Here is a 72,089-nt window from a genome sequence, read left to right as displayed (position 1 = left end):
CAGGTTGTTCAATTTCCATGTAGTTGTGTGGTTTTGAGTGAATTTCTTAATCTTGAGTTCTAATTTGATTGTATTGTGGTCTAAGACACTGTTATGACTTCAGTTCTTTTGCATTTGCTGAAGAGTGTTTTACTTCCAATTATGTGATCATTTTTAGAGTAAGTGCTGTGTGGCGATGAGAAGAATGTATATTCTGTGGTTTTTGGGTGGAGAGTTCTGTAGATATCTATAGGTTTACTTGACCCAGAGCTGAGTTCAGGTCTTGAATATCTTTGTTAATTTTCTGTCTTGATGAACTGTCTAATATTGTCAGTGGGGTGTTAGTCTCCCACTATTATTGTATGGGAGTCTAAGTCTCTTTGTAGGTCTCTAAGAACTTGCTTTATAAATCTGGGTGCTCCTGTATTGGGTACATATATATTTAGGAGAGGTAGCTCTTGTTGTTAAATTGAACCCTTTACCATTATGTAATGACCTTCTTTTTCTTTCTCGATCTTTGTTGGTTTAAAATTTATTTTGTCAGAAACTAGGATTGCAACTCTTGCTTTTTTCTGTTTTCCATTTGCATGGTAATTTTTCCTTCATCCCTTTATTTTGAGCCTATGTGTATCTTAGCATGTGAGATGGGTCTCTTGAAGACAGCATACTAATGGGTCTTAGCTCTTTATCCAGCTTACCATTCTATGTCTTTTAATTGGGAGCATTTAGCCCATTTACATTTAAGGTTAATATTGATATGTATGAATTTGATCCTGTCAAGTTGTTAGCTGGTTATTTCGTGGACTTGTTTATGTGGTTGCTTCATAGTGCCACTAGTCTGTGTGTTTCAGTGTGTTTTTGTATTAGCTGGTTATAGTTTTTCCTTTCCATACTTAGTGCTTCCTTCAGGAACTCTTGCAAGGCATGCCTGGTGGTGACAAATTCCCTAAGCATTTGCTTGTCTGGAAAGGATCTTACTTCTTTTTTGCTTATGAAGCTGTTTTGCCAGATATGAAATTCTGGGTTGGAAGTTCTTTTTTTAAGACTGTTTAATAATTGGCCCCCAATCTCTTCTAGCTTATAGGGTTTCCACTGGGAAGTCTGCTGTTAGTCTGATGGGTTTCCCTTTGTAGGTAACCTGGCCTTTCTCTCTGGCTGCCATTAACATTTCTTCCTTCATTTCAACCTTGGAGAATCTGATGACTATGTGCCTTGGGGCTGATCTTCTCATGGGGTTCTCTGGATTTCCTGAATTTGAATGTTGGCCTGTCTTGCTAGGTTGGGGAAGTTCTCCTGGGTGATATCCTGAAGTGTGTTTTCCACCGTGGTTCTATTCTCCATGTCTCTTTCAGGTACCCCAATCAGTTGTACATTCAATCTCTTTACATAGTCCCATAATTCTCGGAGGTTTTGTTCATTTCTTTTCATTCTTTTTTTTAATTCTTGTCTACCTGCCTTATTTCAGAAAGATAGTCTTCAAGCTCTGAGATTCTTTCCTCTGTTTGGTCTATTCTGCTAATGATAGTTGTGATTCATTGTGAAGTTCTCATGTTGTGTTTTTTGGCTCCATCAGGTTGGTTATGTTTCTCTCTAAACTGGCTATTCTGGCTATCAATGCATGTATTGTTTCATGATTATTATTAGCTTCTTTGTATTGGGTTACACATGCTGCTTTAGCTCAGTGCGGTTCCTTATTACCCACCTTCTGAAGCCTACTTCTGTCAATTCAGCCATCTTAGCCTCAGCCCTGTTCTGTGCCTTTACTGAAGAGGTGTTGTGGCCATTTGGCAGAGAAGAGGCAACTCTGGCTTTTTGAGTTTTCAGCATTTTTGTGTCTTCAGCATTTTTGTGTTGATTCTTTTTTTTTTTTTTTTTGAGATGGAGTCTCGTTCTGTCACCCAGGCTGGAGTGCAGTGACATGATCTCGGCTCACTGCAAGCTCCACCTCCTGGGTTCACGCCATTCTCCTGCCTCAGCCTCCTGAGTGGCTGGGACTACAGGCACCTGCCACCACACCTGGCTAATTTTTTGTATTTTTAGTAGAGACAGGGTTTCACTGTGTTAGCCAGGATGGTCTTGATCTCCTGACCTCGTGATCTGCCTGCCTTGGCCTCCCAAAGTGCTGGGATTACAGGCGTGAGCCACCGTGCCCAGCTGTGTTGATTCTTATCTTTGTGGGCCTATGTTTGATCTTTGAGGCTGCTGAGCTTTGAATGGGGTTTTGGTTTTTTTTTTTTATGTTGTTGTTGTTGTTGTTTTCTGTTGGTTTCTTCTTCTTTTAACAGGCCACCCTACTGTCGGGTTGCTGTGGTTTGCTGGGTGTACACTCCAGACCCTAGTTCCCTTGGTTTTTCCTGTACCCTGAAGGTATCACCAGTGAAGGCTGTGAAATAGTGAAGAGGGCAGCCAGCTCCTTCCTCTGGAAGTTCCACCCAGTTGGGTACTGACCTGTAGGAGGTGGCTGGAGACCCTCATTGGGAGGTCTCACCCAGTCAGGAGGAATGGGATCAGAGACCTGCTTAAAGAAGCAGTCTGGCTGCTATTTGGCAGAGCAGGTGTGCTGCATTGTAGGGGACCTTTCCTTGTCTGCACCGTTTGTGTTCTCCAAAGCCAGCAGGCTGAAACAGCTGAGTCAACTGAACCACAGACATGGTGGTTGCCCCTCCCACTGGGAGCTCTGTCGCAGGGAGAGACCAGAGCTCTATCTGTAGAATCCTGGCTGGAGTAGCAGAAGCCCCCACACTGATGTCCTCCCCGTGAGGATAAACGGAAAGGGGTCCTGCTTAAAGAAGCAGTCTGGCTACAATCTGGCAAGGCAGCTGTGCTGTGTTGTGGGGGACCCTTTCTGGTCCAGACCCTTTGTATTCTCCAAAGCCAGCAAGCTGAAATGGCTGAGTCTGCTGAACTGCAGGTGTGGTAGAAACTCAGACCTGTCTCCTGCAGATTCCAGCCTAATGCCATTGGCTGGCTGGAATTCCAAGCCAGTAGGTCTAAACTTGTGAAGTGCTGTGGAAGTGGGGCCGCAGAATGACATTGCTTGGCTTCCTGGATTCAGCCCCCTTCCTAGGAATATGTACAGATGGATTTTCCACCTTTCTGGGGATCCTGGAACCAGAGTATGTAAAACTCCTGGGTCTCTGTGTATGACTGAGTGGCTGCTCTGCCAAGTCTCCACACAGCTCCGTGTATTGGACCCAAGGTCCTGGTGGCATGGGCTCATGAGGGGATCTCCTCATCTGTGGATTGCAAAGATCCGTGGGAGAAGTGCAGTTTCCCAGTCAGGGTCACACAATCACTCACCGCTTCTCTTGGCTGGGGGTGGGGGTTCCTTTGGCTCCAAGCCATTTCCAAGTGGACTGTCACCTCCCCACCCCTCTGCTTTTCTTCATTCTCCAGGGGTTGAGTTGCTTGCCTAGTTAGTCCCAATGCAAGAACCTGGGTGTTCAAGTTGAAGGTGCTGAATTCACTCACCCCTTTTCATTCCTCTCTGTGAGTGCTGCAAGTCACAGCTGCTTCTAATCTTGGATTGCTCTACCTTAGTGATGTGCTTGTAATTAACAGAATGCAGGAGAAATGATGTTTCCCTTCCAGGGTCAGTCAAGGTCATGTGGCTTCTGAGTTTATCTCTTGAAATTCTCACTGGGAGAAGCCAGTCGCCATGTTCAAAGTCTGACTTCTCTCAAAGCACCATGCTGGAGAGGGTGGATGTAGGCAGTTGAGTGCTTGGCTAATGGTTAGCAGCAACAGCTGGCTATGTGATTTGCTCCACCTTGGACATCTAGCCAGGCAAGCCTTTAGATTACTGCAGCCTCAGTGGACATCTGAATGCAACTGTGTGAGAGACCGCGAATGAGAGCTGCTCAGCACTGCTTCCCCCAGTTCCTGACCCTCAAACCTGGGAACAAAATAAACGAATTGTAGTTTATACCTCTAAACTGTGGAATGATTTTTATACAGTAAGAGTGACTGGAACAATTGTGTGGCCTCATACACTTTAAGGAAAAGTAGAAGCAAAGGTTTCAAGTGTCATCATGCTAGGAGAATTTCAGAGCAGGCACATCCTTTGCCAGAATGCAGTTTTCCATTTCATGTATCACTCCCGCCTCCCATCCTCTCCCTTGGTGAAACTCCACAGCCCTGCAGCAGCCCCAAATCTTATAAGCCTGTGTGATTCAGGCTTTAACTTTTCCTAGACTTTCTCATGATTCCAACAGCCTCTAGCTCTGTAAAATCTGCATGAGGAACTGTTGTCCAAACTAGGGGAATAAAAGAATCTGTGTTTTGCTCAAAGCCACTGATTGGATTTTGAATTGTTTTCCTTCTCCCTGACATTCCCAGAACAAGATGCTTGTTTTTCCAAGATTCTTTCCTGCTGAATAACAGACTACAAACCATGGCGTAATAGACTTTTGTTGTGAACTGGCCACATGGGCTCAAAGTTCCTTTTCCCATCTCCCTTTTTTATTTTACTTAGACTTACCTTCGTTGGATTACCATGGAGGCAAGAGGAGCATGGAGGGAGCAGGATTTTTCCTAACAGATGTGTAGACTTTTCACATCTTGCTTCCATTACTGTGACTTATATTGTTTTGCACCAAATTTAAAGAAAATTTAATATACGATTTAGGGAAAATTTCATGGACCAATAACAGAACATTTTCACAATTTGACACCTATTTAAGGAGAGGCAATCCTTTCTTTCTTCCTTTCTTCCTTTCTTCCTTTTTTTTCTTCCTTTCTTTTTAATTTCTCTTACTACATGAGACAACTTATTGTCTCGGTATTTTTTTCTCCTCCAACTCCCAAAACAAAACTCATTTTATTTTTTCTTATTTACTTATTCAACAAACATTCATTGAACACCATGTGCTTCCCACTGTTCTAGCTCTGGAAATAAATATATGAGTAAAAAACACAAAGTCCCTGATCTAATGTAGTTTGATAAATTAACTTGTATTAATGGATATGGAGAAGAATAAAGTGAGAAAGATAGGGGTAGGGATGGGAGTAGAAGCTATTCCTAATTTTATGCAGGTCTGTCATCAGTTTTTGATAATGTTTGATTTAGATCTGAAGGAAATTATAGTAGACAGAATAATGCTCCCTTCTAAAAATTTGCATGTCCTAATCTTTAAATCCTGTGCATATGTTACCTTATGTGCAAAAGGGACTTTGCAGATGCAATTAAGTTAATGGTTTTTTTGTTTTGTTTTGTTTTGTTTTGTTTCTAGATGGAGTCTTGTTCTGTCACCCTGGCTGGAGTGCAGTGGCACGATCACGGCTCACCACAACCTCTGCCTCCTGGGTTCAAGCTATTCTCCTGCCTCAACTTCCTGAGTAGCTGAGATTACAGGTACCCGCCACCATGCCCAGCTATTTTTTTTTTTTTTTGTAGTTTTAGTAGAGACAGGGTTTCACCATGTTGGCCAGGCTAGTCTCGAACCCCTGACCTCAGGTAATTCACCCACCTTGGCCTCCAAAAGTGCTGGGATTACAGGTGTGAGCTGTCATTCTTAGCCAGGTTAATGGTTTTGAGATGGGAAGATTATTCTGGATTATCCCAAGAAAATAGTCCCAATGTAATCACAAGGCTCCTTATAAAAGGGAGACAGAAGGATCAGAGTCACAAAAGGAAACGTGACATCAGAAGCAGAGTCAGAGAGATTTGAAGATGCTATGGTGGTGATTTGACAGAGGAGGAAGGGGCCATGAACCAAAGAATGCAGATAGCCTCCAGAAGCTGAAAAAGGCATGGAAACAGATTCTCCCCTACAGCCTCCAGGAGGAACACAACCCTGCTGTCACCTTGATTTTAGGGCTTCTGGTGTCTGGAACTGCAAGATCATAAATTGACGTTGTTTTAAGCTACTACACTCGTGGTAATTTATTACAGCAGCAATAGGAAACAAATACAGTCATGTGGAAGTATGATGTGCAGGGAACTAGGGAAAAAGAAAACCCTAAGGAAAGGGCAGCAAGGGCAAAGGCCTTGCTTGAGGTGGAGTGGGAGCATGTAGGATGGGTTGAAAAGAGAAAAGGAGTCCATATAGCCATGAGTCAAGTGATTTGGGGTAGGGCGTGTTATAAGGGTAGCAGTAGATAAGGCCAGAGAGCTGGAGGATATATGGAGTTAGACCTTTTTTCTGAGTGATCTAGGAACTCCCCAAAATAGAAAGCATTCATTACAATTGCACTTTGGGAGGCTAAGGCAAGAGGATTGCTTGAGCCCAGGAGTTCAAGACCAGCTTGGGCAATGTGGTAAAGCCCCATCTTTACAAAAAATTAAAAAAATTAGCTGGGCATGGTAAGTAGTCCAAGCTACTCGGGAGCCTGAGGTAAGAGGATCACCTGAGCCCAGGAAGGTGCAGGCTGCAGTGAGCTGTGATTGCACCACTGCACTCCAGCCTGCATAACAGAGTGAGACCCTGCCTCAAAAAAAATTATTCATTACAGCTGAAAATATATTACCCCATTTATTCATATTTTTTCCTTAATATGTCAAAGTTTCTAAATTTCCTTTGAGGAAATTTTTATGCTTAGAAATTCTTTTTATACCTCAAATCAATTAAATAACTGATTACTAATAAGTAATTACTTCCAGTTTGTAATGGTCTCACCTACACTTAACTTTTAAACTGCATCTTGTTAATTTTCATGCATAGTATTATTAGGTAAGGATCAAACTTTATCGGTCTGAAATTTTTTTTTTTTGCCCCAGTGGAAGCTAGTGATCTCAACATTTATTAGATTGTTTACCACATTTTCACTGTGGTGTGACTCCTCTGTATTACACATTAAATTCCTATACGTACTAAAATCTGTCTTCTGGCTGCATATTCTGTTTCACTGATCTGTTTGTTCTAGACCAGACCTGTTATGTTTTTAGCAAAGTGCCTAGAAATAGTATATATGTATTTTAACAACTTGCTAAAGGTCTGGAGGTTAAGATAGAGTTTGACTCATTTGAAAAGTTGTTCATATTATTGGAGTACAGGGGAAAGAAGGAGAGAAGGTGAGGTGGGGGCAGTGCCTGGAGATGATGCTAGACACATAGGCAAGACTTGTAAGTCAAGCTGAGCAGTTTATACTTAATTGCAAGGGCAATGGAAAATTATTTTATTAAAAGCTTTTAAGCAGACAGTGATAGGATCAGATACAGCAGGCCAAAACAATTGTATTCAAAATAAACTCAGTGGAAAGTGAGAACCCAAAGTCAGAAATAACCATGAGAATTTAAATCCCCTCCTTAGGCATATGCAAGATTGTGGGAGGAAGCATTGGACTTCCCCAATGCTGATCTAAGGGTGCACCCAACTGACAATTGTTCACAGAAAATGGTTAAATAAATGGTGGAACAGTCACAGTTTATTATTTTCCATATTAAAATAAACCAGTATCTAACCCCTACCTTACCAATGCCACTGTAGGAGAATTTTCAATGACATAGAAGACAAATTTGTGGCAGATTGTTAAATGAAACTGGAAAGTTATCTTTGGATAGATAACCCAGAGATGTATAGGTGATTGTAACATTTTTCTATTATTTGAATATTCTTTTAATAATAAATTTGTTATACATTTTATACTTAAAAATAAAAAATTAAGATAAAGACACTTGGATTCTGTATTTTCTGAATTCTTATATATCTGGAATGATGATTTTTTCTTTCATACAGGAATAACTATTCATTTAGAGATAATATTCTCATGTCACAGCTTTTCCCCCAGGAAATCCTATAGACTTTTCTCTATTTTTTTTTTTTTTTGCATTTTTTATTAGACAGAGTTTTGAGGCCACACAGTGTCTTTTTATGGGGATACAGGGTATTCCTTTGTTTGTGTGGTAATTTTATGGGTCTAATTTCCTGGGCTAAAGGATGCCTAGATAGCTGGCAAAATATTTTTTTCTGAGTGTCTGTGAGGATGCTTCTGGAAGAGATGGAATTGAATTGATAGACTAAGTGAAGATCTACCCTTCTCAACATTGAGGGATATCATCCAATCTCTTGAGGTCTGGAATAAGATAAATAGGCTGGTACGTCAGAGCTGCTGCTTTTTTCTTCAGACTCTAAGACTTATACCACCAGCATCCACTCCAGTTTCTTCCTCAACCCTTCCCTTTTTACCTCTTCCCTCCCAACCCCAGGCCTTCAAACTCTATTCCATTGGCTCTCCTAGTTCTCAGGTCTTTGGATTCAGAATGAATTATACCACTGGCTTCCTTGGTTCTCCATTTCACAGGCAGCAGATTGTAGGACTTTTGACTTCCATAATTACATGAACTGATTCCCATAATTAGTTATATCTGTATCTATATAATCTCTATCCCTCCTATTGGTTCTGTTTCTCTTGAAAACCCTGATACAGTAGGTCACATCCCTCTAACTCTGAAGACTTACAGGACATTTTCTTGATCTTTGTAATTCAGAAATTTTGGCCTGGCTCTCCTTGATAATTTTACCTAGAACATGCTAATCACCTTTGATATGAATAATCTAATCTTTACATATTTTAACTCAGAAAAGTTTTAACTTCTAAATTCTGATTTTGTTGGCCTGTCACTAATGTTTTGACTGGATTTTTATCTAATTTCTCTATATTTATAAAATCATATAGTTTTCAGGTCTGCGTCCTTTATAGCTAAATTTTAGGATGGCTCTTCAAATTATTTTCTACATTTGTTTCGTTGCCACATAATTTCTTTTCTTCACTGACTCCATTGTAGATTTTAATTATATTTCAATGCTGGTTTCTTTTTTGTTCTTCTCTACCTCACCTGGCCTCCTATTCATCTCTAAGTATTGGCTTTGCATCAAATTTTGTTGCGCTAAGTTGTTTCTATTCTCTCTTCATATTTGCTCCATCTTCTGGCATCCTGTTAAGGATGCCAAGTTTCCTAAAAATTTCCTTTGCTTCCCACCAGTTTTTTTGTTTTGTTTTGTTTTGTTTTGTTTTTGTTTTTGTTTTTTTTGAAACAAGGTCTCACTCTGTGGCCCAGACTGGAATGCAGTGGTGAAATCATAGCTCACTGTAACCTCAAACTTCTGGGCTCAAGTGATCCTCCTGCTTCAGCCTCCTGAGTAAGTAGGAGTGCAGGCCTGTGCCACCATGTTTGGCTAATTTTTTTTTCTTTTTGTAGAAACTGGGTCTGCTACATTGCTCAGGCTGGTCTCAAACTCCTGGCCTCAAGCAATCCTCCCGCTTTAGCCTCCCAAAGTGTTGGGATTACAGACATGAGCCATCATGCCTGGCCTCCACCAAATATTCATATGAATAAGTAAGTCGCCTCTAGTCATCTGGGTGTATTATCTTTTCCTTGTGATGCAGTATGTTTCTATAGAACCCACTTAATATTTTTTTCTGTTTAAAAACATTTTTAACTTTTAAATTAAAAAATTAAACAAAATTTAAAAATTGAAATAAAAATATTTTTTTCTTCCTTTACAAAAATGGAAAGAGCTATTTAGACCTAGTGTTTATCATCGGTCAAGATGAATGGATTATCCCTGAGTCTTTGCACTATCTCACTGGGTGCCACTTAGCCAAAATTTCACTGTACTCTATACATTTATTGAGCACATTCTACTGGAATGAGATATGCCTTTTCTCTTAGCTTTGCTCTCTGAACAACATGTGCAGCATCACAACCTGCATTGTATGTTCTTATCAAGGCTCTTCCTATTTCTGCCTTTGGTATCTATCTCTCCTATGGAGCCAGAGCAAGAGAGTGAAGGATGAAGTGTATCTCCTGTTGTCTTTCAACTCAGCATTGCCCTTCGTTTCATGTGGCGAAGCCTGAGAATGCCTGAATTATTTTTTCTCGATGAAACTCCACTGGCATTTTAGTCAATGGAAATTAATTGCCTTCCATATATTTCCATTATAGTATCTATTAATCTTATTAATGGTTTCATAGTTTTCTGAATCTTTATCAGTATATTAGTATGTTTTCAGGAAAGGTTGCTGTAGAAGTTGCTAAGCAGATACTAATTTAAAAATGTTAAACTATATGTTTTTAAGAATTTTAATTACATTATTTAATTTTTGTGGGCACATAGTATGTATATATTTGGGGTATAAGGGATTTTTTTTTGTATTTTTTTAGTAGAGACGGGGTTTCATCATGTTAGCCAGGATGGTCTAGATCTCCTGACCTTGTGTTCCGCCCGCCTCGTCCTCCCAAAGTGCTGAGATTACAGGCGTGAGCCACCGCGCCCGGTCAGTATAAGGGATTTTTTGGCACAGGTGTACAATGTGTAATAATCACATCAGGGTAAATAGGGTATCCATTGCTTCAAGCATTTATTCTTTGTGTTACGGTCCAATTATACTCTTTCAGTTATTTTTATAACGTACTACTATTGACTATAGTCACCCTGTTGTGCTATTAAATACTAGGTCTTATTCATTCTATATTTTTGTACCCATTAACCATCCCCACTTTCCCCTGACTTCCCACTATCCTTCCCAGCCTCTGCTAACCATCATTCTACTTTCTATCTCCATGAATTAAATTGTTTTAATTTTTAGCTCCCACAAATAAGTGAGAACATGTGAAGTATGTCTTTCTGTGCCTGGCTTATTTCACTTAACAAAATGACTTCCAGTTCCATTCGTGATATTGTAAATGACAAAATCTTATTCTTTATTATGGTTGAATAGTACTCCATTGTGTACATGTACCACATTTTCTTTATCCATTCATCTGTTGATGGACATCTAGGTTGCTTCCAAATCTTGGCTTTTGCAAATAGTGCTGCAATAAATATGGGAGCACAGATATCTCTTTGATATACTGATTTCTTTTCTTTTGACTATATACTAGCAGTGAGATTGCTGGATCGTACAGTAATCCTATTTTTAGTTTTTTAAGGAACCTCCAAACTGTCCTCCTTAGTGGTTGTACTAATTCACATTCCCACCAACAGTGTATGAAGGTTCTTTTTATTCTACAACCTTGCCAGCATTTGTTGTTGCCTGTCTTGTGGATAAAAGTAATTTTGACTGAGTTGAGATGATACCTCACTGTAGTTTTGATTTTCATTTCTCTGATGATTAACGATAAGCACCAAGCAGATGCCATTTTATGCCAAAACCTTGTATTTTTCTTTTCTTGGTGGAAATACCTAAGTCTTATGCTTAGTGGAAGTGTATTTTCTCAATGGAGTTTTCTCACATAATTACTTATTCTACCACAGCCTCACAATGGCTTGATTAATCTGTCTTTTCATATCATTTGAAGTCTTCTAAAATCCTTTTTGGAATTTGGAGGACATAAATAATAATATATGAAATGAATTTTTGCTTTAACAAAAGTACCTAAATCACTAAGATTAAAATAATATAAAACTTCAAAAATTAATAATACTCAGAATTTCCAAGCCGGGTTGCCTATGTTGAATGCTTCCTGTATATTTTAAGCTAATTGCTCACCCAGCATCCTGGGTAAACATTATCATATTTATCTCTGTGCCAAGAATAAGGAGAAGAACTGATAATTTGATGTCTACACTGCACTCTTGGTTTGAAACAGCTCATGGTCATTTAGACTTTTCATTCATTTTGAAACAGTATCCCTGCAGACAATAGATAGTTTGGGGCTTATAGATGGACATATAAGCATTCTCTTTGTTTTCTGTTTGTTTGTTTGTTTTGTTTTGTTTTGTTTTGTTTTCCTATTTCAGAGTCTCACTCTGTTGCCCAGGCTGGAGTGCAGTGGTGTGATCTCAGCTAACTGCAACCTCCGCCTCCTGGGTTCATGCAATTCTCCTGCCATAGCCTCCTGAGTAACTGGGACTACAGGCGCACGCCACCACTCCCCACTAATTTTTTGTATTTTTAGTAGAGATGGGGTTTTGCCGTGTTTACTAGGCTGGTCTTGAACTCCTGACCACCTCAGGTGATCCACCCACCTCGCCCTCCCAAAGTGCTGGGATTGCAGGCGTGAGCCACCACGGCTAGCTGACCATTCTTGGCTATATGTTTTCTGGCCCAGGTCTGTCTCTTTACAAATGCTCTGTTCTTTCTCTATGTCATGCTGCCTCAGTATTACCAAATAGTCCTGACCTAATATCAAGGATGATCTCCCTACTACAATATACAGACACACAGTGTACTGTGATAATTATACTTAATTGCAAACATTTTGGGTGCTGTCATAGTTTCTGTGAAATTTTAACTCTGTCTAAATTATCAAAGATATAATAAATTTTCAGAAAATTTTGACACTAAGGGAAATTTTTAGACAGTTCTAAAACTATATAAAGTAGTCTTTCTCCCATTGTTCAGGAATGTGAAAGGATATAAATTATTTAGATGTATGTGCTGCACACATCATCAGGCACTCTGTCTCATATATATAATGTGTGTGTGTGTGTGTGTGTGTGTGTTTGTGTATACACACATACAAGGGAAGTGAATACTTCTACCTTAAAAAATATTTAATCTGGCATACCTAAACAACAGATTTGGCTGGTGAAAGTTACTGTGACTCTTACAACTCTCAATGAAAATTGTTCAAGAAGTGATGTTTTAGGCTCATATATTGCTAGAGTATATATAACAAATGGAGTTAGTCTTTGCTGTCGAAAGTATTTTGGGTTCTATCTTGCTTAATAAGTGTGTGCACACTGTTTAGTTTGGGTCCTCATGTTCCTGGTCTCTGTTTTTTATAAAGAAAAGCCATTAATACTCAACCAGAAAGCTTTATTAGTCACAGAAAAAGCTGGTAGACCACTGGAACTTTAATAAGATGAAATAGAATTTGTAATATTCAGCTTCTGGAGAGCTGAGTTACCAAGGAATTTGAAACACCCCATAGACCTTAAGAATCATGTATTTTACTTGGAAATAATGCTACTAAGAAGAGAAAGGGAGATATTTTGAGAAGCAGAGACGGGAGGATTGCTCGAACCCAGGAGTTTGAGACCAGCCTGGGTAACATGGTGAAAACCCAGTCTTTATTTAAAAAACAAAACAAAACAAAAATTAGCCAGGCATGGTGGTGTGTTCCTGTAGTCCCAGCTACTTGGGAGGCTGAGGTGGGAGGATTTCTTGAGCCTGGGAGAGTGAGGCTGCAGTGAGCCAAGATCGCACCATTGCATTCAAGCCTGGGTGGCAGAGTGAGAACCTGTGTCACACATACAAAATAAATAAAAGGAGGGAGAGAGATTACTGGCACAAAATACTACTTAGAAAAGGATAATTTTAGAGTGTGATTGATTTAAAACATTAACTTATCTAATTACCTCATTAAATGGATTATTAAGTCATTCAAGTTTTTTTTCTCCTTTATTTTTGTGCCAAATATACCTATATTCCCATCTTGTGCGCTAGGCTTCTCATCAATGTTTACTGCCAGTGAATGCTGTGGTATTCATGTGCATTCTCCCTTCCATTAGTGTATTATTAGATTATACAAGCTGTGGTAAAGAACATTGTTCTGGTCTATGTCTCCATCATGTACTATGGATGACAAGACATTAGAGAACCAATAGATCAGACAGCATTCAGATTAAACACAGAATGTCATAAAAATGCTGGCAAGAGCTAACGAAGCAGTCATTTACACAATGACTCTTGGCACAATAGTTTTTACAGATTTCACATGTCTTAGGTAGGATACAGTCATGGAAAAGAGGCTGGAATCAGATTGTCCAGGTTCAAATTCCAGTTCTACCATTTCCTAGCTGCAGGATCTTGGGCAAGTCATTTAGCCTTTTTTCTCGGTGGTGGCAGCAGTCTTCCAGATTGGAGCTCTCATATCATCTTTTCTGGTATCACCTTCCCTACTTCTTGCCCCATTTCCTAAACCTGCTCCTCTAAACTTCTCAGCAATTTTAATAAAGCTCTTATTTAAATCAACTGTAATTTATTCTGTTGATTACTACTAATGGTTCTCAATGCATACAGGCTTCCAAAATGTATTCACATGCTGTGCTTCCCTTCTACCACCAAACTTCCTTTATATCTATTGCCCAAGTTTGAACAATACATAAAATCTGACACCTAACATTCCACACTATTGCATAGTGGTGCTGTGCCATCAATATTTGCAGTGTCATCTCTTTTGTCTATAAAATAGCAGTATGAAATTATGTGAATATTATTTTACTCCTCCTAGCAAGAATTTCTTGAATAAATACCAGTACTAGGTCTATGTTAGGTGTTATAATTGTATTATTTTTCCTTTTAAATGGATTTTTTATTGCACATATGATATAGTAATATATTTTTATTAAAAATCAGAACATTATAGATTAAAGACAAATATCCTTGGACTACACTCATTTCTATTCCTGTCTAAACCTTCCAAAGCAAAACAATTACTGCAAGTTTAGAGTAACTTTCCAGATACCTTTTTTACAGATGAAGTACAACAGGAACTAGATGAAAAATAGAAAACCACTCTGTGTTCTGAGTATAAGCATTTATTTACTTAAAATTTTTTTGTCCTACCCTCCCTGGTAGCTGAAGACAGAGGGCATATCTTGGGAGTGCTAGGGTCCCGACCACCACTGGTTCCTCTTCATGCTACCACAGCTGATGCTCCCTGGAAAGCACCACTTCCCAGCAGAAGGCAAACCAACACAAAAATAGAGCATTAAGCCACCAAAGCTAAGAACCCTCATGTAGTCCATTGCACCCCCCTGCAACCTCCATCGGAATAGGTGCTGGTATCCACGGCTGAGAGACCCATAGATGGTTCACATCACAGGACTCTACGCAGACAACCCTCAGTACCAGGTTATCCAAATACCCTCACTGGGAAATGAAACAGGAGATGTTACAACTGACACCACTGGAATACAAAAGACCATTCAAGGCTACTATGAACACCTCTATGTGCATAAACTAGAAAACCTAGAAGAGATGGATAAACTCCTGGTAAAATACAACCTTTGTGGCTTAAATCGGGAAGAATTAGATACCTTGAACAGACCAATAACAGGCAACGAGATTGAAATGGCAATTTAAAAATTACCAACAAAAAAAGTCCAGGACCAGATGGATTCACAGCAGAATTCTGCCAGACATTCAAAGAGGAGTTGGTGCCAATCCTTTTGACACTATTCCACAAGATAAAGAAGGAATCCCTGCTAATTCATTCTATGAAGCCAGCATCACCCTAATACCAAAATCAGGAAAGGACACAACCAAAAAAAACAAACTACAGACCGATATCCTTGATGAACACAGACGCTAAAATCCGTAACAAAATACTTGCTAACTGAATCCAACACATATCAAAAAGATAATCCACCATGATCAAGAGGGTTTCATACCAGGGACGCAGGGATGGTTTAATATGTGCAAGTCAATAAATGTGATATGCCACATAAACAGAATTAAAAACAAAAATCACATGGTCATCTCAATAGATGCAGAAAAAACATTCAACAAAATCCAGCATCCCTTTATGATTAAAACTCTCAGCAAAATCTGCATACAAGGGACATACCTCAGTGTAATAAAGGCCATCTATGACAAACTCACAGACAACATAATGTTGAATGGGGAAAAGTTGAAAGCATTCCCCCTGAGAACTGGAACAAGACAAGGATGCCCACTCTCACCACTCCTCTTCAACATAGTACTGGAAGTCCTAGCCAGAGCAATCAGACAAGAGAAATAAAGTGCACCCAAACTGGAAAAGAGGAAGTCAAACTGTCACTGTCTGCTGACAATATGATGGTTTACCTTGAAAACCCTAAAGACTCCTCCAGAAAGCTCCTAGAACTGATAAAACAATTCAGCAAAGTTTCTGGATACAATATTAATGTGCACAAATCAGTAGCTCTTCTATACACCAACAGCAACCAAGCAGAGAATCAAACCAAGAACTCAACCCCTTTTACAATAGCTGTAAAAAAAAAAACCCTTAGGAATATAACTAACCAAGGAGCTGAAAGACCTCTACAAGGAAAACTACAAAACACTGCTGAAAGAAATCATAGATGACACAAACAGATGGAAACACATCCTATGCTCATGGATGGGTAGAATCAATATTGTGAAAATGAACATACTGGCAAAAGTAATCTACAAATTCAGTGCAATCCCCATCAAAATACCACCATCATTCTTCACAGAACTAGAAAAAAACAATTCTAAAATTCATATGGAACCAAAAAAGAGCCCGCATAGCAAAAGCAAGACTAAGCAAAAAGAACAAATCTGGAGGCATCACACTACCTGATTTCAAACTATACTATAAGACCATAGTTGCCAAAACAGCATGGTACTGGTATAAAAATAGGCACATAGACCAATGGAACAGAATAGAGAATCCAGAAATAAACTCAAATACAGCCAACTGATCTTTGACAAAGCAAACAAAAACAAAGTGGGGAAAGGACACTCTTTTCAACAAATGGTGCTGGAATAATTCGCTAGCCACATGTAGGAGATTGAAACTTGATGCTCATCTCTCACTTTATACAAAAATCAACTCAAGATAGATTAAGGACTGTAAGACCTGAAACTATAAAAATCCTAGAAGATAACATTGGAAAAAGCCTTCTAGACATTGACTTAGGCAAGGATTTCATGACCAAGAACCCGAAAGCAACTGCAATAGAAGGAAAGATAAATAGTTGGGACTTAATTAAACTAAAGAGCTTTTGCATGGCAAAAGGAACATTGAGTAAACAACCCACAGAGTGGAAGAAAATCTTCACAATCTATACATCTGACAAAGGACTAATATCCAGAATCTACAATGAACTCAAACAAATCAGTAAGAAAAAAAAATCCCATCAAAAAGTGAGCTAAGGACATGAATAGACAATTTGCAAATGAAGACATACAAATTGCCAACAAACATAAAAATGCTCAATATCACTAATGATCATGGAAATGCAAGTCAAAACCACCATACCATACCACCTTACTCCTGCAAGAATGGCCATAAAAAAAAAAGTAGATGTTGGCATGGATGCAGTGAAGAGGGGAACACTTCTGCACTGCTGGTGGAAAAGCAAACTAGTATAGCCACTATGGAAAACAATGTGGAGATTCCTTAAAGAACTAGAAGTAGAAATACTATTTGATCCAGCAGTACCACTACTGGGTATCTACCCAGAGGAAAAAGAGTCATTACATGAAAAAGATACTTGCACATGCATTTTTATAGCAGCACAATTCACAATTGCAAAATCGTGGAACCAACCCAAATGCCCATCAATCAATGAGTGGATAAAGAAACTGTGGTATATAGATGCAATGGAGTACTACTCAACTATAAAAAGGAATGAATTAACAGTATTTGCAGTGACCTGGATGAGATTGGAGACTATTAGTCTAAGTGAAGTAACTCAGGAATGAAAAACCAAACATCATATGTTCTCACTGATGTGTGGGAGCTAAGCTAAGAGGACTCAAAGGCACAAGAATGACACAATGAACTTTGGGGACTTGGGGGCAAGAATGGGAGGGGTGCTAGGGATAAAAGACTATAAATATGGTGCAGTGTGTTGCTCAGGTGATGGGTGCACCAAAATTTCACAAATCACCACTAAAGAGCTTATGTTACCAAATACCACCTATACCCCAAATACCACTTGTACCCCAGATACCACCTGTACCCCAATAATTTATGGAAAAATAAATTTAAAATTATTTTTAAATTTTTCATGGGTACATATAGTAGTTATATATGTGTATAAGGTATATGAGATGTTTTGATACAGGCATGCAGTGTGAAGTAAGCACATCATGGAGAATGGGGTATCCATCCCCTCAAGCATTTATCCTTTGAGTCACAAACAATCAAATTACACACTTTAAGTTGCTTTAAAATATAAAATTATTAACTATAATCACCCTATTGTGCTATCAAATAGGTCTTATTCTTTTTTCAGTACCCATTAACCATCCTCACCTCCCCTGCAAAGGGATTTAATACAGGTATTTTGGACTTACACAATAATTACACCATAAGAAGAGCTGGGGGGAAGGAAGGGCATGCTACTTCTAAATGGTTTTATCCATTAAAGGAATTAGTTGTATGCAACAGAAATGGACTCTAGCTGGTTGAAGCAGAAAAAGACTTTATTAAAATTGTGTACTGTGTCGAAGTAATAGGAGGATCTTCCGGATAACATTACTGAGCCAAGGATTGTTCAGACACATACACTAACTAGCTCAGGTCTGTGAAGTTCATCTATATAAAAAAGGATCAGCTTGTGTTCCTGCTACAGACACATTCCTTGCTCATGCAGGCAAATGGAGATGTGCTACCTGCATCCCTGTGGAGTTGCGGTGGAGGTCTCTACTCCTCCAACCATTGGATTCCTGGTGCCTTTCTCCATGCAAATCTACCCCACCTTTTGCCACTCCTCATTTATTCATGGCACCAAAATCTCAACTTCCATTTATCATTCCTGTGACAGAGAATGAAAAAAGTGCTTAAGGGAAATCATAGACTCACAATGATCCACTAGGATGAATGCAGGAACTGAAACAGTTCTGGGACCTTAGGAATATGGTATAATTAATGTATCTTACATAATATACAGTCTCCACTGAATGCGTTAGGTAATCAGTGAACACTGTTACACCACTGCCCTGAGGAACCTTCTGGTTTCTGTCTCATGAACCTGCTTGACCATTCTTGTATTTTTGCATTTTTAAAATAGTATTGAGACATTTCTTCCAACCTTGAGCAGCATAATATTTAACAGTGAAAGCAGTGAAAGAGAGTAAGAACAGGGATTCTTGATACTACCATTAGTTTGCAATATGGTGCAAAAATTATTGCCATTGCATTAATAGCCAAGCTGTCTGGGAGCCCTTGGGAACTCTTCTACCTCATATCATCTTAATTACCTATAAAATATAAATAAAACAATTGTTTGTCTCGGTTTCCTTGGGAATACCCTGGTTCCTAGTTGTCCCAGTGCAATTATCGATAATGTCCCAGTTTGGTAAATTCTATAATCACCCTGTTTATAAAGGTCGCCTTTCCTCTGGGTATCATTATCTCAGTAAATCTCTATAGATGTTTGAATCCATAACTAGTTTAACGAATATTCCCTAATGTTTGGGGCAGATGTTTTCTAATTTTTTGCTTGTTTTCCACTCCTGCCTTTTGATGCATTGATGTAGGTTGCCATTGCCTCTCAAGCATGCTTTCATCTGGGACACTGACATTGGCTACCTTTTCCTCCATGAACATATTAGCAGGCAGGCCCTATATTCTTTTATTCCTTTCTATTCCATGATTAGCATCCCTAATGGCGCATACCCAAAATTACAGCCTTGGCACACTGTGGAAATGTGTAATGGTTAGAAGGAAACTCATGATGTAATGTTACATAAAAGGAGAGAGACTTGAAACTATTTCCATGTGTGGCACTAATTATGATTTTTTAATAGCTGTGACTAGAAACATAGTATTTTGAATTGGTAACAGTAGTTATCACCTCCTGGGGAAACAATATTATGAAACAAATATTATTTTGTCTTTTACTCATACAAATTTGCCTTTATTCCACAATTCATCATATAACAGAGAAAGGATGTTTTTAAAATAATACAATGGTGTTAGTTATCCCTTTGCCTTAAGGAGTGTAGAATCCACAAGTTTCTAGAGGTGCTCTGGCAAAATCATTTAGTATGTGGATTTTAGATCAGTGACAAACCTCTCCAGCTTTATTTACATATGGAAAGAGACTCTGAGAGACATTTTCAAGGCCTCTCTACAGTGAGTTTAGTGGCTCCACAAGAGGGATGAGAATCAAGGTCATCTTTGGTTATCCAGAAAACTCCTCATCAGTGACTTTGAGGATCTCCTAAATTTGTCAAGCTTTGCATTAACCAGTTCACAATGAACCCAAGGAAATATGGAGCTTTGTGCATCACTGGAATTGATGGCTTGTTCTGGGCCATCTCATGTTTCTTCTTAACATTCTCAGCATGGGTTGTATTATCTAATCCAGACATAAAACAACCAGTTAAGTGTTGTGGATGATCTCTGAGTAACTTGATCTGCCAATGTCTCCCCATGAGATTTCTTGTCTCTTCAGTGGCAGCCAAAATAATTTAGTGAAAAGAACATGACTTTTCAAGTCAGGTTGTCTTGGGCTTGAATCTTCAGTCTACCACTTAATAGCTTTATGTCTCTGGACAACAGCTTTTTTTTTTTTTTTTTTTTTAAACCCCTGTGACTCTGTTTGCCTAGAATAATCACAACTTCTCATTGATTATTGGGAACATTTTAAAAGTTTCCTCTACGGTGCCTGATTTGTAACAGGTACTTAGTCATAGTTAGCCATGTGGTCTGCTCTAGCAGTTGGGAATTAAAAGGTTGACAAGTATCTTGGTTTTCAATTAATTTTCTATGAATGCAGAGGTGTACTCAGTTTAGGGGGTGTCAGTCTTACTTCCAAGTCAGGTGGAGAGAGAGGACTGGCAGTGTGACTCAATCCATTGGCGCTACTGCCTTTTGTGTCTCATTGCTATGGTAAAGCTGGTTCTGCTCAGCTTGCTGTTGAGAAAATCCTGTGGATGATCTGGATTCCTGCCGGCACTGCAGTGGTTCCTGCTTGGTCTACCAGATGTTCTGTTTTGGTCATTGTCCTTCTAATACTATGCCAGAGTGGCTAAGTCTGTAGGGCTTCCTATCTCAGTCTTTCCCCCTTAAAATTAGGCTTGCCTTGAGTTTGTGGCACCTACTTAAGAAAAGCCAATTATTATTATTATTTTTTTTCAATTTCTCTTTGGTGTGCTCACTGTCATTTTCTTTCAGCATCTCTTGCTGTGTAGTATCCTGGTTGAGCCCAAATTTCCCTAACCTTGGATTTTGAGGGAATAGGGGCTGGATTCTTCATTCTTTCCTCTTTGAAAAATCTGAGCTTCTTATGCAGGGTGATACATTCTCTACATAAAGCTTTCCAGAGGAGGGGCAACCTTTCTTCTAGCTGAAAAGTGACTGCTGCTTTTACATTTGCATAATCAAGAGGAACCACACAGGTGAACTGTCACAGAACAGAGATCAGCTCCTAGGTGACTTTCTTTTTAGGTTTCTTCTTAAATCGAGAGGTCACTCCAGAATAAAAATCAAATAAAGCAAAACAAAGCAAACAAAACTCGTCTGCCTCATCAGTCACCATCATTAGAGCTATTATATTTCATAAATTCTAGGGCAACACTGACAGTAAATGCAGCATTATTTTATGTTCCACTAAGGAAAATACAAAAGTAGTAGACGAAGAATAAAACAAGAAACCTTTGCCAATTAAACTATGATGCATGCTTGATTGTAAGACCCATCGAAATTACAGAGATATTAAAATATGAAAATAAAACAAAAACAGCCAAACCTGAGTCTTACAGTTGGTGAAAAAACGATAAATGACTTCCACATCAGTAAGAATTAAAGAACCTCCTTCTTCAGTTGGTGATCAGGAGACTAACCAGACCAGACGGCATCCTGTCGATTCAGAGGGAGGTTAAGAGGTTTGGGGTAAGGAAGCGAGGAGGAGGGAATAATGAGGTGGCCGTGCTTGGTATGTGTTAAATCCAAGCATGTTAAATTCATGAGTGAGAAACCCCCTGCTTTAAATCCTTCATACACACACACACACGCACACACACACGTGCGCGCACACACACGTTTCTTCCTCGTTTCCATCTGGACTTTGTTGAAAACCTCAGGTCAAGCCAGCCTGGAAAAAAAAAAAAAAGAAAAAATACAGTGGAGCGACCTTCTACAGCATGACATCATGTCTCCCCTGTTTCTCATTATAGAGTTGAGTTTCAGATGTTAAAATCATATCCTCCTTACCCCTCACTGCTTTCTTCTTGCCTTCCCCCACACAATCCCAATTTGATGGAGTTCCATTGTTTTTACAGTTAAACCGCAGTGCCAGACGCACAAAATTATTAACCTGACATTGGGAAAACACATCTTATGAGTCAGACTTCAGCTTCTATAATTTTTTAACTCGGCAGAGTTTCTAGTGTATTTCTTCACCAGCTGCCAACCTATAACTTCTTTTTAAGTTTTTAGTTTTGCCCTACATACAAGAGGTTATATTTCATAAAATAAAACTCTGGGTTTGTTAAACAGCGTTACTTAATTTACATAATTTCTTAGGCACAGATGTGAAATTGTGACAGGAGTTACAGAACAATGTGTACAGTTTAAAAAATTAACAAAATAGTAAAATAGTTTTAAATTTATAAAATAGTGACAATTTTGAAAATTTATAAAATAGTGACATAATTAAAAAAATTAAAAATGGTGAAGATAAGCCACAAAAATGGAATAATGCTTGTTCTTCTCACTAGAAAATATAGAAAGGCTGTATAAGAATTTTGGCTACAACATACAGTAATTTCTAAAATCTTAATCTAAAAATATCCAAATTATATGAAAACTTAGTTAAAAAATTTAAAGACTAATTTATAGTGAAACTACAATTTGAAATATATTACATTATTTTTAATATTAGTAACTGTAGTCCCTAGTGTTTTATTAAAGAGGAACATTTGTGCAAGGTACTTAATATCAGCGGAAAATGGCAAACTAGCCATTTCTAAAATAAGTTACATTTCTATAGAATGATGACAATGAGATATGCGAAGCTGTCATTGTCTACCCCTCTGCCAGATGTAAGCGTCTATTCATAGAAGAGTTGTAGAAAACTGGAAAATGAGTGAAAGGAAAATAGCATGGTTGATCCTGGAAATGTAACTGATGGGTGAAGTGCTTTAGGTATGAATAGACAGGGAGAAGCCAGATGGAAAAGCAGAGTTATAAATACATACAAAACTTACAACTCCACAAAAGAAACATATTCTTTCTTAATATCTAAAGATATTTTCAAAATATATAATCATTGGCCAGGCGCGGTGGCTCAGGCCTGTAGTCCTAGCACTTCGGGAGGCCAAGGCGGGCAGATCACTTGAGGTCAGGAGTTCAAGACCAGCCTGGACAGCATGGTGAAAGTCCATCTCTACTAAAAATACAAAAATTAGCTGAGCATAATGGCATGTGTCTGTAATCCCAGCTACTCAGGAGGCTGAGGCAGGAGAACTGCTTGAACCTGGGAGGCGGAGGTTGCAGTGAGCCGTGATCACGCCATTGCACTCCAGTCTGGTCGTTGCAGTGAGGCTTCCTCTCAAAACAAACAAAAAAAATTAGCTGGGCATGGTGGCATGTGCCTGTAGTCCTACTTATTCAGAAGGATGAGGCATGAAGATTGAGCACAGGAATTTGAGGCTGCAGTGAGCCAAGATCATGCCACTACGCTCCAGTCTAGGCAACAGAGCAAATCCCTGTCTCTAAGAAAAAACAAAAGAAAAATTTAAAATAAACAAACAGCTAATAGAAAATATTTTTAAAACTGTGTAAGATACTGATAGTTCTCTACTTATCTGTGCTGTCATTTTATATAATATATAATTTTTAATTGGGCCCACGGTCCACCAGTGAAAGAATACATTTCCTAGGATCCCTTGATTCTAGACGTGGACATGCGATCAAATTCTGGTCAGCATGGCAGGTGGCAGTGATGTTTGCAACTTACACTTTGCAAATCCTTTTCTTCCTCCTTATGCTGCTTCTGTGGGATAGAATGTGGTTATGATGCTAGGACCTACAAGAGTGATCTGAAATCACGATGGGAAACTGCCTATTGTGGAAACTGTTGTGGGTACAGCAAAGAAGAAAAAGACCAAGCACCCTCAGCCCTAGACTGCCTGCATGGACATATACCTCATTTTAGCCACTGTTGGTTAGGACCTCTCATCTATAGCAACTGAACAGGATTTCTAACAAATACGCCTCTTTTCTTATGTTAAGTAGGAAAAAACTCAAATTCGAGATTATTGAAAAATGATGACGAGGATATTGGATATCAGATCTTATGTGCTGGAAACTAAAAATATACCCAGAATATATTCTCTTGGTGCATTTTTTTAATTAAATAAGGAGGAATGAAACTAAGCTAACATTCATCAAAGAGTTAGAAAATATTCAAATTAATCTAAGGAAAGCAAGAGAAAAAAATTATAGAAGCAGAAATTAAGACAGAGAAACTGCCAATAAAGTTAAATATATAGTGTGAAAACAAAACATTGCAAAATAATTTTCTCCAAGATGGATACAGACTTGAGTCATTTTTATGAGTTTTTTTCAAATCTTCTGATAACTGGCACTTGCCATGGCACGTGAAATATTCCAGAGTCTACAAGAGGAAAGAAAGTTTTGTAATTTATTATATAATGCTAGCTTAACACTGATACCCGAATCTGACAAAACAGACAACTTTTTTTTTTTTTTTTTTTTTTTTTTATACTTTAAGTTCTAGGGTACATGTGCATAATGTGCAGGTTTGTTACATATGTATACTTGTGCCATGTTGGTGTGCTGCACCCATCAACTCATCCTTTACATCAGGTATAACTCCCAATGCAATCCCTCCCCGCTCCCCATAATAGGCCCCAGTGTGTGATGTTCCCCTTCCCGAGTCCAAGTGATCTCATTGTTCAGTTCCCACCTATGAGTGAGAACATGCGGTGTTCGGTTTTCTGTTTTTGTGATAGTTTGCTGAGAATGATGGTTTCCAGCTGCATCCATGTCCCTACAAAGGACACAAACTCATCCTTTTTTATGGCTGCATAGTATTCCATGGTGTATATGTGCCACATTTTCTTAATCCAGTCTGTCACTGATGGACATTTGGGTTGATTCCAAGTCTTTCCTATTGTGAATAGTGCCGCAATGAACATATGTGTGCATGTGTCTTTATAGCAGCATGATTTGTAATCCTTTGGGTATATACCCAGTAATGGGATGGCTGGGTCATATGGTACATCTAGCTCTAGATCCTTGAGGAATCGCCATACTGTTTTCCATAATGGTTGAACTAGTTTACAGTCCTATCAACAGTGTAAAAGTGTTCCTATTTCTCCACATCCTCTCCAGCACCTGTTGTTTCCTGACTTTTTAATGATTGCCATTCTAACTGGTGTGAGATGGTATCTCATTGTGGTTTTGATTTGCATTTCTCTGATGGCCAGTGATGATGAGCATTTTTTCATGTGTCTGTTGGCTGTATGCATGTCTTCTTTTGAGAAATGTCTGTTCATATCCCTTGCCCACTTTTTGATGGGGTTGTTTGTTTTTTTCTTGTAAATTTGTTTGAGTTCTTTGTAGGTTCTGGACATTAGCCCTTTGTCAGATGAGTAGATTGCAAAAATTTTCTCCCATTCTGTAGGTTGCCTGTTCACTCTGATGGTAGTTTCTTTTGCTGTGCAGAAGCTCTTTAGTTTAATTAGATCCCATTTGTTAATTTTGGCTTTAAAACAGATAAAATTAAAACTCTACATTTATGATCACTGAGGCAAAACTTGCTAAAATGCTTACTATAGGAAAAAAATTCTGTTTCCAATTACATGGCAAAAAACTACCTAAAATGTTTATGAAAGACAAGAATAAAACTGTGTTTACCATATAAAGGCAAAAAAACTACCTCAATATTTTACAAACCAAATGTAGAACTATGTTAAAAATGATATCTAAGAATATGAAATAATAGAAACACTATTAGCACAATGTATCATGACATCACTAGATCAAAGGAAAAAAATTTGAACATTTTTATAAATTCTGGAGATGCATTTTCTATACTTTTTTTTTGAGACAGAGTCTTGCTCTGTTGCCCAGGCTGGAGTGCAGCGGCACAATCTCTGCTCACTGCAACCTCTGCCTCCCAGGCTCAAGCAATTCTCATGTCTCAGCCTGTAGCTGGGACTACAGGCCAAGTGCCACCATGCCCAGCCAATTTTTGTATTTTTAGTAGGCTAGTCTCGAACTCCTGGCCTCTCCCAAAATACTAGTATTATAGGTATAAGCTCTATAAGTATTTTTTAATACTTAGAGATGCAAAATTGTATATCCAACCATGACAAAACAAGGAAAACTAACATGGTAGCAAACAGTGCTCTCTCATAACACTAACATCGTACCAAGCCCACAAGGAGGACAGGAACACTGGTTTTCATTACTTTTTAAAGGTAGTTTTTTTTAACAGTTCTAGCCAAGAACAAGTCTATAATATTACCATTTCTCAGTGATATTTTGAATGTAAACAAAAATGACAACACAAAATCCTGGAAGGAAAATAATAGAGATAATGATATTTTCCTCTACATGAGAAACAACATTGGTAAGTATTATGGAAAAATATATAATTAAAATTTACGTAATACCAATTCTAGATTAGCTAAGGAAAAAAACATAAAACAATGAGAGACTCAAATAAAAATGAATAAATGGAGACACACAGTATGTTTCTAATAGGATGATCCAGTATGTTAACAATCCTCCTCAGGTTGATTTATATATTTAATGTAACTTCAAGCAAAACCCCACCATGAATATTTTGGGCCTATCCAAATTTTTTTGGAAGTACAGGAAGTCAAGAATACAGAATAATATGTACAATAAACATTTTTAGCTTTGTCTATGTTGAGGTAATTGATACAGTAAAATGTACAAATCTTGATTTTACAGCTCAGTGCATTTTTATGAATGTATATATCCCTTGTGATTATCACACAAGATATAAAACATTTTCACACTCCTAGAAAGTTCCCTCATGTTCCCTGCTAATCAACAGTCCCAACTCGGAGATCATTATGACTTTTATCACCATAAATTAGTTTTGCCTGGTATTGAATTGCATAAAAATGGGAGCCTATAGTATATACTCTTTCGTGTCTCTTTTTGACCATCACCCATGTAGCTGTGTGTATCAATCATTTGCTCTTTCTTATTGCTGTGTGGCAGTGCATGGTATGACTCCATAACTTGCTGATTCATTTTTCTCTGGATGTACATTGTGTTATTTCCAATTTTGGACTTTTGGAAATAAAGCTGCCATAAACATTCTTGAGTACGTCTTTTTGTGGCTATATACTTTCATGTCTCTTAAGTATATACATAGAAGTGAAATTTCTGGGTCATAGGATAGATGAACTTGATTAGCAACTGGCAAACATCTTTCCAAAGTGATTTTACCGTTTTTCTTTCCCCTCTCCCATCATTGTATGTGAAACCCAGTTGCTCTATATCCTCATCAGCACTTCTATTGCTGGTCTTTTAACTTTAGTCATTTTGCTTGTGTGAAATTGTATCCCATCATTTAAATTTTCATTTTCCTGGTGAATAATGACATTGACTATCTTTTTATTTGTTTACTTTCTATTCAAACATTTTGCCTTGTGAAGTGACAGATGGAGTCTTTTGCTTGTTTTAGTTGTCTGCTCCTTATTGATTTGCAGGTATTTAAAAATATGTATGTTGGGCACAGATCTTTTTTTGTTAGGCATATGTGTTGTAAATATTTTACCCCAGTGTGTGACTTGCCTGTTTGCTTTATTGATGAGAAGTGACTTTCTGATGAGTGGTATCACTTTTGATTCAGTCTATTTTCTTTTAAAGCTAGTCCTTTTTGTATATTGTCCAATAAATAATCTCTCACCCCAGGGTTGCAAAGATATTCCCATATGTTTTCCTACCAAGGCTTTAAAATTTTAGTCTTCACATTTAAATCTCTGATACTTCCTTGAATAAATTTTTGTGTACGATGTAAGAAATGGATAAAGATTAATTTGGAAGATGTCTAGTTGTTCCAGGACCATATATTAAAAATTAAGTTCCACAGTGAGAACACTTGGACACAGGAAGGAGAACATCACACACTGGGGCCTGTTGTGGGGTGGGGGGAGGGGGAGGGGGGAGGGATAGCATTAGGAGATACACCTAATGTAAATGACGAGTTAATGGGTGCAGCACACCAACACGGCACATGTATACATATGTAACAAACCTGCACGTTGTGCACATGTACCCTAGAACTTAAAGTATAATAAAAAAGAAAAAAATTAAGTTCCAGTTTATAAGCAAGATAATCTCTCCATTTATTTAGATCTTATTTAATTTTATTCAGTCATGTTTTATAGTTTACAGTGCTTTTGTCAGAAATCAAAGGCTCATATTTTTGTGGGTCTATTTCTCTAGTTCCTTTGATCTATTTGCCTAGCTTTAACAACAATAGCACATTGCCTTGTTTATTGTAATTTTGTAGTAACTACCGAAACCCGGTATTGTAAGTTCTCCAGCATTGCTGTTCTTGAATTTCTTGGTTATATCAGGTCATTTGCATCTTCATATAAACCTTATAATCAGCTTGTATATCTTTACTAATAAAAGCCTGCTGATATTTTGACTGGGAATATGTTGAATTTTTAGAGCAATATGGAGAGGACTGGCAAATTAACAATATTGAGTCTTCTAGTTCATGAGCATGATAATCTCTCCATTTATTTAGATCTTATTTAATTTTATTCAGTGATGTTTTATAATTTTCAGTTAAGAGGCTTTGTATAATTTTCATTAGATTCCCACCCTAGGTTTTTACACTTTTTGATGCCCATGTATGTAATGTTTAAAAAAAATTATTCCTAATTGCTGCGGCTAGTGTTCAGAAATACTCTTGATTTTTGTTCGCTTACCTTATAACCAGCAGTGTTGCTAAAATTCACATATTATTTATTGTCAATAAATCTTCGGCTTATTTATAGATTTCTTTGGAATTTCCATGCACATAACCATGTCAAGTACAGAGCGTTACTTCTTCCTTTCCAATGCTTAGAACTGTTATTTCTTTTTCTTGCCTTATTTCAACGGGTAGAACCACCAGTATGATGGTCAATAGAAACAATAATAGTGAATATTTACATTAAATTTCCTATTAGCTGTACCATTGTTTTGGTAGATAACCTTTATAGATTAAGTTCTTCCTTATACCTACCATGTTAAGAGTATCCTTTTAAGTAAAAAGGTGTCAAATTTTATGAAATAATTTTTCTCTATCCAATGATAACATTTTGTGGTTTATTTTTCTGAATCATTTGATGTGAATTAAACTGACTGATTTTAAATGTTATGCCAACTTTGCATTCATTGAGTAGCTAGACTTGTTTATGATATATTATCCTTCAAATATATTACTGGATTCAATTATTTTGCATAGGATTTTTCTATGTTAACGAGGAATATTGGTCTATAATTTTTCTTTTTCTTAAATAGTCTTGTCATATTTTGGTAGGATGGTTATGTCAGCCATATAGAATGAGTCAACATGTACTCTTTCTATTTTCTGAAAGTTTATGTAGAACTGGTATTTCTTAAATGCTTGGCAGAATTTTTTTCTTTATTTTGTTTTGGCTTGTGTGTCTCTTTGAAGATTGTTAATTTCAGGTCTTGTCTCATAACTCTCTCCCTCTCAGTTTTTTTTAATGTTCTTTTTTCTCTGTTCTAATTTCTATTTCTATTGATCTGTCTTTAAGTTCACTCATCATTTCTTCTGCTGCCCTTCTAGCCTGGCATTGTCCATCTAATGAATGTCTAATTTTAAATATTACTTAAAATTATTTATTTTTATTTGATGAATAAAAATTTTATATATTTATGGTGCACAAACATATTTTGATATATGTATACATTGTGGAATGGTTAAATCATGCTAATTAACATATGCATTAACTTAAAATATTTTATAATACCTATCTCAGTACTTCCTTTTCTCTGTTGAAATTATCAAGTTTTTCATCCATTAGATCTATTTTTTGCTCTAATTTTAAGAGATACTTTTAGTAGTGATTTTACAGTCATTTTTGGGTTATCTGTAATCCTTATATAGATTATATTTTTCTTTTGCACAAAAGTTACATTTTCTATATTTTTGCCTTGAGCTGTAACTTTTTATTGTGTTTAAAAACCATGGAGACTCGTGCTCGCTTTGGCAGAACATACACTAAGAAGATTAGCATGGCCCCTGTGCAAGAATGACGCGAATTTGTGAAGCATTCCATTTTCAAAAAAAGAAAAAAATAATAAAAATAAATAAAAACCACAGAGACTGAAGTAAATATTATTTCTTCCAGAAAGGGCATATCTTTTCCTCTAATCAGGCAGCTAGAATGAAAATGGGAGGCTTTTTGCTTTGATCCAATAAGGAATTTAATAGGATTGGGGCTGATTTGGAGATCTAGTTTCAGATTGCCTTTGTTTTCAAGATTTCTTGAGTGTGAAATCTTATCTATGTATATAATAGGCCCTTCCTTCTTGTAGACTTTGGCTTTCTAATCACTTTTCAGTCTTGCCTCCAGCTTCCCAAATGCTTCTGTAAGACACTGAGCAAAAGTCTATGAGAATTGGTGGCAGGAAGGCTCTGCTATCTCTGCATTTGGGGTTTCTAAGGTTCTGCTTCATTATGCCAGCTCACATGGCTGTTAAAAGTTTAACTTTTTTTTCGTACCCTAGAAGATTCTTTCTGCCTAAATTCAGCAAGTGGTCCCAGGAGGAAAGCAGTTCATAGTCTGTGTTCACCCAAGAAGGGCCTGCCCCACTTTGGAAGTCTTTAATTCTTTGCATTCATAGTCCTTCAATGTGTTAAAAATATTAATTTTACTTCATTTTTTCTATTGTTTTGGTGAGAGAAATAGTCTGTCAACATTCTGTATCTGACTTTACTTGAAGTAAAGCTCTGCAATTAAATTGTTGGGGAGAAAAGGAATCTCAAGGTGATGTTTGCATCACAGAATTTTAGAGCATACTATAATTTCACACTGTAGTATTGCACAGAGTAGACCAATGTAGTTTGGTAAGCAGAATAGAAACTCAAAAAATGGGTTTTAGTTTGTGATAAAGATTATTTCCTCCCAAAATTTGTAATGTGTATTTAAGACATATAAAATACCTATTTATTTAAAAAACTTAGAGCCTTTCCTCACCAAGTACTCCAAAAAGAGATTATATAGGAGTTAATTTGAAAAATGAAGCTACAAGAGAAAATATTTTACAAATACAAGAGAACATACCAAGAGATGCAAAAAATAAAAAACAGAAACAGACTCTGCTTACAACATTAGTAAAATATTTCTAAGCATAAAATTAAGAAAAAATGAAAAAGAAGAATAAAAATAGAATTTTTCTGTCTCAAAATTATTACAAATTTAAAAGTCCAACTTCAAAGTAGGTATATTTGCAAAATAAATGATACACAAGTGTTATCACCCTTAATATATAAAAAGCTCTTATCAATCAAGAAAAAAGCAAATAGAAAAATGCTTTAAGAGATAATTCACAAAGACATATCAATGGCTTATGAATATATTTTAAAATTTACATCATTAGTAATCAAAGCTACCTCATACCATTTTTTTTTGTTCTCCTCCTGAGGTGAGAGGGAACTCCTTAATATTTTCATAGACTCTTTTTTATTCTGTATATTTTAGGTGTACAAAACAATATTTTGATATACACAGTGAAATCATTGCTACAGTCAAACCAATGAACATATCCATCATCTCAGTTACTCTTTTTTTGTGCAAAGAGTATCCAAAATCTGCTCTCTTAAATTTCCAGGATACAATACAATATTATTAATGTGCAATACAATATTGTATTAATAATACAATATATCTCCAGACTTATGCATTTTTCTAACTATGTCTTTGTATCCTTTTACCTACATATAACAACTTACCATCAACAGATAAAAGAATTTTACATTTTTGTTCCATCCTCATTTTATGTTTTGATGTCACAATTAACATATTTTTTCCATTAAGGAAATATTGTATCTATCATTATTTATAATACTTTTGTCTTTTGACCTTTATACAAAGTTGTAAGTGATTTAAACACTACCATTATGGTATTATAGTATTCTGCATTTATACATTTACTTTTACCAGTGAATTTTATACTCTTATGTCTTTTTATGTTAGTAATTAGTGTCCTTTCATTTTTTTTTTTTTTTTTTTTGAGATGGAGTCTTGCTCTGTTGCCCAGGCTGGAGTGCAGTGGTGTAATCTCAGCTCACTGCAACCTCTGCATCCCAGGTTCTCCTGCCTCAACCTCCCGAGTAGCTGGGACTACAAGCATGCACCACCATGCCTGGCTAATTTTTGTGTTTCAGTAGAGATGGGGTTTTGCCATGATGACTGGGCTGGTCTTCAACTCCTGACCTCAAGTGATCTGCCCACCTCAGCCTCTCAGAGTGCTGCACCCAGCCTTCTTTCATTTTCATTTGAAGAACTCTCTAGCATTTCTTCTAAGGAAAGTCAATGGTGATGAACTTCCTCAGCATTTGCTTTTCTGAGAAAGTCTTTATTCCTCCTTCATTTCCGAAAGACAGCTTTGGCAGGTATAGTTCTTGACATTCCCTTGTATGTGACATGTTGCTTGTCTTGCTGCTTTCAAAATTCTCTCCTTGACATTGACTTTGGAAAAGCTTATTATAATGTGTCTTGGTGAAGATCTCTTTGGATTGAATCTATTTAGGGACTTTGGGGCTTTATAGATCTGGATTTTCATATCTCTCCCAACATTTGGGCAGTTTTCAGCCATTGTTTCTTTTTTTCTTTTTAAATGTATTATACTTTAAGTTCTGGGATACATGTGCAGAATATGCAAGTTTGTTACATAGGTATATACGTGCCATGGTGATTTGCTGCACCGATCAACCCATCATCTACATTAGGTATTTCCCCTAGTGTTATCCCTCCCCTAGCCCCCCACCCCCTGACAGGCCCCAGTGTGTGATGTTGCCCTCCCTGCGTCCATGTGTTCTCATTGTTCAACTCCCACCTATGAGTGAGAACATGCGGCATTTGGTTTTCTGTTCTTGTGTTTACTGAGAATGATGGTTTCCAGCTTCATCCATGTCCCTGCAAAGGATATGAACTCATCCTTTTTGATGGCTACATAGTATTCCATGGTGTATATGTGCCACACTTTCTTTATCCAGTCTATCATTGATGGGCATTTGGGTTGGTTCCAAGTCTTTGCTATTGTGAACAGTGCCACAACAAACATACATGTGCATGTGTCTTTATAGTAGAACGATTTATAATCCTTTGGTTGTATACCCAGCAATGGGATTGCTGGGTCAAATGGAATTTCTGGTTCTAGATTCTTGAGGAATCGCCACACTGTCTTCCACAATGTTTGAACTAATTTACACTCCCACCAACAGTGTAAAATTCTCCACATCCTCTCCAGCATCTGTTGTTTCCTGACTTTTTAATGATTGCCATTCTAACTCAGCCATTGTTTCTTTAAGCTTTCTCTTCTCTCTCTCTTCTCTATTTTGGAATCTCATAATGCATATACTGATTTGCTTAATGGTGTCCCATAAGTTCCATAGGCTTTCTTCATTTCTTTTCATCTTTTCATTCTTTCATCTCCTCTGACTGGATAATCTCAAAATATCTGTCTTCAAGTTCACAGTTTCTTCTGCTTGCTTTAGTCTGTGGTTGAAGTTCTCCATCGCATTTCTGGTTACATTCACTGTATTCTTCAGCTCCAGAATTTTCTGTCTGGCAACTTTTTAAATGATTTCTATCTCTTTATTGAATCTTTAGTGTTTTTTACGTATTTTTTCCTGACTTCATTGAGTTATCTATTTGTGTTCTCTTATATCTTGCTGAACTTCTTCAAAATAATTATTTAAATTTCTTTCAGGCAGTTTATAGATCTTGATTTCTTGGGGGTTTTTACTGTGTTCCTTTGTGGTGGCATTTTCTCCTCCCTCCCTCCCTTTCTTCCTTCTTTCCTTCCTTTTTTTAATGTTTTAAAAAAGCAAGACTTATAGCCTTGCATTGATGTCTGCATGTTTGATAAAGCAGTCACCTCTTCCAAACTTTACAGCCTGGCTTTGGTGGGAATCGATTTTTATCTGCACCTAAGTGAAAGACTGCAAGCTGGGTGGGGCTGTGGCAGCTTTGTTTCCAGAGGGCGTGCAGGTATAGTCTCCATGTATTGCTCCCCGTTGAGGTCAGCACTGACAAAGACTATGAGGGCCTCAGTGGCCAAGGCTGCAGGTGTTTGTAATGGCAGCAATAACAGTGTGGGCTGTTGGAGTCCCCAGAAGGAAGGTTGTTGTGGTCCTTCTGTTATCCCATTCCTCACAGGAGAGAGTCCTAGCTGAGGGATTCCCTCTTGATACTGGGTCTGGTGTGGGCTTCAGGAGGCTGCAGTGGTTTCAGGCCAGGGAACAGGTGCTCAGAACAGGTGTGGCACCTGGGTCTTGGGATACTGGTGCACTCACAGAGGCATGGGTTTATGCACATCACCTACAGAGCTGGGGTCTAGGACTTTGGGGTGTGCATCTCAAGCCCAGAGAGAGGGGATACAGCAGTAGCTCAGACTATGGGGACAGAGTGCAGCAGTGGTGTGGCCCAAGGGATAGAGTGGTGCTGTGATGACTTAGGTCCCAGGGTATGCGGTAGTACAGCAAAGACCCTAGTTCCTGGGAAAGCAGGGTATTGTAGTATCTCAGGCCCTGGGAGTGGGGGTGGGTTGGGGTGCTGTGGCAGTAAGACCCCAGAATGGTAGGGCGCAGCAGCAATGCAGGTCCCATGGGGTGGGGTCCAGCAGTGACTTGAGCGCAGAGGGATGGAGTTGCTCTTCAGCAACTTGGGCCTAGGGATAGTGGGGTGCTGGGTGTCCCAGGCTTCAGGTGGTAAGGTGAAGTAACAGCAAGACCCCAGAAATGGAGAGGTACTATGCCTACTCAGGCAATCAGGGGTGGAATACAGCATTGGCTCCCTTAGTTGGGCTCAGCACTGGCAAAAACCGCAGGGTGTTGAAGCCTGCAGGTGTCTGCGTGGTGATGAGGACCACTGGGGTCCTCCTGCTTACCTTTTCCCCTCGGAAGAAATCCCTTCTGGCTCTGAGCTGATCCCAACTGAAGAATGGAGTAGTGCAAGCAGGGTGTTTCTACACAGCCATCTTTGGTGTTTTTTGCTTCACTGAGTTTCTGTTACCTGTTTGTTCTACTCTGGAGCTCTCTCAGCAATTTCACTGGCATATAGTTATTAGTTGTTTTTGTGGGGGAGATGAAGATTGGTACCTTCTAGTCTGCCATTCTGCTGGTGCTACTCTCTAATAGGCTTTTAAATGAAAAATTTAACATGAATTAAAACTTAGTCAAGGAATGAATTGCCCACAATGAAGTATTTTTGAATCTTTCAAATAATCAAGTCATCTTTGGTTATTTGTTTGGTGTCTTTTCTTTAGCTCACATTCTTCCATCCTGCCCACCCTTCTGAAAGTCTGACATTCATGAAATCTCCTGAGCATCACTGCACCTGGTATCTACCATGACAACACTGAAGATAATGCTAAAAGATGATTTTCCAAATCCCCAGACCCTCAGGGTGCCTGAGAGATACTGCAATTGCTTCAGTTTTCACCAAATCAAAGCGGTGCTATGTTGTGGGCACAAAGGAGGAGCCTGTACCCTCCCTTCTCTGTATCACACCTTATCACCTGGGTAGCACCATAAGCCTTTGTTTCCTTGGGGAAACAGCTCCTTTACCTCTTTCATATAATACCATCTATTCCAAGTTACAATGCCGGGAACTAAGACAAAATTATACCATATTCCAATTAACCCAATTATAGTTATACCCAGTTATCCCATTTAAAGAGCACCCTGGCAAGCAACGTTCATCTGAACTATTTCTTGTTCCACATAAAATCAATGTAGAAAAATGGACACCTAAGCTATTAGCCCACTCCTTATCTTCCATGTCCAGATATAAAGGAATCTCTTTAATGATCATCTGCAACACCCACCAACAAATTCACAGGCTGAGTTAGGAATTAATCATGCTCCATTCCCTTATCTCTTTCCGAAAATCTTCTTCAAAGTTGGCGAGAACTCTCTGCTTCAACACTTACTGTACTGCTAATACTTGTTTGATCATAGCAAAACCATTTTGCTCATAGCCCTCATTTTCTTTCTCCATGTAAGTCACTATCTTTACCTATATTCCGGAGACACAGTGAAGTACAACTAATTGACTCTAGTCAATCTATAGTGAAACAAGTGGCAGAGAAGCCCAAAAATAAGCATCAGGAAAATCTTAAGACTCTAAGTCAATGAATTAAAGAGCTAAAAGCCTCCATAAGAAAGAGAACTGACCTTCTGAGCTTTTGTCCCTTGGGGAATATTAGTTTTACCTTTTCTGCTAAAATGATGGCAGCCAGGCTGGGAACTTAGGCTAGATTATTTATTTAATGTGACAGCCCCTCCTCTCCTTTCTCTCTCTGCAACCCTTTCCCCATGACCTTTCCAGATTCTTCAAGTTTTTTTTTCTTTTTAATTAAACCTCATCAAAAAATGAGAATTAGGTGAACAGGTATTGAAAACTTGAGTTACCTTTTGTTGCTCTTTGTTTCAAAAAATGTTTAAATATTTCCCAGATGATCTTTACCTATGGAAATTAATGGCAGCAACTGCAGCCTTTAAAAGATGTTAAATCACCTCACTGATGTTCAGAAAAAACAGAAGTTCCGTAGTTCCAACTGCCTGTGTGGCAGGAAGAAAACTGAATTCTTGAAAAAGGCCTGTTAATTACAGCTTTCTCTTGTTATAAGAATGATTGCTCAATGGGAAATGGAAGATCACAAATCTTCCACTTTTGGAACTAAATGATAATAGAGTTTTAATACCCTAACACAAATAAAACCTCCTCCTGAGTGAGCTACTCAAACCCTGCATTGCTTGACTAATGTGTTGAGTTAAGTAGGGAGGCCTGCAATGTAGTAATTTCTCCAAGGAGGCTGCAGGGAGAGGAAAGTACATTCCAGACACCTAATCATTTACAATTGAGTTTAATGAGGTAGTAATTTACAGCTTTCGGGGTGGAAGTATGGAAAGGTCCCTGCCAGGAACTGGACAGACTCTTTAAAATCCTGGAGTTTAACGAAGGCATTAGAGGGTGGTTTCATACAGCCGAACTTGTGTAATTCCATCTGCTCAGTGCTTGGACAGGAAGTAAATGACAGGGCACTTGGGACCTACATCTGGAAACAACATGTTTCAGAGGATTTTATAAATCCTGCAGTAAAAGGAGAAGAAGAAGAAAGAAAAAAACAGAGGTGAAAGGGCATAATTATGGAGGACGAGGAAGTACAACAAAGAAGGGGCTTTGCAGGTTCTTTTCGGTTTGAAAAACAACATTTTCTAATGTCAAGGTCAGCCATTGATAATAATTGACAAAACACACTTATCAAGCCCGATACATGAAAACAGAAGGTACTGAAGCTTCCTTTTTGGACAGGATTTGGATGAAGGCTACAAAGTAGTTCAGGATGCACTGATCTTACCTGAAGACGCCCTTCCAGTCTTCCAGCAGTATAGCAGCTACCTTCTTTGTTGTCATCGTTCCTTGGTTTGTAATATACTGGGTTAATTTTGCTTTCTGTTCACTGTTGCCTTTCAAATACAGCTAGCACATGAAAGGAGTCTGCCTTAAAGAGCAGGAAAAAGCTGAAGGCACGATGACATGTTGTAAGGGTAAAAAGTAGCTGCTAGACTGGTCTTTATATTATATGCCAATGATTGACATAAATCGAGATTTGTTTCTTCTCACTTAGGCTGAATGTTCTTTGTATGTCAATTTATGTTACCCCTGTTTCAACTCTCCCAAGAGAAAGTCTCATGCTCCCCAGTTTCCAAATCCTCAAAAACATTCTCCTGTTCATGACCAAGGGTTCTCATTCTTTCCTCCTCTTGCTGTTTCTGAATATTGGAAAGAAATGAGGTTAGATCAAAGAGAATAGAGAGGAACCATTACATTCCTGGTCATTAAAGAACATGGATCTCGCTTAAAATTCATCCCTTTGTCAGGCTGTTATAAAATATTTTAGAAGGAAATATTGTGTGACTATGTGCCAGGCAGGCAAGTGGCGCTAGCAAGAGAAATCAGATGCATTCATAGTGAGCTATGTTACTTATTGGGATCTCAATCACATTGACAATCCTAATCATTGATAACAATGTTTGAACACTTACTCTATGCTACGTGGTTTACATGCATTATCTCATTTAATTCTTTCAGTAATCCTATGAAACAGATTATACTTTTATCTCAGTTTGCAGATGAGCAAACAGGTGCATAGACGTTAATAGCTCAAAGTCACTAGGATAGTAGGTGGAAGGGAGAATTCAAACTCATCTTTTTGCTCATATATAACTCACATATCATAAGAATTAAGCCTACAGTTTCATCTCTTTTGATGTATTACCTTGAGTTTCATATGTTTGGATGTCATAGGAACTTTTAAAAGATTTGGCCAGAGTGATGGTCCTGATGACGTCAGGGAAACACTTTCAATTCCTCCAAAAAGCAAAAATTTCTATCTTTAAAGTATGTCATATGATACTTGGACTACTGAGTACAGAAAAAAAGGATTTTTTTGTATCATACTTTTTAAAACCATAGACCTTAAATATAGCTCAAAGAAAAAAGAAATTGGTTTTCAAATGCTTTGTTTTCTTGTTTTCCAGAGAAGGAGCTCTTTTCCGTCTTAAGTTTGAATACATTCTTTTGCTGATTAAAAATCAGAAACAAGTTTTTTAGTGTCTCAAGATCTATAGTCTATGTTTTGAAAGTCTGGGTAAAATATCTACACTGGAATAATAATTATTCTTTGCAAAGCTATGTGTGCCTGTCCACAATGAGAACCACGTGACAAGGTGTTTAGTTACGGTTCCAATCCACATGAACTGGGAAGGAGTTTCAAGTTAAATAAATCTTCACATGTGTGACAAAAACAAGGTCCAATATATTCTACTATTGGTAATGCCAGCAAGGAAATCTGAGAAGTGCTAATAAGGGTGGAGAAAATTTGAAAGTTTTAATATTAAGCTCTCATTTCTTTCTCTTTCTGGTCTGCAGAATTAATAGCCTGATTATTGTAATTTCATTGTGTACTGCTAGTTTATTTACAGTTTTGAGAATATTACCCTGCTAATCTTAGAAAAAACCAGTCTCTAACTTGGAAAAAGCATATTTAGTTACCCACAAAACTGTTTTCTTTCTTAAACAGATCACAGAACTAATAAAGTAAGCAATCTCCCATCTTCTGGACCAGTGAATGCAAGCTTACATTAGATTGCTGACATCAGATGTTACTTTCATGATGCTGGAGTTGTGATATGTATTGCCTCTCAAATACATTTGGCATGAGTCAAACATTTAAAAATTAAGTCCATTATTCTTTTTTATCCTTTAGAGAAGTACACTAGTGTCCCATTTATCCAGCATGGTTGGGGACTGAGATCTTTTATTAGACAGATATTTATCCAGAAATTTTACCTTCTCAAATGCCAGTTTTAAACACTTGTGACCAGATTTTATGGATATCTTTCTGGAGTATATGAGTTATCTGCTTGCCTTCTTAAAAAGAAGATGCTGAATACAACTTCGTCTTATCTTTACAACCTCAGATCTTTGTTCTGAATGACATTGACTGGCACTACCCTTTATTCTGCTGCATTGTAGAGTCACTGCTGATGTTTAAAAGGCTATTGAGGTGTGAAGAGCTGTGCTAAGGCTGACTAGACCAGGTCATTTGAGTTCTCGCACAGGCCTTTGGAAATTGTGTGCGTATATGTGTGGGGGCGTGCTCTCTCTGGTACCATCCTCATAATTGGTTGCTTCTACTCTCTTTGGACGGAATACCTCACCCTAAACACGTGGCTCTGAGAGAAGCTGCTAAACTCCGCCTGGGTAAGCTGGGACTTTGTGACATCTGTTTAGGTCATTTGGAGACCGTGGTTGTTCCATTTCTCATTCTGGATTGTGTAGTAGATATCCGAGACTGCCAGATTACTCACCTCTGAGTAAGCAGGCAATTTCTAATGTTATGCTTATTTTGCAAAATATTAAACAATTTCACACTCTCAATCCCGAATCTTTTGTGTGTGTGTGTGTTGTAGGCCTTACTTTACTAATGATACTACTGTCTCTTTCAATCACCCCCATCAGAGGCCCAGGTCATAGCATGGACCTTTGGGACACATTATTTTAAAGCCCAATATCTGAGTTTGAATTTCTTTTCCCCAACTTGATATTTGCATGATCAGAATTAGGTGAACAGGTATTGAAAAGTTGAGTTACCTTTATGTTGCTCTTTGTTTCAAAAAACAGTTTACATATTTCCCAGATGATAGTTACCTATGGAAATTAACGGCAGTAGTTGCAGCCTTTAAAAAATGTTAAATCATATAATCATTGTTTCTGATAGGATGATCCAATATGTTCTCAATCCTCCTCGGGTTAATTTATATATTTAAGTTCAAGCAAAACCCCAACATGAATATTTTGGACCTATCAAAATTTTTTGGGAAGTACAGGAAGTCAAGAATATAGAATAATATGTACAATAAAGATTTTTGGCATTGTTTACATTGAGGTAATTGATACAGTAAATGATCACAAGCTAAGACCCATTTAACAAATATTTTTTGGGTACCTGTTGTGTACCGAAGAACATTCTGGGCTGTTGGGATAGAGTGTACAGCCTAGTTAGTTAACAACAAATAAGCAAGTAAATGCACAGGTGTCAACTGGTGGTGGTGCAGGGGGTGTGTGGGATAGAGTGTAAGTAGTTGAGATGAACTGAAGATGTTTATGAAAGCTGCTTCAGCAGAGTGGTTGGGAGGAAAGCCTGGTAGGAATGCATCCAAGAGAGGATGGGAAGAGCAGAATTGGAGGCACCATGGATAGGTAAGCTTTTATAGAAGTTTTGTAGTAAAGAAAGGCAGAGATGTGTTATGGTAGCTGGGGTAAATGAGGGTTTTGTTTGACCTTCTAGCATTTTTGTATGCTGGTATGAATGAGCAGAGAAGGAATTGAAATGCAGGAGAGAGAGGGAACAATTGTTGAAGCAGTGTTGTTATTGAGTTGGCAAGATGGATGAGATCTACTGCACAAATGAAGGGTGTGGCCTCAGCTCAGACACCAACAGGTCATTCACAGCCCCAGACTGCTAAGAATAAGGCACATATACCAATATATCAGTAGATGTGGTAGCTGGTGCATGTCAATGCCTATTCTGATTGCTTCTGTTTTCTCAGTGAAAAAGGAAGCAGTGTTATCATCTGAAAGAGAACACAGGGTGGATGAATGGGATATTTTTTCTTTCTTTTTTTCTTTTTATTTTTTTAGGAGACAATGTCTTGCTCTGTTGGTCAAGCTGGAGAGCAGTGGCCCAATCAGTGCACTGCAGCCTCGGACTCCTCAGCTCAAGCGATCCTCTTGTCCTCAGCCTCCCGAGTAGCTCGGACTACAGGTATGCACCACTATACTTCACTAATTTTTAAATTTTTTGTAGAGACAGGGTTTTGCTATGTTGCTCGGGCTGGTCTTGAACTCCTAGCCTCAAGTGATCCTTCCACTTCAGCCTCCTAAAGTGCTGGGATTATAGGGATGAGCTACTGTGCCAGGTCAACATAGGATATTGAGGAGAGAGAAAAGGCACAAACCAGTCATCTCAGAAATTGAGTGAATGAACTGAAAAAAATATAGTTGAATTACCAGGAGGCTCTAATGGCCCATTTGAGATACATGATCATCATAAAATACAGAAAACTAGCCGGGCGAGGTGGCAGGCGCCTGTAGTCCCAGCTACTCGGGAGGCTGAGGCAGGAGAATGGCGTGAACCCGGGAGGCGGAGCTTGCAGTGAGCTGAGATCCGGCCACTGTACTCCAGCCTGGGCGGCAGAGCAAGACTCCGTCTCAAAAAAAAAAAAAAGAGATACATGATCATCAGTGTAAAACTTGATCAGTTTCTTTTTATGGAACATACTTCCCTTATTTTCCTGCCTTTTATGAAGGATTATCACATTGTCATTGCCTCTGGAAAGCACTGGATATTTCTGCCTCCATCCCCTCCTCCTCCATTCTTGCTTCTCAATTTCTTTCCCCTGTTCCTTCATTCCTAGGAAAGAATTACTGGTTTTCCCTTTTGACTTTCTAGAACATCTTACACACATCTTTATTATAACACTCTTAAATAAACTGTAATTATTTCTTTACATTTCTGCTTTTATCCTTAACCTCATTATGCATGAGTTTCTAACTGAGGTCCCTAGTACAATATCTTCGTATTATAGATTTCTAGGTAAATGTTTACTGAATAAAAGAAGGAAGGAAAAACAAAAGTTCTACCTGTTATTTCTGTATATACAGTTCTTATAGATGGCCTCTTTCCGGTATTCAAAGATTAAAAATCAAATCACCCTTCACTTTGTATCTCTAGAGACTGGCTAGCAGTGATTTTTCTTTGACTTTATTTTGGAGATTCCATTTATTTGTTATTTGTTATTTTTCTTCTGGTGTCTAAATGATGGAGAATATTTCTTGGCACCACTTTAATAAGACAGAGTTAAAAAAAGATTTATTTTCTAACAAATGTTTCCCTTTCACATAATGGCAAATTACATAAAACATTTCTAGGTCAATCAAGGCAACTGAGAAATTTTGATTTTGACCACAGCTGAGGCAATTTGCTGTGGGGATGGCTGGAGGCACACAGAGGTTCCTGAAGCCAGTTGGTGGGGGCTGTAATTGATTTCAGATGTGCCTGAATAATGCTGAAGATAAATGTCCCAGAGGTAGATTATTGGAGAGCATTTTGGCTGTTTCTAATAAAATTTTCTTTAAAATTCCAAGTTTTTTTTCTACAGATGCATATAATAGTTCTATCGTGATCTAATGGGCCTGAGTGGAAGCTACATGTTTGTTTGTGATTTCCCATTTCCCCCTAATTATGAAGGGAATACATAGTCTTAGTAGAAAAATACAGCTGACTATAAAGACCCAAATAAAAAGAGTCACTGGATATTTACATACATATATTTATCTAGTTGGAATCATACAGAATGTAATTTTGTATATTAATTTTTATGTGATATCTTGAACTTTTTCCCTCAACAAGATTACAAATTTTCAAGATATGATTTCAATAGTTTTATAATATTATATAGCAGTGTTTTTTTTTTTTTTTTTCAGTTTCCCATGTTGTCTTGAGGATTTATAGAGATGAGAGTCTTGGGGGCTACCAAGGGCTTTGGGGAAGCAGGAACTGGGAGCGCGGTAATTGAGCCAACTGGCTCCAGGATCCCCTTGGATTTTTCAGAGTTCATGTTTGACTAATTTTTATATTGGGCTTCTGCACAAAATTCTCCCTGAAGAAGAATTCCCAAACATGTTAAAATTTGAAATCATTATTGGTGAGTTGTAATTTCACATTTGTTGGACATCTAGTGTTTCTATAGTTTAGTGTCATGGGGCACTTTGTACACACACACACACACTCACACACTCTTATTTCTTCAGGATATATAAGTAGATATAGAATTACTGGGTCAAGTAATAGATACTGTTAAATTGTGCTAAATATTGTCTGGAGAGTGGTTATGCAACTTCAACTTCCAACAGCGGCGTATAAAAGGACTCATCTCATAACACACAAATCACCTTTCCTTGGTTGTATTTTCTATTTTGAAAAGTAACATATCACTGCTATTTTAATAAGCAACTGCTTTATAATGGTGAGGCTAAATTTTATTTACATGTTTATTAGTAATATTTTCTTGCCTGAATTTACTTGCTCATATTTTTTGCTAATATTTCCATTGGAGCATTAGTATTTCAATCTCTAAGGGTTTACTTGTATGCAAGATTTAAAGATTTAAACTGCAAGGGTCTACTTATATGCAAATTTTTTCAACAAATACACAGATCAAAAATATAGTATTCACAGATGCGAAACCTGAGTATGGAGTGCTGACTTTTCATACATACAGGTTCCACAAGGCTGACTGTGGGACTTGAGTATGCATGGGTTTGGGCATGGGAGAGTCCTGGAACCAATCCCCCCCACATATACCAGGGATGACCATATAACTGTGCTTTGTATATTAAAGGTATTAACCTTTTGTCTTATTTGTGGCTATTTTTCTAGTTTGTCACTGAAGTGTAAATGATATTTTTATATCATTTAACATATTTTATGGAATCTGATTTGTCGATCATCTGCTTTATGACTCCTATGACTTTTAGAAAATCTCTTTCCATTCACCTATAGTTTCATTAAAAATATTAATATTCACGAGGATTTATTTGGGACTAAGATGTGTTTTATTTGTAATTTATAATAGCTTTTATATTGCTGTTTGAATGATCCATACCAATTTCATTGAATTATTAATGTATGGGAATGTCATTAACTTTATATAGTGACCTCTTATCCAACCATCTAAACTGTATTGTTTTCTCTGATCATTTATTTGAAGAGTTTCTTGGAGTTTCTAGATGGAAAAAAAAAAACTATCAGAAAATAATTATTGTTTTGTTTCTTTCTCTACAACCTGTATGCCACTTATCTTTTCTTCTTTCCTTACCCTTCTGGCTGGGATCAGTACAATGTTGAATAGAAGTACTGATTGTGGGTGTCTTTATTATGTTCCTATCTTCAAAGGGAATGATCTAACTTCTTGCCATTTTGGGTGATTGTTGCAAGCTTTCATTAGATTCTGCTTATCAGGTTAAGAAAGTTCATTTTAATTTTTATTTGCTAAGAGTTCTTTAAAATTGTGAATTATTTTTGAATAATAAAAAACAAAATTTCCCCATCCATTGAAATATTCGTTTGTTTTCTTTTGCTAAAGTAGTTGAATTATGCTAATTAGGTTTTCTGGTGTGAACCCATCTGAAATTGGACTCAATGCATTATTTATTTTATACATTGCTGGTTCAATTTAATAGTAATTGATGTAGGTACTTTTAAATTTATGTTTTAAAATAAATGTGGCTTATTCTCCTTTCTCCTGCTCATAGTACTTGAGTATGTTTTTGGAATCAAGGTTGTAAAAGCATCATAAAACAAGTTGGGGGCTGGGAGCTGTGGATCACACCCATAATCCCAGCACTTTGGGAGGCTGAGGCAGAAGGACTGCTTGAAGGCAGAAGTTTGAGGCTGCAGTGAACTATGATAGCGCCACTACACTCCAGCCTGGGTAACAGAGTGAGACACTGTCCAAAAAAAAAAAAAAAAAAAAAAAAAAAACCCATCTGGAAACCTCCAGCCACAGTTGAGCTGCTGTAGTCAACACAATGTAAGGTAGAAATAAACTGTTTATTCTGAGCCCTACCCAAATTTTGGAATCATGAGAAGCAGTAAATAATTGTTTTGTATTAAATTCTAATGTGTGCTTGGGTCTGTTTCTGTCTCATCACTTAGTGTGATTGTATCATCTGTCTTCTCTGTTTATGTCTCATATTGTTCTTAATATTGTTTCATTATATTTTAGAATCTGGTAATGCAATTCCCCCTGCTTATTCTTGTTGTTCAAAATATTATAGCAGGAGTCTCTGAGCCTACTCTGGCTCAAGAGACTGCCTGATAAAAAAGAAAATAAAAACTAATACTGTAGCTATTACTGTCTGTTTTGCCTTCAGGTGAAATTGAGAGTGGTTTTGTCAGTTTCCTAAACCCTTTGGAATTTTTATTAGAATTGCATTAAATTTGTAGATTATTTTGCGAAGAATATTTGCAAGATTTTCTTCACAACCTGAATTGACAGGTCTTTTCAATATCTTCAAATATTGTTACATTCCTAATCTTTGTAGTCATTACATATTTCATGCAATCATGCATTTATTCATTCATTACTAATCCAGAGGGCACAATTCTTTTTTTCTTTTTTCTGTTTTTTTTGTGAGATGGAGTCTTGCTCTGTCGCCCAGGCTGGAGTACAGTGGCACAATATCAGCTCACTGCAACCTCCGCCTCCCAGGTTCAAGCCATTCTCCTGCCTCAGACTCCTGAGTAGCTGGGCTACAGGCATGCACCACCACGCCTGGCTAATTTTTGTATTTTTAGTAGACACAGGGTTTCATCATGTTGGCCAGGCTGGTTTTAAACTCCTGACCTGAAGTGATTCACTCACCTCGGCCTCCCAAAGTGCTGGGATTGCAGGCAGGAGCCACCATGCCCGGCTGCAATTCTTATTAAGCTCAAATTTGTAGACTACTGCTATTTAGTGTACAAGATTTTACAGAATGTGCTTTATATATTAATCCTGTCATCTGGTAGTAGTTAATCTCTATTTTTATTTCTCAATTTCATATATTTTTCTTTTTTAATTTTATTGTGGTACCTGGAATGATACTGTGTCAGTAATGGCTGAGCCTACTCCCCTCTTCCTTGGTCAGTGAATGACCAATCTGAGGCTTCTCTGAGAAGGGTAAGACTTTGGGCAAAGCAACTCTAGGTAGCTGAGGCTGACCCTGAAGAAGCTGTCAGTTGGAGGCTCACCAATGACCACATTCTCCTCAGCTGGGCAGCAAGTCCTTTCTTGAAAGGTGACCTGGGCCATGCATTGCTGTGTTATCCACAGCCTGGTTCTGAGAAACTTGGGAAAGTCACATCCCTGGCCCTGTCATGTGGGATGGATGAGGTGGTTCTCTGTAATATCTGCCCCTTCTCATTGTTCCAAACACTGCATTTTTCTCAACCACAGCTTTTCCTCTTTCCCCTGAGGGGTGTTTATTTAAATTGCTTTAGAGTCACTGGAGTAGCTTGACTTACAGCTTTGATGTAAAGTGTGCCTGCAAGACCCTCAGCATGTAGCTGTTCACACATAAGCAAGACACAGCTGTGACAGGGCAAGAGTCCTCACTGCTGGCCCTGGAAGGAAATCCCAATTAAATTGCATTCATGGTTTTATATTTAATGAAGCCGCTTGGTGTGCCGCTGCCATTGTTTCATTTTTCTATGGTGTTTTTAGTGGTTTGTAGTATTGCATGCAGTTCCCAACCTCTAAGCTTTCTGTAGGTAAATAAACCTGAAATTGTATTAATGCATTGTTGGCTGCCATTTCCATTTGTCTACACCCAGAAGCCGTCTCTGCTATTTTCAATGAACTTTTTGTCCTTGAAGCAAATTAATCAAACTCAGCTGGTGTCACCATTTTAAAAAACCCACAAGAAAAACAAAATTATTTTTCTCTTTTTACGTTACCTGTTTCTCCAATCGTCTCAATTAAGTTCTCCTTGGGACCATCAGTCTAGTCAAAGACAAATACAGAAATGGATATGAGTAGCAGAACTGCAAATAGGTTTTTATGAAAAGAAATTATATAATTAAAGTGATATGCTTTGAATTTTCAAAGAAATATAAAAACTATTTACAATCAGATACTCTCAGCAACTAATCTGGAGCAGTAATCTGAGGTCAAGATGTTTTAAACACTCCTAGGTATGGCAACTGTTTATTTTAACAATGCTTACTTAAAGTTGGTACTACCAAATTTGCTTTTAAAACTCAGTGTGTCATATATCTTTTCCCAGTATTCCATTAGAGTTTTAATGGTATAGAAAACTAACTAGATAAGGACCCTAAAACCAAATAAAACTAAATTAATAAATATCATGCAAACTATGGATAATAGGAGAGCATGTTTCAGAGAAGAAAACTAACTTACTTCTACCAGATGCAATGACACAGAGGCCAGATTGAAACTAAAAGATTATAATCTATACAGACTTCCTTACTAATGCCACTGAGCACCGCAAGCTGGAAAATAAAGCAGAGAGAGATTTCGATTTTCCACTATCTGGTCTTCACAAAACAAAAGATTTATTGGCCAGAAAAAGGTCAGTTTCCCTCCTGACCTCATATGTGAATTCTTTTATAAGAGTGTCAAATATGCTTTCCTCCCTCTTAAAGTCTTATTCCCCATGAGATATTCAGATTTCTTTCTTTCTTCTTCTTTTTTTTTTTTACTGAGACAGTCTTGCTCTGTCACCCAGGCTAGAGTGCAGTGGTGCAATGTCAGCTCACTGCAATCTCCACCTCCTGGGTTCAAGTGATTCTCCTGCCTCAGCCTCTCAAGTAGCTGAGACTACAGTCTCCCACCACCACACCCAGCTAATTTTTTATATTTTCAGTAGAGACGGGGTTTCGGCATGTTGGCCAGGCTGGTCTCGAACTCCTGACTTCAGGTGATCTGCCTGCCTTGGCCTCCCAAAGTGCTGGGATTACAGGCATGAGCAAGCACGCCTGGCCTAGATACTCAGATGTCTTCTTCTTCCTCTTCCTTCCTCCTTCCTCTTCCCTCTTCCCTCTTCCCTCCTCCTTCTCCTTCCTCCTCCTCCTTCCTCCTCTGCCTCCTCCTGTCTCCTCTTCCTCCTACTACTGCAGTTGCATAGCTTAAAGGAGTGGAGTACAGTGATGGGTTATTTCCCAAGATGTGTGTTTGCTTCAGGTGAAGAAGTTACATGTCAGGAAAGAAAACGAACATGGAGGGTACAGGAAAGGCTTCTATGGGAGTATATCTGAACAAAATAAATATTTAGACTGTACCAATTTTCTATTGCAGTCTGAAGCCTCGAGTGACACTAAAAGTCTCTGTACATTAGTATTTCTGAGATAGAGATTTGGTCAGGGTGGAAATGAATGGAAGAAGAATGAAAATAAGCTACATATTCTGATTGTAGGCAAAAATAAAGTCTGCATGAACATCTTGTTTAAGCCTGAGAAAACAGAATAACATGAGGTCCATGAAATATTCTTAAATGTGCATTAATACATTGTAACACAAACATTTTTAATGTTATCATTTACTTTAAATATATTTTAATTATTATACAGAATGGACAGATTTTTTTAGTTATTTCCCTGTTGTCAGATATTTAAATCATTTTTCGCTAACAGAAGATATAATAACCAATTATAAAAACTGTAAAATTGATAATTTTTTTTTTTTTTTTTTGAGATGGAGTCTCATTCTGTCACCCAGGCTGGAGTGCAGTGGCCGGATCTCAGCTCACTGCAAGCTCCGCCTCCCGGGTTTACGCCATTCTCCTGCCTCAGCCTCCCGAGTAGCTGGAACTACAGGCGCCCACTACGTCGCCCGGCTAGTTTTTTGTATTTTTTAGTAGAGACGGGGTTTCACCGTGTTAGCCAGGATGGTCTCGATCTCCTGACCTCGTGATCCGCCCTTCTTGGCCTCCCAAAGTGCTGGGATTACAGGCTTGAGCCACCGCGCCCGGCCAAATTTATAATTTTTAATTAAAAATTCTGTAATTTAAATTTTGTTAGAAAATAGTCTTAGAGACTGGGCATAGTGGCTTATGCCTGTAATTCCAGCACTTTGGGAGGCCAAGGTGGATAGATAGCTGAGCCTAGGAGTTTGAGACCAGCCTGGGCAACATGGTGAAACCCTGTCTCTACAAAGAATACAAAAATTAGCTGGGCATCGTTGTGTGCACCTGTGGTCCCAGCTACTCAGGAGGCTGAGGTGGGATGGTCACTTGAACCCAGGAAGTTCAGGCTGCAGTGAGCTGAGATTGTGCCACTGTACTCTAGCCCGGGTGACGGAGTGAGACCCTGTCTGTAGGTAAGTAAATAAGAAAATAGTCTTAACATGGAAATTATTGGTAAATAACTATCAGTTTTTAAGGAATCTTGCTAATACTATCAAGTTTCTTCCTAAAATACTATTGCACTTTTGGCCACCATCCCTTTTGGATGAGGAGTGCTCATTCTGATAGACAGTTGCTAGTAGGGGGCCTTTTGTGTTTGTTTTCCTTTAATAAAATAGCTGAAAATTTACATATTATCATTGTCATGATAGTTTATCATAATTTATAAATTATGATAATTTGTATATATCTATTTAATATACTGATGCATTATATATTGATAGATCTATATTTTGTATAAATATATAATATAATTATACATATAATTATATACCATCGATGTGATATACAATTATATATGATATATGTGATATATATAATGATATATATGTGATATATATCATGGATATATAATTGTATGTATAATTATATATTTATAATTATATAAATTATGTAAATATTCAAATATAAATTTATATATTTGTAAAAATTTGTTTATAGATTTTATATATTATGAATATATTATAAATATTATATATCATATATGATTATATAAAATATATTGTTATATATCATACATACTGACATATAGATATATATCACATATATCAGTATATCATATATATCATATATTGACATATATATCACATATATAAAACCTTGAAAACCATAGCATCTTCAGTATGCATTTTTGAAGGCCTATTTTTATTATTTAAATATTTATGATCTAATGTTAATAATGCAGTATTTTTTTTCTTTTATTTTGAGACAAGGTCTCACTCTGTTGTCCAGGCTGGAGCGTGGTGGTGTGATCGCAGCTCACTGAAGCCTTGACCTTCTGGATGCAAGTGAACCCCCCATTTCAGCCTCCTGAGTAGCTGGAACTACAGGCATGCATCACCATACCCAGCTAACTTTTGTATCTTTTGTAGAGACAGGGTTTTACCATGTTGACCAGGCTGGTCTTGAACTAGACTCAAGGGATTTTCTCATCTCAACCTCCCGAAGTGCTGGGATTACATGTGTGAGCCACTGTGCCCGATTCTATGTAGTAATATTTTGAGATAGCTACTACTTATTGTTTTTCTCTATGTGTAAGTATTTTAAATGTTAAATTAAGAAAAATTTAGAATAAGAACTATATTTTGTTTTGCTAATAAGCATGAAAGCACAGACTTAGAGAAGCACAGCCTAGGATTCAAATCAAGTGTATATGACTCCAAACTCCAGACTCCTCTTCATTAGAGCATAGTGCTTTAACAAGCTGACATCAGTGAGTCCTTTTCAGAGTCATTAAACTCTGTTTAGTGCTCAGCATTTTGTATATTTTGGCTTGTTTTCTTTTAAATACCATATGGCTTTTTAAGAATGGAGATATAATCTTACAAGTAATCACTGTCCTAAGACAATTAATAAATTTTGCTGAGTCAATAGTAAAAGTAACTGATAGTAAAATTGACAGTAATTGGAAACATTTGTAAGATATTTCACATTTCGCAAACTGTTTTTCACATGTCCACATCTGCAACATATTGTGAAACAAAAATATAGTTTACAAAACAACATGTATCACTGATGCTAATCTTATTAGATAAGTTTTCCAAAATTCATACAATGGTGAGGTTATAGGTAATTTTTAATTTTTTAAATTTTTCTTTATTTAAAAACTATAGATTTATGTATCCTTTTAATAATCATTACATTTAATCTTTTATATATTTTTAAAGCAATCTAAAAAGATTGAAAGTAAACACCAGACTTGCAATTTTTAAAAAGTTAAATATATTTTTTTGTATAGAACTTCTGTGATTTTATCAGGAACACATTAGATGCCTGTAGTTGAATGGCCAAACTTTATGGCATTCAATTCTCATAGCAATCTGAAGTAGATATGATAGATTTTTTTTTTAACAGGTGAAGAAACTACAATTTAGAGATGTTTGAATGATTTTTCCCCAACCCAGACAATTAATAATTTATGAAGCCAGGACTAGAAGAAACATTTTCTAAATATGAAAAAAGCAGCTGTAGACTCTTAACCCAATTATTATTCCATATTGAGGGTCAAACATAACCCAAGAAAGCAGCTACAGTCTCCTGCAACCAGGAAAATGAGGAGAAAATGCCCTGGAGAAAATGAAGTCAGAACTTGGAAAATCAAGTGGTGATGGGAACCCCTTAGGTTACTATCTGCTGATGGGTGTGCCTGTTCACAATGGAGCCAGGGGTGTCAGGACACCCTGAAAATCCAGGGGTGTGGTACCCATGGAAAGAACAACTCTAGCTGGCCTCTGGCCTCCCACGCTGCAGGGCCAATTCTTGCTGGGTGTGCTCCAAATTACCCCAAAAGGCAACAGCAACAACTGTGCTAGTATGTCAGCCTTGGAGTCAGGCTTTCTCCTGACTCACATAAACATGACCCAAATGTGCAGCTCTAGAGCCAAGTCTCTGTTCCCTACTCAAAAATTCTGGATAAACTGGTTAGTTCTTGCAAATCCAGTTGCTTAAAATGACTTACCTTGCTTTACGTATGTTCATTACTCCTGTGTCTAGGTGACAGCTCTCCTATGAAGCAGTCATTCTAGAGCACTTGTTAAAAACTCCTGTTCTAGAGTGGCACTAGGGGGAGTCAGGCTGGTTCCTGGGCTTGCTCAGGTTCTGCTGTGATGTGTTGGACAACCAGATGGACCTAGGTCTCATCTTCACTAATATCCGGAGAAGAGCTTTGCAATCGGAAAATAAATTCAAATATCCCAAGTGATGTAGGTTGAGATGTACCAGTGTGGGATCTGGGATGTGAACTAGGGAAGTATTAAATTCTAAGTCAGTGCTGGTAGTGGGTATGGAGACGTTAAGCTTCCTTGTGAAATACTGGATTCTGGGGATGAGAAGGGGAGCAGATAGAACCTAGGAAATTTTGGTTGAAATATTAAGATGGTCACAAGACAGAGTTGGAATTACAAAACAAGAGAGGCAGAAGTGAAAAACTGAGTGGTATTTAGTAAGTAAATGGTATTTAGTGTCTTGTTAAGGGGTGACAGAAAAATGTGAGTCCACTCATAGTGTTTAATTTTTGCTTTGATTTTAGGCCATTTAGCATCCATTCTAGTTTCTTTTGGTAATAGCATCTGAATTTCCATTTGGAAATGATTTTTCTCCATTGTATACAGTCTAATGGACAAGGAAGACCAGTTGGAAATTATCTGCATATTAGATTATGAGCAGAATGGTGAAAGTCTGTTAATTATTGGAGTTCTTTCATGACTGCATCAGTCCCTGGGGCAATGCTACACTTCCTGCTACTACGCTCTCTGGAGCAGTCTAGTTTCTGTATGTTCTGTGCCTCGTTCAATCCTGTGAGCTTCCCTATATCCTTCCCATAAATTCCTCATTTGCTTAAGTTAGAGTCAGTTTCTGATCACAACCAAAGAATCTTCACTAATACTCTCATACTCTAGGCAAAGTAATTGAAGTTGAGCCTTGTGATGTTCACAGTGTTAGCAGTATACCGACACAACATAGCCTGTTCTGTTTTTGAGAGAATGAAGCTGTAACGCCAAATATTTAAAATGATCAGGAGTGGAGGAGGTCACTGGAGGCTGATATAGCAGTGTAATATAGTTACTTCCTAATTTAGCGTTCAGCCTGAGGATATGAGTTGATTTCTTTTTCCCTCCAGCATTTTATTATCCAAAATTTTCAAACATACGGCTAAGTTGAACAAATACTATGATGAACATCCCTATGCCCGTTATCTACATTCTATTATTAACATTTTACTATGCTTGCATTGTCACATATGTATCCATCAAATAGTGTTTCTATCCACCTAACAGTCTTACTAGCCATCCTCTTTTTGTTTATGCAATTCAAAGAAAATTGCAGACCTTAATATACTAACATTACTATTCTGTACCATGAGTATCATCAAGAGTTAAATATTCATTTGTAATTGTTTCTTTTGATGTAAAATGTACATACAAAGAAATGCATGAATCTTCATGTTAATTTCCTCAGTTTTAACAAATGCATCCATTGGTGTAGCCCAAACTCCTATTAAGATATAGAACATGGCCGGGCGCGGTGGCTCACACCTGTAATCCCAGCACTTTGGGAGGCCGAGGTGGACGAATCACGAGGTCAGGAGATCGAGACTATGCTGGCTAACATGGTGAAACCCTGTCTCTACTAAAAGTACAAAAAATTAGCCGAGCATGGTGGCCCACGCCTGTAGTCCCAGCTACCCGGGAGGCTGAAGCAGGAGAATCACTTGAACCCGGGAGGCGGAGGTTGCAGTGAACCGAGATTGCGCCACTATACTCCAGCCTGGGCAACAGAGCAAGACTCTGACTCTAAATAAATAAATAAATAAATTAGTTAATTAAAAATAAAATAAAATAAAAATAATAAGATATAGAACATGACTTGCCCAGAAAGTTTCTTTTGCTCTTTCCTAGACAATTTTTCTTCCTCCCCCAAAGTTAACCACTGTGATTTTTTTCCCAGAGAGCTTACTTCCCATAATGGGGAAACAAGTGAGCCAACACGACAGCTGCCTGGCCCTCTAGTCATGGGGGTGCTGAAGCATTATTGGGATTGTAACTGATGGACAAAATCTTAGCACTACTCTCAGAGAGAGTTCTGTAGGTGGTTGGAGGGTGTCTGCTTAGATAAGCACTCTGGATGGGAGGAACTGGCTTCTAGGAAGCATGCTTGAGTTATAGTTAATGGGTCTCTGGTCCAGGGACAGTGCAGAAGAGGCTAAAAACTGTGACCCTGGTCCTCCTGGTGCAGCAGCACTCAGCCTTGTTTTTAAGTAAAGGTCACACATAGACCTATTAATATCTATTTGAAGGGACACAAGTGATTAGGCTACCTGTAGTATCAAATTACTGGCCTATAAAAGTCCCCAGATGTCTCTGGGCATGAAGTTGAAATCAAAACGTGTGCTGAATAAATGTGTGGCAATTTTGTTCATGTCACTTTAATTACTAACCGGGAGACAACACACCAGGTCTTATCCATTTGCTACAGAAGGCATAACTAAGAAGACTGGAAACTTAGCAAGAAAGGGTGGAGTTATAAATTCACAGATGGTAGACTCGGGACATTGGAAAGGGATGGGCTGGAATCTGGGGAAGACAGAATATCCTCCCCTTTCTCTGTTCCTTTTTTCCCAGGGAAGGTCTAGGAGAGTCTGTGGTTATCATGAATTGGTGAAATTTCAGATTCTGATGTTTTCGGTCTCTTTCTTTGCTACCATTTTCTGCCACAGGTCACAAGGTGACCAGACCACTTCACATAATTCTATTTTAAGCTTGCCGCCTGCAGACAGGCAGGCTCCTTAGTTTTTTCAAAGGGTGATCTTTACCTGGAAATAAAAATGTATGCAGTTGCTCAGTATTACAGCACTGCCCTTTTTCTTCTGCAGGTTTATCACTCATGTATCCCACAAGACTATTCTCTTTTTGGTATTCCTCCTCAAAAACGTTCACATGACTGAATCAACATGATACATAGGTCTCGGGATTCTGAGCTCTATAGAAGCACCTGCTGGGAGGGCTGAAAATGGGACTCTGTGGCTACCTGGCTGCCACATATCCCTAATTACCTTGAGGATTTTAGTTTATGGCCCAAAAAACCATGGATGCAAACAGACTTCATCTATATTTTCACACATAATTTTTCTTATAAAAGTAGCTTCACCCTACCAAAAAAAGTAGAAAAAAATTCGTAACCCGTCACCATGACAACTGTCATTAGCATTTTATGTTAGCTCTCCATATGTTTTATAAATTTGACATACGCTCATTACCTCTGTATATTTTACATTGTTTTTACATCTATTCAATCAAGAATTTTCCCAGGTTGCATCTTTAAAATCATGATTTTCTAAGAGTTCTGAAATATGTCGCTGAGCTAAGGTGATGAGATGTTTAACTATTTCTTATTCCTGTGCATTTTAGGTTATCTGCATTTTCTGCTGGTATAAATTGAGCTGTGATGGACACTTTTTTTCACATAATATTTCCATGTGTTGGCACTTATGTACAAGTATGAAAGGCAACTACTATTAGGGGCTATTACCGTTTGCTAAAGAAGATGGAAGCCCTACCCTCAACATACATAAGCATAATAGTGAAGAGTGCATAATAAAGAACAATTAATGAAGGCTAAGTAATAAAGAATAGATAGCGAAGATAGAGTGCCCCACTGGTGCAGTGGTGGACTCCTCTCCATTCTACCAGGAACTCTGAGCCATGGGAGCCTGTTTTGCAGAGAATATACTATTGTCCTAATGCTTTTTAATACTGTAAATTATTAAATACTTTTAATGGCTTAGAACATTATTGGCTATTTTGCACTCGTGTTGCTGCCTGATTTACTCATCTCTTCAAGTTTTTATGTGATTCCAAAACTTTTATGCTGTGTTAATGGTTTAAATAACATGTTTTTTTCTTATTGCTATTAATCAGTGTTATTCCTATTAATACATTTTTATTCCAAAGTTTTAAGGTATTTTTGTTAACCCATATTTACTTTTTTCATGCTTTCCTCTATATTTTTTGTTATTTTAAAATGTTTCCATTAAGTAGAATTAGAAGAGTTAGTTACACAAATATTTTGTGGCTCTCTGTATATATTACTATATAAAAAGTTGCCACATTTGTTATACCTTCATCTATATTTAGCTTTTTCAAAAAAGTTATTACTGCATTTAGAAATAAAACTTGAAAACAGTAATCATAGACGGTGCAGCAGGAAGACACAAAAGCATCTGGAAAAGTAGATTCTGTCTCCTTGACTGCCTGTTACAAGAATTTATTGGTTTGTAATCCAGAGGTTCCTGGCTTCTACAGTTGTCAGAAGTGGCACTTCCCTTTAATTATAAATGAAAGGATCCGTGCCCTCATTATGTTTGACCACAGTCCCAAGGTCTCTGAGACTCCCTGGAGAATATACCCATGTCACCACATCAGTCCTGGTTTATACTGTGTGCTTTGGCCAGCAGCCCCATTCTGGCCTGCATCTCTGATCTCTGGATAATAATGTATTATTTCTTCACTGGCTTCCTTAGGCCATGATTACTCTCCCTATACAATTTCATTCCAAATATGAATATAGGCCTATCAGTTAATACCCAGAGCTCAGCTAAGATCAGGTTATAACAATTAAGCAAACTCTACTAACAATACCAGAGAACAAAAGGAGATTCGCCATATAAAAGAAAATCCTGGATATTAAATATGAACATTTCCAGAGTTCACCAGCCAAAACCGATTCCTCATTCCTAGGATCCTCCAGAGAATCTATCTTTTTCCTCCCTGCTTGCAAGTTGCAGGAACTGGTTCACATCTCCAAATTAGTGTGTCTTTGACCTTGTGCCCTGCAAGGGAGTCCAGGCCCCTCTATTCTTCCAGGACCCAGCCAAGGGAAAAATCCATTATCCCCTCACTAACTTTTAGCCCAGTATCCTAACTTGAAAACAAATAAACATCCTGCAATGTCTGTTTCTGTAAAAAGAAGAAAACAAACAAATATGTAGGTAAGCATCATTATCTATAACAAAGCCTCTGTAAATTTGAAAGAGCAGATACTAAAAGACATAAAAAGATTGATTATTAAAAATATATTAAGCGAAATACTTATCCTAAGGAAATTCTAAAAAATATGAAATTTCTTGATTCAAAGTACTATTTTGAGTCAAGTATTAATTCAAAATTGAAATGTAACTACTAAAAGTGAAAATGAGAATAATATGTAATCAAATATAACAAAGTATAAGTCACACATTGTGGTTGTGTAACCAGAAAACTCTAAAGAATAAATCAAAAAATTATCAGAATTAATAAAATAGTTAAGTAAAAGGCCTGAATTAAGGAAAACCTGTGCAGAATTAAGTGGTTTTTAATTATTTACCATCGTAGATAATCAGACATAAGGAGGAAATGGAAGTTTACAAAAATAAAATGATAAATCTGGGAATCCAATGAATAAAGTTATCAAATATACTACGTTATTTAAAAATTAACATAAAGGTAGAATCCTATTATTTATGCATTTATCCTTTAATTCCACAATTATCTTTGCCATGTCTATGTTGCAGAGACATTTACCACTGAGAATATATCAGTGAACAAGACAGATATAGTCCCTGCCTTTAAAATTCCCACCTATGTGAGGAGGGATGCATGTTTTAAATCGGCATTTTAAATAATTATATGCAAATTAAAACTGTGATTATTGCGATATATAATGTAGGGGGTTCCCTACACATATGGAAAACATGAGGTGAGAGTGGCACATTTGAGGAATTCAAAGGCAGTTATAGTGACTCAGTGTCAAGAAGAAATGGGAAAAAATGAAGTGGATGGGTAGAGAGAGGAATGTCCTAAAAGATCTGGGGTCTTGTTGACTGTGTTAAAAATGTTGACCTTATTCTAAGAGCAATAGGAAGGCACTGAAAGTTTTTATGAGGGTTTGGAAAAATGTGAATGGCAGGAAACAATCTATACATCCAACAGAAGGGGGAAGACTTTAGAAATTATAGCCAGAGCTAGAATATTTTTCATTACTAAAAATGTTTCTTCAGAATTATTAATGACATGGATAAAATGAAGGTAACTAAGATTTAATATGAAGTGTGGCATCAACTATGTTAATATATGTATATATTATATATATTTTTATAATATATAATTTGTATATAACATGTTTTCTACATGTGTATATATGTATATATTTTCTATATTTATGTGTGTATATGTGTGTATAAGTAAATATACATATATACACACACACATGCATAGAAAAAGTTAACAATGGTAATCTATGATTTGGGGCTTTCAGTGAATCTTATTTCTTTGATACTTTTTCTGGGTTTTCCACATTTTCTATAATGAATGTGCATTAATTTGACAAGTCTAGGAAAGCATTGTAGTCTTGTGATCTCTTCTAAATTGGTAACTTATCAAACAATTTATTTCTGGGCTACAAAAAGTAAATGATTGGGTACAGTGGCTCACGCCTGTAATCCCAGCACTTTGGGAAGCAGAGGTGAGAGGATCACTTGAGCCCAGGAATTTAAAGCCAGCCTGGGCAACATAGTGAGACCCTGCCTCTATTTAAAAAAGAAAAAAATACAAAAAATAGCCAGGTATGGTGATAAGCTCCTGTAGTCCAAGCTACTCGGGAGGCTGCGGCGGGAGGATCACCTGAGTCAAAGAGGTCGAAGCTGAAGTGAGCCATGATTGTCCCACTGCAGTCCAGCCTGGGTGACAGAGCAAGACGCTGTCTCATAAAAATAAAAATAAAAATAAAGTTTCGATTAAACTTTATTCATTTACTTTTTTTGTTACTGTTGTTTAACTGAGTATGGACCAATCTAACACATTTTTGTACATGATTCCCGTATCTGGTAATTTGGTAACTGTTCCTTAAGAGGGAACATGTATGTACAGAAAAGAGTTAGCACAACAGTTCTGAGACAGCTGTCATTAGAAAGACCTGCTCTCAAGGTAGGGCCTTGACTGGTGTCTGGAAACTTGGATTTTTGGAAGGTTCCCACCATTTGCAGAACTGGTAAGAGTGGCTTGTTATGCCTAGATGGTTTATACAACCTACGTGGTGTACACTGAACACCTACTTTTCTGCTGGAAGTCTGGAGTTTTGGAACATGCTAGGCAGAAGGTAACCACTGTGACCAGCCCCCAGTAAATATCTTGGGTGCTGAGTTTAATGAGCCTCCTTCATAGATAACATTTCACACATACTGTCACTGCTTGCTGCTGGAGGAATTAAGCACACCAGGTGTGACTCTAATGGGAGATAATTCTTGAAAGCTTGGGCATGATTTCCTCTGGGTTTAGACTTGATTTTGCTTTGATATTTTTGCTATAATAAATTGTGCCATGAGTATAGGTTTATGCTGAGTCCTGTGAGTCCTCCTAGCAAACCATTAAACCTTGGGGGTGGTCTTGGGGACCCCCTAACACAATAGCCACCTAAATTTTCATGTCGTTGGAGCTTTTATTCCAGAATTGCATTTTTAATTGACTATTAATAAACGTTTAAGTGTGGCTGGGTGTGGTGGTTCACAAATATAATCCTAACATTTTGGAAGGGTGAGGCAAGAGGATTGCTTGTGTCCAGGAATTTGAGGCCACCCTGGCAATAAAGCAAGGCTATATCTCTACTAAATAATAATAACAATCATAAATCATTTAAACATAAGAGTTTAAGGAAACATGCTGAATCCATCATTTCAGTAAAAGATGGTATTTATTTATTTTTTATTTTATATTTTAAATATTGATTGGTTGAGACAGGGTCTTGCTGCCGCTCAAGCTGGAGTGCAGTGGCATGATCATGGCTCATTGTAGCCTTGACCTCCTGGGCTCAAGTGATCCTCTTGCCTCAGCCTCCTGAGTAGCTGCGACTACAGATATGCACTGCCATGCCTGGCTGAATTCTTAATTTTTGTAGAGCCAGGGTCTTGCTATATTACTCAGGCTGGTCTCAAACTCCTGGCCTCAAGTAATCCTCCTGCTTTGGCCTCTCGAACTATTAGGATTACAGGTGTGAGCCATTGTGCCCAGCCGTATTTGTATTTGCATATAATACAGAAGTAGTAGTTAAACCTGTGCTTGTAAGTAGCTATATTACTCACGTGATTGGGCATTGATGATTCACGATCATAGTCCCGTTGTGTTTGAAAATGAAAAATGTCTAAATAACTTCCAAATATTATGCAGTTCATCTAAAACCAAGTAATTCCCACTTTATACTTCACCATATTTTTCTATTTTGCTTGAAGTTGTTAGAATTCAACATAGTATATAGCTTTAGCTTTAATTTTCGTGTGTTTTGTGTTAAAACATGTTTACTGTCAAAAGTAAGCAACATGTGAAAACATGCATTACCCCACTATACAGTGACAAACACTGCTAACATTTCTGCATACATCACAGCGACCTGTCTTGTCTCCCTTTCAATTTTTTGCCTTTTATGCACATACATACAATATTTTTAACAGAATTGAAATGTGTGTATGTATTTCTGCTTTGTTTCACTTAACATTAAATTGTGAATATTTTCATGTCAGAAAATATCTTTTAGAGCAAAATCTCATTTGCCACATAGAATTCTATCTTATGGATATTCCGTATAATTAACCAGTCTCATCTCATGATACATATAAGCAATTTCTCAGTTGTTAGTATTTCAACAATTACCATACTTGATTCAGATTTTCCAAAAATTGTATTTAAAAAGCATTCTAGAAATACATAAAATTCAAAAATTATAAAGATATCAAAGATATGAAAATACCGAAGGTTGTATTCTAAAGAAAATGTTATTGAATATTTACACAATCTTACAGAAAGAGTTTTTAGGCATGACTTCAAATAATGACAGAAATTACAAAAATTGTTAGATTTTTCTGCATAAGAAATATAAACAAACTTGTTATAGAAGAAAACAATATAAAAGGTTAAAATACAAATGACAAACTGAGAACAGATAAATTGAGAAAACCATTTGTAATCCTTATAACGCATGAAAAATATCAGCGATGGCTTACATATTTATTAGGGAAAAATAACAGCAATTGATAAATGGAAAAAAATCAGCAGGGAATTTGCAATGGCCAAGAAAAATAGAAAAATGTCTTCAATTTCATTATAGAAGATAATAAAATGTAAATTAAGATAACACAAATATATTTATCCTGTCAAACTGTCAGTAAAAAATTATAAGACCTAATATGAATATGAATGTCTACACCTTCAGCAAGGTTTGTGACATGACTTCTCTGTCATGCTTATGACAAATGCAGACAAATAGTCTTACATAAATCTAAAAGTGGATGTTAGTTTTAACTGCCAATTGTTGGACACTATTCCAGACTATTGAATTTAAATCTCAAGAGGTGAGTCTAGGGAATTTACAAGCTGCCCAGGAGACCCTTAAATACACTGAGGTCTGCACACCTCTGGGCTAGATGTCAGAAGCATGAAGGGAACTGACAAGGTAGAAGGTGATTTTCATATTATGCTGCAGTCTGTGTTCCCCAAGATATCCCAATAATCATTTTAATCAGTGACTTAGATTATGATCTAAAGATTGTCCCTTTCAAATTTTCAGGTATCACAGAGCCAGTAGAGTTAATGAATATCTTGGACAATTGCACCAAATGCAACGGATTGAGACAACTAGATCGAGATGTAATTTGATAGAAATAAATGTAAGGCCACTTTATTCCAAGTATCAAGTGCCAAAGGGACACAATACTAGAGAAAGTTTGGGCTTGGCAGCACTGATGATGGAAAAAGTCATAGGGCTTTAGTTAGTGGTATCAGTCAACATTATGAATCAGGTACCCAAAAAGGTTAATATGATTTTAGGATGCATTAATATAAATGAAGTAACTAGAATAACAAGAACATTGACCTTTATCTTATGCCCATCAGTCCACATCAAATGTATTCAGGTTAGGTGCCAAACTCTAGGAGGCTATTCATAAATTAACCTATATTCAGAGAAACCAACAAGTCTGAAAAAGTGACTTGAAATCATGTGTATAAGGATACATTGAGACAAGAGATTTTCAGCCTGAAATAGAAGAAACTAGCATTGGAAAAGGAGAAGCATAATTGGAGTCTTTATTTTTTAATTTGCTTTTGCATGATTTACTGCTTTATAAAAGTCACATGGTTGTCCCTAGGTATCTGGGGTGGGGGTGGATCGGTTCTAGGACCATCATGAATACGAAAATCCATGGATGCTCAAGTACCTGATAGAAAATGGTGTAGTATTTGCATAAAACCTTTGCATATCCTCTTGTATACTCTAAGTCATGTTTAGATTAGTTATAATAATATAATATAAATGCTATGTAAATAGTCGCGAATACTGTATTGTTTAGGGAATAATGACAAGTAAAATAGGCCTGTATATGGTCAGTTCAAATGCAACCATCTTTTTTTTCCCCCTAACATTTGTTTATCTGTGGTTGGTTAGAATCTATGGATGTGGAACTAATGGATATAGAGGGCCAACTGTATACTTGCATTACTTTAAAAATTAAAAATTGAAAAATATCTCACTGAATGTGATTTAAACATGTTTTAAACATTTCAATATACACATGTAATATAATATCCAGGAGAGCTAAGTCTATAACCTTACTACCCTAAATTTTATATTTTCCAGACTTTTAAATGATTCTTCCACATTTATTTTTCCATAGAAATTTTGAATCATTTTGTTAAGTCAAAAAAAGTTCTATTAAGATTTTGATTGGATCTACATGGAATTTATGGGCTAATTTAGGGAAGGTTGACATCTTTTCAATATTGAATTTTTCTATCCCAAGCAAGAGCCCTTATGTCCTTCCATAGAATTCTTCAGAAGTTTAAAAATGGAGATATAATTCAAATACCATTAAATTCACCCTTTTAAAGTGTAGGATTGGATCGATTTTAATATGTTTGAAGAGTTGTACAGTCATCATCATTATCTAATTAGTACTTAAATTCCTACAAAGAAACTCCGACTCATTAGCAATCACTGCTCATTCCTGCTTTTCCAAGCCCCTGTCAAACACTAATTGATCTTCTGTCTATATGGATTTGCCTATTCTGGACATTTCATATAATGGGAAGCACATAATATGTGGCCTTTTTGTGTTTGGCTTCTCTCACATAGCATTATGTTTTTAAACCATGTTAAAGCATGTATCAGTGCTTCAATCCTTTCTATTGCTGAATAATATTCCATTGTATGGACATACCACATTTCGTTTATCCATTCATCAGTTGATGGATTTTGGATGATATCCACTTTTGGGCTATTATGAAAATTCTGCATGAACATTGTGTACAAGTTTTTTTTCGAACAAAAATTCCATTCAGAATGTGTACAAATTTTTATGTGAACCTATGTTTTCAGTTTTCTAGGAGCAGAATTGCTGGGTCATATGATTACTCTGTGTTTAGAGAAGAACTGCCAAACTGTTTTCTAAAGTAGCTGCACCATTTTACAATCCTACCAGCAATGTACAAGGGTTCCAATTTTCCACATCCTTATCAATACTTATTGTCTATTTTTAAAAATTTAGCTATTCTATTGGGTATGAAGTGGTATGTCATTTGTGTTTCCTGATAGCTAATGATTTATTTATTTATTTATTTATTTATTTATTTATTTATTTATTTTGAGATAGAGTGTCACTCTGTCACCCAGGCTGGAGGCTGGAGTACGGTAGCACGATCTTGACTCACTGCAACTTCCACCTCCCAGGTTCAAGCAATTCTTTTTCCTCGGCCACCTGAGTTGCTGGGATTACAGGCATGCACGACCACACCCAGCTAACTTTTTTGTATTTTTAGTGGACACAGGGTTTCAGCATGTTAGTCAGGCTGGTCTTGAACACCTGACCTCAAGTGACCTGCCTGCCTTAGCCTCCCAAAGTGCTGGGATTACAGGCCTGAGCCACTGCACCTGGACAAATGTTGAACATGTTTTCATGTGCTCATTGCACATGACAGCACATTAATGTGTTTTCTCTGGAGAAATATCTGTTCAAATCCTTTGCCCATTTTCAGTTTAGTTACTTGTTGACTTTTAAGAATTCTGTATACATTCTGGGTGCAAATCCTTTATCAGATAAGTGATTTGCCAATATTTTCTCCCATTCTGTGGGTTGTCTTTTCACTTTCTTATAGTATTCTTTAAAGCACATGAGTTTTTAATTGCGAAGGAGTCCAATTTATCATATTTTCTTTTGTTATTTGAGCTTTTGGTGTCATATCTAAGAAACCACTGCTTAATCCAAGCTATAAAGATTTATACTATGCTTTCTCCTAAGTTTTACAGTATTAGCTCTTACATTTAGGTCTTTATGGTAATCATTTTGAGTTAATTTTTGACATGGTGTGAGGTAAGTGTCCAATTTCATTCTTTTGCATATGAGCATACAGTTCTCTCAACAATATTTGTTGAAAAGCCTATTCTTTTATATTAAATTGTCTCGGTGTTTTTTGCCAGATATCAATTGAACATAAGTGTATGGGTTTATTTCTAGATTCTCAATTATATTTCATTGATTCGTATGTCTATCTGTATGAAAGTACCATCCTGTCTTGATTACTGTAGCTTTATAGAAAGTGTTAAAATTGATGTGTGTGTCCTTTAACTTTGTACTTTGTTTGTTCATTTTTTTAGGGATGGGTTCTCACTCTGTTACCCAGGCTGGAGTACAGTTGTGCAATCATAGCTCACTGCAACTTTGAACTCCTGCCCAGGCTCAAACGATCCTCCCACCTCAGTCTCCTGAGTAGCTGGGACTATAGGCATCTGTCATCATGCCCGACTTGTACTTCTTTTATAAAATTGTTTCAGTTATTCTGGGTTCTTTATATCACATGAATTTTATGATCAGCATGGTAATTTTGGGGGGAAAAGGCACCTGAGATTGGTAAGAATTACATTGAATGTATAGATTAATTTATGGAGAATTTCTCTCTTAACAATATATATATTTTTTAATTTTTATTTTTAGTAGAGATGAGGTCTTGTTATGTTGCCCAGGCCTCTTGACAATATTAAGTCTTCCAATCCATGAATACAGAATGCCTTTCCATTTATTCTATTTACTTAGGTCTTTTACTTTTTCAATGATGTACTATAGTCTTCAGTTGTTACATTTTGAACTTTATTTCTTTCTCTTTTTTTTGAGATGGAGTTTCACTCTTGTTGCCCAGGCTGGAGTGCAATGGCACGATCTCGGTTCACTGCAACCGCCGCCTCCCAAAGCCTTTCTCCTGTCTCCTGTCAGCCTCCCGAGCAGCTGGGATTACAGGTACCAGCTACCGCGTCTGGCTAATTTTTTGTATTTCTTGTATAGGTGGGGTTTCGCTATGTTGGCCAGGCTGGTCTCGAACTCCTGACCTCAGTCAGTTCACCTGCCTTGGCCTCCCAAAGTGCTGGGATTACAGGTGTGAGCCACCGCAACCTGCCTGAACTTTCTTTGTTAAATTTATTCCTGGGCCAGGCGTGGTGGCTCATGCCTGTAATCCCAGCACTTTTGGAGGCCAAGGTGGGCGGATCATGGGGTCAGGAGATCAAGACCATCCTGGCTAACACGATGAATCCCTGTCTCTACTAAAAATACAGAAAATTAGCCGCGCGTGGTGGCAGGAGAATGGCGTGAACCTGGGAGGTGGAGCTCGTAGTGGGCCGAGATCGCACCACTGCACTCCAGCCTGGGTGACACAGAAAGACTCCATCTCAAATAAAATAAAGTAAAAAAATAATTATTCCTGAGTATTGTATTTATTTTTATACTATTGTAAGTGGAGTTGTTTTGTGAAATAATTTCATTTACCCTCATTCTTTGTGTTACTGTCATAAATTTTACTTCTACATATGATATAAATGCTAGAACACATTGCCATGACTTTTGCTTTAAGTCATCAGTTGTCCTTCACGGAAATTGAGAACAAAAAATATTAACCTTTTACATTTACTCAAATATTTACTATTTCCAGTGCTTTTTATTCCTTTGCGTCAATACACCTTTTCCTCTGATAGATCATTTTCTTCAGCCTAAATAACTTCCTTCAGCATTTCTTATATTGCAAGTTTGCTGGATACAAATTCTCCTAGCTATTCTTTATCTGAAAATGTCTATATATCATTTTCACTTTTAGAGAATAGAGTCACTGGCTAAATAATTTCAGATAGTTTTTTTTTTCTTTTAAAGAAAATGCTGAATTTTTTTTAGCATTTTAAAGATGACATTCTCTTGTGTCTTAATCTCCACTGTTTATGATAGATCAGCCATCTTTTGTATCCTTGTTTTCCTGTTTTTTTGTTGTTGTGTTTTTTTTTTTTTTTTGAGACAGAGTCTCTGTCGCCCAGGCTGGAGTGCAATGGAACAATCTCAGCTCACTGCAGCCTCCAGCTCGCCGGTTCAAGTGATTCTCCTGCCTCAGCTTCTCAAGTAGCTGGGATTACAGGCCATGTCACCATGCCTGGCTAATTTTTGTATTTTTTAGTAGAGACAAGGTTTCACCATGTTGACAAGGCTGATCTTGAACATCTGACCTCAAATGATCCACTTGCCTTGGCCTCCCAAAGTGCTGGGATACAGGCATGAGCCACCACGCCCGGCCTCCTATATTTAATGACTTTTTTTCCTATAGCTCCTTTAAAAATTTCTCTTTACTTTGACTGTAATATACCTAGGTTTGATTTTGATTTTCTTTTAATTTATGCTATTTGAGTTCTCTAGGCTTCTTGAAGCTGTAGGTTTGGTTTATCACCGATTTTAGGAATTTTCAGCCATTGTATCAAACCAAAAAAATATTTTTTTGCCCCCTGCTCCCCTTATTCTTAGGGTATGGCTTTTACTTACGGGAATGGTCCTCATTCCCTAGGGCATTTCTGGAATCTCAATGTCCAGGATTCTCAACAGGGCCTCTCAACACTGTCTCAACTAGAAACCCAATATCTCTCAACCCTCTGTGATTCTCTTATCTCCAGTCAGCTCAGTCCTGCATCAGCTACAGTTTGCTGGACCTGTGGAGATGCACCCTGTGTATGTACAGCTCAGTCTTTAGCCAGTAACCCACTGGACTCCCCCATGCAGACTTCTTGACCCCTCCTCCTTTGTGCAGCTACATCATCTCCCAAGCCCTAATCCAGCTGCTTCAGCAGCTCCAAGCTCTGACTCCCACTTCATTAGCTCAGTGAGGCTACTATGTTCTGCTTGGGCTTTACTTTCCCTACCCAGTCATCTGGAAATTGCCCCCAGGCAGCAATCCAGGGAAAATGTGAAGTTCATCTTACATATGTTCCTTCTCTTGAGGATTATGATCCTGCATTTCTTGTGGTCCAGTACCTGAAAGCAATTGCCTTATATATTTTGTCCAGTTTTAGAGTTGTTAAGGGTGTTTACACTGTCATGGCAGAGATGAAACCTGACTTTTCTTGTTAAATGATTGATTTAGAATATGCAAAATATGCAATCAGATATATGTAGCTTAAATGAGGCTAGCAAATTTAGATGTTCACAAGAATAATCCAGAGACATTAAAACCTAGTAAGATGGTTTAGGTATAACTCTTCTAGAAGCTGAGCTACATGTATGTCCTTTGAAAACAAGTTGGTCAAATAAAACTTTCATGAGTATTATAGCTCAAAATCCCTGGTGGCAACCTCTGGCTTCATAAACTTAGTCTATCTAAGTCTCGGTTTTCTCATTTGTAAAATTAGAATAATTACACTTACAAGGTTATTGTGAGGTTGAAATAAATGCTTACCAGGGAATATTCATTCCTTAAATAGCTGAGAGCTGGTTTCATCTACAGATCTTGGATTCACCATCAGCTCAGTCAAGGAAGTTGATTCTACTAGCTACTAGGACCCATGACTACTTTCCTCAAAAAGATCACTGAGGACTGGACGTGGTGGTTCACGCCTGTAACTCCAGCATTTTCCGAGGATGAGGCAGTGGATCACTTGAAGTCAAAAGTTTGAGACCAGCCCAGCCAACATGGCGAAACCCTATCTCCACTAAAAATACAAAAATTAGCCAGGTGTGGTGGAGCATGCCTACAATTCCAGCTACTCGGGAAACTGAGGCATGAGAGTCACTTGAACCTGGGAGGCAGAGGCTGCAGTGAGCCGAGATTGTACCACTGCCTGGATGACAGAGGGAGACTCTGTCTCAAAACAAACAAACAAACAAACAAACGGGGGGGCTTCTCATTGCCTTTAAACCAGTCAAAGCGTGAGTGAAGTCCCCATCATGGTTGCTGCTTCCCTACTCTTGAACTAACCTCTCTATATTCCTTCACATCTCAAACTGTCTACCATTCCCTCTAGAATTACTGTTCTATAGCCAGTGACCACTATCCCTTTATTTTCAACTATTGCCTCCGTGTTCTCTCTCTCTCTACTTTAGAAGTAGCTGTGGCTGTTTACCTTATTTCTTTTTTTGTTTTTCTTTTGTTTTTTTTGGATTTAGAATTTTGCTCTGTTGCTCAGGCTGGAGTGCAGCGGTGTGACCATGGCTCACTGTAGCCTCTGTCTCCTGGGCTTAAGTGATCCTCTCACCCCCGCCTCCAAAAATGCAGGAATTATAGGCGTGACCCACCCTGCCTGGCCCATTTACTTTCACTAATCCTATTTACCATAGGACCAGAAAGTAGAGCCAATATCCTTTTGTAGCTCACCATTTCCACTTCATTTCTCCACCATCTCATAAAAACCTTCTCCACTGAGGCTTATTCCATTACACTTTATTCTACCCTATTGCTTGCTATTTCATATCAATACTCCCAATTATTTCCCTAGTATTCATTCTAAAATCTTGGTACCTGTCTAATCTCCACCTCAATTCCTGTCTTCTTTCCACATTATCTATGGGTGAAGATGACATTGATGACCCAGTCTGTGCCATTAGCTCTGAGCTCCTTGATCTCCTAATCAGTCGTGGCCTCCTCATCTCCACTTCTGCCATGTACTCTCATGCTAATCACTAGCACTTCTAATCGATCCACTTATAAAATTACTAAATCATATATAGTTATTCGTGACCACAATCGCCTTTCCTTCCAGTTGCTTGTTCAACACTCCCATCAGAATTTTAAACAACCTCTTTATAACAGTAAAGTAATAACTCTTTTAGCATCTCTTTTCTTCATTTCCTTCTTTGTCTCCAGATTAATGTCTGGAGCTCAGGATTTCAAAAACACTCCTTCCTGTAGTCAGAATTCTCTTTAACCTCTGTTTTGTTCATCACCTTGGTCTGGTCTGGCAAATCCCTGATTCCAAATGAATTCATTCATCTGTTCCTTCCCTATCTGTCCACACCAAGTGCTGCTGGCGGAAGTCACACAATAGGTCACAGGAGTTCAGCTATAAAACAGTAATTGACTCAGCCATTCTCCACAATGGCTATTTCAAACTTCCTACTTCCCTTCTTCCTACTCTGAAGTTTTGGTCAACTGGAGTAATGCAATCTGAGCCCCACATTATGTGAGGTATAGATAGAGGCTCAGGTCTAAAGCCAGGCACAAATGCCTAACTTTTATTCATAAACTTGGGCAAATATGTGGAGATTCTCAGTTCCTCCATGAACAACACATTCCCAGTGTTCACTTTTATAGAGTGAACCCAGTTCTGACACAGCACAGCATTTGAGTCTTATGGTTTCAACATAGGGCGCTAAAATCCCAGTCCCAAGGACTTGTATCTCATCTGGGTCCTCTATGGGCTTTGTACCTTAGCGCCCACTAAACACATTCCTTCTGTTTCTCATATCTTGAGATGTCTTACTCTGTCTCTTTCTCTGTTTCTCTCTGTCTCAAGTTCTATATTTTCAAATAATATAATTTTATATAGCATTTATATTCATTTGAAATGAGAGGGAATTATTTTCACTGTGTGCATTTTTTCCATCCCAACCTAGAAATCTAAACCTCTTGTTTGCAGCAGATATAATTTTAGTTGTAGCCGATGTAATTTTATATTCGTGTGATTATTTAACATCAATATCCTCTACTGCACTCAAAGCTTCATTAAGAGCAGAAACCATGTCTACTTCTTGCCCACCATGTGTCTTCAGCGCAGATCATAATTCTCATGTTTTATAGGTATTCAATAGTTGATTAAGTGAACAAATTATTTTTATTACATATGTAGCAATGGCTTTTAGTATCCTGGACTATTGCTATTCCTAGATCATTCCTCTCACCTCACCAATCCAAACTTCCTTCTCTTAAGGCTCATGCTGTTGGGATCAGGTCATTCTCGTCCTCTGCTTGTCATCTTCAGATTTTACTCCATACTGCTTACAATTATATGAATGTCTTCTCATTATCTGAAACCATCCTTGAATAATTTAGGATGACTTTGGCTGTGAACCAAAGTTTAATTTGCCTTAAAAGATAAGGGAGGCCAGGGGCAGTGGATCACCACCTGTAATCCTCACACTTTGGGAGGCTGAGGCAGGAGAGTTGCTTAAGCCCAGGAGTTTGAGATCAGTCTGGGCAACATGGCAATACCCTGTCTCTACAAAAAATACAAAAATTAGCCAGGCATGGTTGTGTGCACCTGTAGTCCCAGCTACTCAGGACATTTAGGTGAGAGGCTCACTAGAGCCCAGGAGGTTGAGGCTACAGTGGGCCATGATAGCACCACTGCACAATCTGCTTGGATGACACAGCAAGGGCCTGTCTCAAAAAAAAGAAAAAAAAAGGTTTATTGTGGCACTGTTCACAATAGCAAAGACTTGGAACCAATCCAAATGCCCATCAATGATAGACTGGATAAAGAAAATGTGGCACATATACACCATGGAATACTATTCAGCCATAAAAAAGGATGCGTTCGTGTCCTTTGCAGGGACATGGATGAAGCTGGAAACCATCATTCTCAGCAAAGTAACACAAGAACAGAAAACAAAACATAGCATGTTCTCACTCATAAGTGGGAGGTGATCAATGAGAGCACATAGACACAGGGAGGGGAACATCACACACTGGGGCCTGAAGTGGTTGGGGGCTAGGGGAGGGATAGCATTAGGAGAAATATCTAATGTAGATGATGGGTTGATGGGTACAGCAAACCACCATGGCATGTGTATACCTATGTAACAAACCTGCACATTCTGTACATGTACCCCAGAACTTAAAGTACAATTATAAAAAGGAGTTTATAACTCACATAATAAATTCAGACATAAAGCATTTCAGGTATACCCATATGAGCAAAGATATAAGCTAATATGAAAAAATAAAGCAATAGTAATATTAATATCAGATAAATTTGAACTAAATGCAAACAACATGAATTGGGCCTAAGAAGGCAATTCATATTAACAAAAGATCTATTACAAAATGAAGGAATGATATTCACGAGTATTTATATACATTTTAATGAAACATAAAAAGAAATAGACACTGACAATAGCACAACACTATCAAGAAATATTTGCATTGTTTTGGTTGAACTACTAAAAGCTTTTAAGAAGCTGTTACTCTTGATTGTAGACAATATATGGTGTTTGAGGTACTTTAGAGACACAATTTTCGTGTATATGTGAATGAAAGTTCCTGAAAAATGCTCAGATCAGTGGAAGGGGGGCCTAGAACAAGCCAACTCTTAAGAGTTCTGAGAGAAACAGTGACCAGGTGTTTTAAAAGCCTAAAGAATTATGCGATATCATAAATAGTTGTGCTGATCTAAAGCATATGCTACATCCTATAGGAAAACATCCTAATTGTGCAGGGTTTTTTCTCCCAGCTCCCTTTAACAAGTCACTCACTGCTTCTATGGTACATGGTACTATTAGTGAATTTCTTAGGCACATGCCCTTTAACATAGTTCTTTCACCATTTCTTGGTCAGAAATGTTGTATGGAATACCATGACAATAAATAGAGCAGTCTATAAAGCCACAGGAATTTGTATGCATGTACTTGAGGATAAATTGTTACCCCTTCTAGATTGATGACGGCAGGTCACCTTGGGAAATGGTGCCTTATCAGGACCTTAGCACTAGTCTCATTTATTGGTAGAGTGGACAATCATCAGAGTAATAGCAAAATTAGCCTTGGTAAGGGGAAATCCACACTCCAAGCCCACGTATAACTTTCAACCCTGCCAACATGGTCACTTTCTGCATAAATTCATCAAACAAGTCATTGAAGGAAAGAGGCTATCTGATATCCACAGGATGGATCATCTTGTCAACCTACATTCTGAGATCTTCCTTTATAGTAG

The 72,089-nt window shown here is 37.6% G+C and overlaps 1 long non-coding RNA gene and 1 pseudogene across 1 annotated transcript; one reads left to right on the top strand and one right to left on the bottom strand.

Moving 5' to 3' along the window:
* Window positions 1-23,093: 23,093 nt before the first annotated feature.
* LOC108582340 lies at window positions 23,094-41,091 on the bottom strand. Its single transcript, XR_001895669.3, has 3 exons — window positions 36,231-41,091; window positions 34,706-34,956; window positions 23,094-24,173 (listed from the first exon to the last, which is right to left on the bottom strand). It is a non-coding gene; the product is annotated as an uncharacterized LOC108582340 (long non-coding RNA).
* On the top strand, window positions 29,779-29,874 carry LOC116270135 (annotated as a pseudogene).
* Window positions 41,092-72,089: the final 30,998 nt, after the last annotated feature.

The sequence above is a fragment of the Papio anubis genome, chromosome 13 (genome assembly GCF_008728515.1).
Source record: "Papio anubis isolate 15944 chromosome 13, Panubis1.0, whole genome shotgun sequence".
NCBI classification, from domain to species: domain Eukaryota; kingdom Metazoa; phylum Chordata; class Mammalia; order Primates; family Cercopithecidae; genus Papio; species Papio anubis.
Note: the sequence above shows the minus strand (reverse complement) of the source record. Positions and strands in the feature narration are given on the sequence as shown.